General features: G+C 45.5%; 4 protein-coding genes across 4 annotated transcripts; all 4 read right to left on the reverse strand.

The window, feature by feature from the left end:
* Positions 1-13,020: 13,020 nt before the first annotated feature.
* On the reverse strand, positions 13,021-14,630 carry LOC137818644 (peroxidase P7-like). The gene is made up of 3 exons (XM_068622181.1): positions 14,315-14,630; positions 13,891-14,085; positions 13,021-13,748 (listed from the first exon to the last, which is right to left on the reverse strand). The coding sequence occupies exons 1-3, from the start codon at positions 14,528-14,530 to the stop codon at positions 13,200-13,202; spliced, it is 960 nt and encodes a 319-aa protein (XP_068478282.1). The 5' UTR covers positions 14,531-14,630; the 3' UTR covers positions 13,021-13,199.
* A 6,939-nt stretch (positions 14,631-21,569) lies between these two features.
* On the reverse strand, positions 21,570-21,986 carry LOC137815076 (uncharacterized). The gene has a single exon (XM_068618113.1). It carries the CDS (start codon positions 21,984-21,986, stop codon positions 21,570-21,572), a length of 417 nt encoding a protein of 138 aa, XP_068474214.1.
* A 566-nt stretch (positions 21,987-22,552) lies between these two features.
* LOC137815086 (uncharacterized) lies at positions 22,553-23,569 on the reverse strand. The gene has a single exon (XM_068618125.1). It carries the CDS (start codon positions 23,567-23,569, stop codon positions 22,553-22,555), a length of 1,017 nt encoding a protein of 338 aa, XP_068474226.1.
* A 1,592-nt stretch (positions 23,570-25,161) lies between these two features.
* Positions 25,162-26,562, reverse strand: LOC137815103 (uncharacterized). The gene has a single exon (XM_068618148.1). The coding sequence runs from the start codon at positions 26,560-26,562 to the stop codon at positions 25,162-25,164; it is 1,401 nt and encodes a 466-aa protein (XP_068474249.1).
* Positions 26,563-71,313: the final 44,751 nt, after the last annotated feature.

Below are 71,313 nucleotides of genomic sequence, written 5' to 3' on the forward strand. Positions count from 1 at the left end.
CATTCTTGGAGATGTCTTGTGCAAAGATGGGGATGAAAAGGCTTCTTTTGTGAAAACTTTGCATAAAGACATCAAGATGAGAATTGAGAAGAAGGTTGGCAAGTATGCTGAACTTGCCAATAAAAGGAGAAAAGCATTGTTGTTTGAGGAAGGTGATTGGGTTTAGCTCCATTTGAGGAAGGATCGCTTTCCTACTCAAAGAAATTCCAAACTAATGCCTCGTGGTGATGGACCTTTCCAAGTCCTCAAAAGGATTAATGACAATGCTTATGAGTTAGATATGCCTGATACATACCTTGGTAGTCATACATTTAATATCAGTGATCTAACTCCTTTTTTTGTAGGTCTCCAGAATTCGTGGTCGAATTCTCTCCAACTCGGGGAGTATGATGGAGATCAAGTTCAAGACCAAATGGAGGCCAATACTCAAGGACAAGAAGAGGAAGAGGCTCAAGTGCTAGACGCTCATGGAGTTGGTAGCCCATCTCAAAGGCTTACAAGAAGTCAATTCAAAGCATTAGGAAATAATGGGAGGTTGTTCTCTCTTTTTGTAATATCTTTGTTCGAAGGTGCTTAGAGGGAAACATAAGAAACCTCTTTTGTAAAAGCACCTTTAGGTCTTTAGTTTAGGAAAATAGTAGGAAGCTTGGGGGGTGTGAGCTTAGTAGAGAGGTGTAGACGTAATAGGGAGGTGCCAAATTAAGAGAGGAAGTCACACCTTCCTCATGCTCTAGGATTGGCGCCACTTTTATGTCATTTGGGGGGGAATTTTGAATTTAATTAGCTTTTCATTTCAGCACCTCTTAGGCTATAAATAAAGGTGCTTACCTTGTAAAATTCAGATTCGAAAATTGTAATAGAGAAACTCTACTCAATTTGAGAGAGAATTTGTGAGAGTTTGCTTCTCCTTCACCTTGTCTTATCTTAAGTGCATTTGGTTCTCTCAAGTGGCAGCACTAGCTCACTCATCTTGGAGTCTTCATCCTTTAAGTGGCGTGATCATCAAACCAAAGCATCCATCTCCATAAGTTCTTCTTTCTTTCATCTCCATTATCATACAAAGCATAAACATGTCTTAAGCTTCTTTGTTCGGTTCATCTTCCTTCTCTTGCACTTATGTTCGGCTGTTTGCATTTGTTTCTGTTTTGATTCGGTTCTGTAGCTCCAATTCACATTTTGTTCAGTTCTTATGCTTTCTTAAGAATTTTAATCGGTGCAATTGCATTTTTACACAATTTGTTCGGTTCAATTGACAATAGATGGCTCCTCCATATGAGTTTGGTGTTTGGTGCAAGTCTTGGTGAGTTCTTGAAACATAGAACCTTGATCCAATTCTATTATAAGTGCCTAAGCTATCTCCAACTCAAGTTGAGTCCATAGAATGTCAAAGAATCATCTTTGCTATTGGATTCATATCAAGTTTAGTATATTTTATCTCAACTAAAGTTTTCAATTGAGTTGACAAGTAGAGTTGATTTTGCTTTTTTTTTTAAACAAATGATAATTAATATTTTTAAAAATAAAAATATATAGTTAAAAAAATTTATTTTATAAATAATACCAAAATTTAATTTTCTTTTATTTAAGAAAATGATATATAAAGTGAAGAATTAAAATGAATTTTTTTTACAATAATTTTAAATAAATTTGGTTAAAAATTATTTGTTTGATAAATTAAAAATATTTAGTATTTTTTAAATATTGTTAAAATTAAAAATTCACTTATAAAACTTATGATATGATTTATGTATAAATTTTTCGATTATATAATATATGAAAGTATAAATTATATAATATGTAAAAAGTAATAATATACATGAATTTATGTAAAATAAATGTATTAAAAAATAAATTAAATTATTAAATATAAGTCATTAAAAGAATATGATATTAAAATATTTGATGAGTATCATTACAAAGGATGACTCTACTGTCTAAATGGACAATTTTCTCTACAGTCCCACCTCTGCCCCCTCCTACCCTTCCATCCGAACAACAACCACAAGGACAACCACGAAGACAACGAAGAAAATCACCATGTAACACAGTTTCTCATAGATGACAACTTTTCCTACATTTCTATTCTCTAATCATGTATAAATTGTACTTGTTTATCATTTTATAAATATTGTTTAAACAATACTCTTTTTATTTATAATTGTATCAACTTTAAACGCTACTTGACGAACATAATTTCAATTTTTTAAAAACAACAAAAATATTTTTAATTTTAACAATATTTAAAAAGTACTAAATTGTTTACATTTATTACACAACCTATTTCTAATCCAACTTAATTTTAGGTAACTTTGTTTTTTGTGAAAAAAAAATAGTTTTAATTTTTTTAATATTTATCTATAAAATACAAATTTTCACAATATTCTTATTCTTATTTAGTTCATGCAATTTTAAACAGTTTTTAAATTATTATTATGTACAATTTTTAATTTTAAAAATTATTAATTATTTTAAAAAAATCAACTGAAGTTGTGAACAAAATTTACAACTTTAATTGAGATAAATATTTGTCTTCATAAGACGAGCAGAGATGGAAAAGGAATGAGAAAATGCAAAGGAGGTGAGAAAGACACACGGATTCAACTTGGAAACGAAGAAAAGGATATGTAGCTACCAACAAAATTTTATAGATTTTGTAGGTAAATCAAAATTACCAAAGAATTACTCATAAAGAAAATGTTCTCTAGCTAACGCGAGCATAGATAACTTTTTTGTGGATCATATATACGGAGATAATTGAAACCATGAGTATTACATAAAAGATTATTTAGGGATGGCAAAGCGGGCCAGCCCGCCCCGCATTGGCCCACCCCGCGCTTGGTCCGCAAAAATGCGGGACGGGTTGGCCCGCCCCGCAAAGTTATTGCGGGCTAGAATTCCTAACCCGCTCCGCATAAGAGCTGGCCCGCGTTCTTTTTTTTAAAAAATTAAATATTTATTTTTTTACATTTTGTTATTAAAAAATTGTCAAATTAAACCTATATATTTGTTATTATCAAACCTAATTTTTTTTCCTTCCTTTTCAAATATAGTCAAACATCAAAACATTAAGATAAATATCAAATATCACTATTCTTCCACTTCCAAAACATTAAAAATACCTAATTCCAAAACATTAAACATAAACATTAATTCAAAAACATTAAACATAAACATTATTGACATTCTTCCATTTCAATAACATTGGATGCCACCTTAGTAGAACCTTCATCCATTTTTTCATAATTATAATCTTACCCGTCATCTGCATATATTAAAACAATGACAATTAATTAATTAATTTTTCATAAAAATAATACAATAAAAATAAGATAACTTTTGGCTCAATTAATGGTTTGGTCATGGGTAACTTCTAAAATACCCTCTGCTTACTTCTCCTGTGTCTTGCTCCTTTATCGTGTTTAAAATTGATTTAATTGGAGTTTAGGTTGCCCTGCTGCTACTAAGTGTCAATATTTTTTTCTTGCGGGTTTGCGGGCCAGCCCGCCCCGTCCCGCAACTGGCCCGCGCGGGTTGCGGGCTAATGCGGGACGGGCTAATGCGGGTTAGCGGGTTGAAAAGGTCATCCCACCCCGCGTTTTTTACCTGCGGGCTGCGGGCCGGCCCGCACGGCCCGCCCCGCTTTGCCATCCCTAAGATTATTTATGTGGGTATTACCTACATACACCTTCTAATTTGTGAAGCGCAAAATATTAAATAACCGATTCAATAAATTTGTTTTTATTTTGGATTCGACTTAGGTTCAACTTATGTTAAATTAGAGAAAAGTTTAATATTTTTAAAAACAAATTAAATGTGACTCAGCAATTAAATCTTATTGATTTACTTTTTTTTTTCTATTATGTTTCCATGATTTTCTCTCTTATTTATATATATATATATATTATTTTATTTTATTCTTAAGATTTAATTTGTTTACTAGACTGTTTTAATAGAAGGTCTTAATTAGAAGGTCTATTATAAATAGACTTATATGTAGACCATCTATTATCAAGTTTAGAATTTAAACCATTTGTAGTTAAAATTTAAGTAGCTAATTAGATATCAATTTAAAAACTATTTATCAATAATAGAAACTAATTTAGATAAAAAAAAAAATTAGTCTCTAAAATAATATCTAAGTTAATTGATATAGCGACTAATTATTTTTTGTCTTTAAAATTGGTTTATATATTTAATGTTTTTCTACTAGTGTTGGTTGAGTCTAAAAGAGTACAGTGTAAGGATCGAGAAAATTAATCTTGGAGTAGAAGTGGTACAATTAAATGACACATGAATATTTTATTATTAAAGTTAAAAGAGTATATAAATTGTATCGACTTGAGCGTTATTAACCACTGGTAATGTTGGTGCCACGTAAGCGAGTCCCACAAGCGGCGTGAGCCAGTACCTCGCAAAGCATGCGCGCCAAGGAGCCAAGAGTGGTCAGACATCGGTCATCAGGATGTATCAATCTGCCACTAGACAATGTGGAAAGATCGGACATTAGGAACCCAAACAATAGAGCTGGGCCACGAGAGATGGATCTCAGACCAAACACCAGTTATCAGTAAGGGAGAAGCATAGATCACGAGGGCCCATGCTTGCAGAGTGGATGACGCGTTTAGGCGTAACACAAAGTGTAGAGCCATTGGAAAGATATGACCGGCGAGGGTCACGTTCCAGCGGTGAGCTGCATGCATGGCACGTGAACAGCTAGGGCACTCCCAAAGGCGGGTGACCCCAGAGATCAAGTGGACGAGGAGGCACCCAGGTGGTCACCCCTTTAGAGATTGCACTCCAGTTAGGGACCCCACGCGCTAGGTTATCCTAAGAGTAAGGTAACAACAGTGTTGGGCCCGCCCATCAGAAAGGCCCATTTCGGGCAAAGAGGAAACCCTAGTTTCAGTCTATAAATAGTAAAGTAACAAACTTGACAAAGGCAAGCCCCTTGCGTCGCTAAACACACACAATAACAAGTTACACAATTTCGGTGTTTCATAGCCCTAGTACTGACTTGAGCGTCGGAGTGCAAACGGCTTTTAGGGCGCCCTTTGTCTTTGTGTTTTTAGGTGTTCATCACAGGAGAAGCACGTGCGAACGCGAGGATTCTGGACGTAGGAATGACGTAGGCGCACGCAGGCATTTCGGGTCAATCGGCAGGAACATTTGGCACCACCGTGGGACACGATACAAAACACTGTCCCACTGCCAAGAACCAGGAAGATCCAGGAGATGAGAAGTACGAGGCAAGGACCTGTTGTACCAAACGGGGGTGGGGGCCTCACCCTGCAACAGGTTATGGAGGCGATGCGAGCCCTTCAGGAAGAGATGGTCGTGTCGAGATCAAACCAAGAACGAATCCAAGCTAACTTGGTAGCATCGCAAGCTACGAGCGAAGAACTGCGTCGTTCAAACGAGGAACTGCGCAAAGACCTGCAAACCCACACGGCTGAGCGTGAAGGTGCAGATCAGGAGCTTGTGACACCAACCAGAGAGTTCCCAACACCGTTCTCACAAGAGATCGTGGATGTAGCGATACTAGCCACGCTCATAGGGCCCAAGGTGACCTTCACTGGGATGGAAGACCCGGAGGCCCACCTTACGGCTTTCCATTCACAGATGATGCTGGTTGGGGGCTCCGATGCGGTGCGATGCAAGCTGTTCATGAGCACTTTGGCAAGAACAGCGATGGACTGGTTCATCAGCCTCTCTGATGGCCATGTAACGTCGTTCTTGCAACTCATAAAGCTGTTCAGGGCACAATACATCGCGAATCGAGCTCCCCCGTCAGTCTCTTATGACCTCTTTGATGTAAGACAATATCAAGTAGAGTCTTTGAAGGAGTTCCTCCATCGCTTTGGAACGCAAGTGGTTAGGTTGAACCTTACAGAAGAAAAGATGATCGTGCACGCGTTCAGGAAGGGCATCGTGTCGGGATCCTTTAGCGAGTCACTCATCTGAAACCACCCTAAGACCTTCGCCGAGATAAGGTGTCCCATATTGTGGCGGAGGAAGAAGTTAGTGAAAAGCGCACATGTGTGGTTCCCACACGGTCGCGTGCGACAGGTCATCCTCAAACCCTAAGGGTACACGAGGCAACGACAGGGATGAAGACCCTCGTGAAGCAGTAACCCTCTCAACCAAGAAAGCCAAATGCAAGGGGGCGCGAGAGAGATAACGTGCCACCAAGGCACGACTTCGTGGTAGAATTGAAGGACCTAATCGCTATCCCAAATATAGCTGAGAGGCTGAAGGTACCTCCCAAGACCGACAAGAGGTTCGGGCCCAATAAGAACGCCTAGTGTGAGTTCCACCAAGCATTCGACCATCCCATACGCAATTGCTTGGTGCTGGGACACCAGCTAGACGAGTTGGTGAAGAACGGTCTCCTAAGAGATTATTTGCAAGAAAAACAGGGGACCGAGGACATGGCGGCAGCAGGGGGTGGCCTGGGGCACGAAGTCCCCGTGCATGGTGAGGTCCACACCATCGCAGGAGGGTTCTCGGGAGGAGGTTGTACCACTTCTCAGCGAAGGAGATACGTGCGAACAATGATGTCGGTAGAAGCACAGAGGACCAACGACGCCTTCGACGTCGACCTGGTCTTTACCAAGGCCAACCTTGAGGACGTTGTCCCCCATGACAACGATCCAGTGGTGATCTCAATGGTAACCACAGGGAGGAAGGTGCACCATGTGCTGGTAGATCAGGGAAGCTTGGCAGACGTGATGTTCTAGACGACTTTCAAAAAACTGCAACTATCCCCCGACATGCTAAGGCCCTACGGTGGCTCTCTCTACGGTTTTGCAGGAGACCAGGTAGAGGTGCGCGAATACTTGGAGTTGAGGACCACCTTCACGGATGGCACCACGTCACTTACGGAGAGCATCAGTTACCTTGTTGTCAATGCCTCCTCTGCTTATAATATGTTGTTGGGTAGACCAAAGCTGAATAGGTTAGGGGCTGTGCCGTCAACAAGGTACATGAAGATGAAGCTACCGAACTTGACAGGAAAGGTGATTACCATCAAATCAGATCAAAAGGAGGCCAATAGATGCTACGAGAACAACCTCAAAACAAAGAGATGAGTATCTATGGTCATTAGTAGGCCCTCGTACACAGGGGAAGCAGAGTATGCCAAGGACCTGAAGAAAGACAGCAGGTACCGGAGAAGGCAACCCTATTGTTTTCACGACAGGTCTCCCCCGTACGAGACGTTTTGTTTAGAAAAACAGAGGTCCTCGGGACGAAGTATGCAGACTTGAGGCGCTGAAGTAGGGCTCGGTTCCTTGCACATGAAGTGCAACCGATTTCAAGTTTTATTTCAGTTAAGCAAGAGTATTGTACATGGTATTAGGGGACACTCTTTTTCCCTTATAAGGGTTTTTTAACGAGGTCACCAGAAAAATTTCGATTGAAATATTTTCTCGAGTTATGTACAATTCAGTAAAAACTTGTTTCCTAGCGCTAGAAGTCTCGTGGGCAGAGAGGTAGGTTCGTGAGAGAACACCTCCCCTTTTCGAGTGAAAACGTTAAGGTTAAACGAAATAGTTTGTGAGATAAATCCTCCGCGCCTTTGAGCGAAGCCGTGGTCACTTAATTTTTTCACAGAGTCTAATATTCCTATAACCTCTAACCTTAAAGTGTCTACCCTTTTGAACTTTGGCTTTGATGTCTCCAAATCTATGTGGATTGCTTGAAGACTTTGATGATGGGTTTTTGGGTGTGTTTTGGGTAGTTTGAATTTGTCCTAAACCCTAAACCCTAAACCCTAAACCCTAAACCCTCCACTCATGGATTTGATCCAAGATTATTTGATTTTAATCCCTTTGAAAAAGATGTGTTATCAAAGAGAAGCAGAAAAACAACTTGTTGATTTTTCGTTTTAATCGGTTGTTTTTCTCTCAGCTTGTTTGAAGGGTTTTTAAACTGTTTGACTTTGGTTGACTTTGCTGTTAAACCAATTCAGTCGGTTATTTCAAAAAAATCAACTGATTGTTTTTTGAAAATCCTTAACAGAATTAGTTTAACTGATTCAATATGTTTTGTTTGTTTTAAAACTGATTTGGCTTTTGCATTAAATGATTTTAACAACTGATTGGAGTATAAATAAGTGGTTATACGCTCCTGGTTGTTATGGATTCAAATTAACACTTTCAAAATAAGTTTTTCCAAGATTGCTTAAGACTTTGGAGTTTTTGCTAAGAGTGGAATAGGACTGTTGTGTATTCTTTCAATCCAATTTGTGATTGTATCAGGTGTATTCTATTCCTTTCTCTCTTTGATTTGTATTTCTGTAAAGATATGGTGTTGCACAAAGTCAGAGGGTGTTCTAATCTGTGTTATGTTGTAGCCAAAGGAAGTGGGTGTTCTTGAGGGGTTCAAGATCACTTCTTTGGTGTGTGTGTGTAATTTGTAATATGTTGTTGGTTACATAATGGAATACCCAGTGGTTTCTGGGGATTGGATGTAGCTCTTGGTGAAGAGTGAACCAGTATAAACATTCTGTGTGAATCTCTCTATCCTTACACTATTTAAATTGCTTTAACTTTGTTTTTATAAAGTGTTGATAAAAACAACCGACTGTTTCATAAAAACAACCGATTGATTTTATGCATCAAGCTTAAAAACATATTTATGTTTGGTTGGACAGATTTTCCACTGATTAATTCTTCATAACCTTTCACTCTACCTTCAATACTTGTGAAAATCATTCAAAAACAATTCACCCCCCTCTTGTTTTAGTCCTATAATTTTAACATACCCATCCGATAGAGTTTGACCATTCACTACCTTCTACTATTTCAGAACAGTCTAACCCTCCATTATTTCATTAACGACAATCACTACAACCTAAATCTTTACCAGATTACTTGACTTGCACTTGTTTGGATAATTCTACTTTAATAGATGAATCCTCTATTGATATAAAGGATGAAATTGTTGTTTATTCTCTTGATTGTGTTCATGATGCTTTAATTGATGATGTTTCAGCTAACTTCCATGATTGTGTTCATAATTTTAATACTTTTGATTACACCTTCACTAATTTGTTCATGATTATGTTGAACCTATTCATACCTAGGACATTGCTCATGCTAGTCTTGTTAATGATTTTACTGATAAATCTGACCATGAAACTGTTGTTACCACTGAGCTTTCTACTGATCCTATGTATTTCTTTGCTTAAGCTAACAATGATATTTGTACTAATTTTACTGCAGTAGGAAGTGATTTTCCTATAGTTAATTCTCCTGTTGCAACAGTTTGTGTTCCTAAAGCAATTGTAACTCATGAAATTGATTCACAGTCACTCTATTTGGAGTCAGAACTGTTAATTAATTTGGATTCAGATTCTATTATGAAATACTCCACAAAGTGATTTTACTACAATAGATGATATACAAGAACCTTACACTCATTGTACTTATGATGATAATACCACTTATACAAATGTTGAACTTGAGTTTTCTGAAATGGAAAAACTCACAAATTGCACTGATGGCAATGTTCTATATGTATAGAAATAAATACTACTATATACTCCAATCCTAGTTATTTTGCAAAACCAACAACTGATTTGAAGGGAAAAAATAACTATTACACTCAACTGATGTCATACAAATTGATGATATTCACGGTGATACTGATGTCATACACATTTATTAAACACATGCTTATTTTGATCCTACTAGTGATAATCCATTGCTTTCTTTGAGTTTAGGGCTTAGGGTTTAGGGTTTAGAAGCGTTAAGCTAAAATTCCAACCTAGATGGTTGAAGACAAAAAGGGTCAAGGTTATGGGTTCTCAAAGAAATCAGAACTGATGGAACTATTGAACTTGAAAGCCCATACTTAAGAAGAGCTAAAGTTGTAACCTAAATGTTATTGCAACAAAGAGGTCGTAGAGAGACAGGTGTCAAGCTACATGAAGTTAAACAAGCACTTTGTGGGAAGTAACCCAATATAACTATTATTCATATAGTGTTGATTTGTTTATATTAATTTTAGTTTTGATGTTACTTGATAAAATCCATGATTTTGCATAAATTTAGAAAATTTTGGTGTAGAGAAATTCGCCTAGGTAAATTACAACTCACCTAGGTGAGTTAAGTGTTTAAAAAAGTGGTTCTCTTTGGAGCAATCTCGCTGAGCGAGATAAATCTTGCTTAGGCAAGATTTCACTTATACACATGCCATGTCAGCCTCGCTTGGGCGAGATACAACTCGCCTAAGTGAATGGAGCATTTCAAAATTATGTGCTTAAGGGTAACCCAACCCCTATATGCCTCCATATTAGTTTGGATCTTATGTAGCATGGTTTGGGGATAGGTATTATATTTTCAAGGAAGGCAAGTCCAACAAGTTAAGAAGGACCATCTACAGCTATAGATGAGGACTTTAACATAGAGTTGGATGAATTACTAAGAAGAGATGATTGAGCATAAAGCAAGATAAAAATATGATTTTATCTTTCTAGTTATTTCTTTTCAGTAGTTTAAATGGCTTATATTTTTCATTTGTTCAGTTTGCTTATTTAGTTATTTCCTTTAAGTCGTTTAATTTGCTTATATTTTTATTATTGAGTTATTTTAACTTTTAATTTAATTGTTCAATTTTTTTCTAGTTTTATGTTTTTCTTAAATAATATTATAAGAACTGGAATATTAATTTGAATTGTGGAAAAAGTATTAATCAGAATTTGTGTTTAAAGATTAGAATAGTGCAATGAGTTAGACACGAGTTGGAAAAGAAAATGTATTGAATCCATATTCAAATGTTGTTGAGATTGTGGTATATGAAAATTTAACAAGATGATTAATTGGAACAGAGAATGAAAAACAGTAAGGAATTACACTAATTAAGCCAAGTGAGTGTGTGAATCTTGAAACAGTTTGAGAGTTTCACTGATAAATTGACAGTTGTGGTTGCTTAATTTTTATTTTTTGTTACATCATAAAAGAGCATGAAAATGATAAAGACATTTGTGTTAATTAGGAAACTAAGACCAAATAGCCAACCTTTATGTAAATTGAGTATATTTTTTGTGATAAAAATTTTAAGCCAAGAATTTTTGTTATTATTATTGCACCTTGAACCTTAACTAATATATTTTCCTACCTATTAGCATGTTTAAGGAAGGAGAACATAGATGCAATTTATGTATAGAAAAGAGAATGGTTGGTTTTCATTGTTTTAAAGTTTAAATAATTCAGTTGGTTGGAAATAGGAATAATCTATTCCTTACACCATAGTTCACTACAAGAAAAGATGGTTTTAACGGGGGTTTATTTTTACATTATCCAAGGTTAAAACCTCTATTAAGTCATTTACCCAAGGTTGCAGTTTCCCTCACTAAACCATCCCCGAGGAATGTGTTCTCTGGGGATTTTTTAAACCTTAGGAAAATCCTTTTAGAACCCTTATAAAATATGATGGGTTTAAAAACTTACGTAAAATACCATGGATTTCAAAACCTCTGTAAAATATCATGGGTTTCAAAACCTCCGTAAAATACCATGGGTTTAACAACCTCTGTAAAATACCACGGGTTTAAGAACCTCAGTAAAATACCACAACTTTCAAAATTTCCTAAAATGACTTGTCGTTTGAAATAACCTTCAACCCCATTTTCCACCATCTCTAACGATCCTCTTGACTTCTTTCTTCCACCATAGACACACTGCTCTCTGGCACAGGCTCAATGGTCGCCGACGATAGTCCTAACAAGGAATCACACTTCAGCCACACTTATGTCTATTATATCTAAGGAGAAACACTAAATAAAACATTATCTTCTTCTTACTCCAACGTTGCTTCTTCCATCACCTTACTACCACAACTTGGGTCACAAGCCACCATTACCTAACTCGACAACAACTGGTGTTTATCACTATTTTATATATCCTAAATAATTACATTATCTATTAGATGTGGGCTTCAAAGCCATGTGTGTTCTTGGCTAAAGATTGCAAGAACATATTGCAAGGAGAAATTAACTTTATCAGTTCTCATTTTCACAGTAAAATAATTATTAGATGTATTTTAAAATAAAGGCCTTGATTTAAAATATTTCAAAATTATGAGAATTAAATATTAACAATTATAAGTAAAACTAAAATTTCACATAAAATATATGTATATCAAAAGCAAAAATAAAATAAGTCAAGTTTTTTTGAAATATGAACTGGTAACAAAAAAAACTAGGAATTATATAAACCAACTACTATCAATCATAAAATATATGCAAATAATGATGAAATACTTATTATTCAAGGTTATTTTGCTTTGTTTTGAAAATAATTTTTTGAAACATTAAAAAACTTATGTGCAATGTAAAGTTACACTTTCAAAATTTTAGAGAATTTATTATATAATATATTAAAACTGTGTAGTTTTTAATTATTTATAACTATATTAAATTATATTTATTTATTGAAGTTTAAAAAATCTGGAGTTTTTTTATTGAGGTTCTACTATAAATCGTTGAAATTTAATCAGGTTAAAACAATTTTCGTTATTTTGTTGTGGTTTTAGAAAAAACTTTTAGAATTTAGCGAAGGTTAAAAAAACCTTCGTTATTTTGTTGAAATTTTAAAATAAATCTTTGAAATTTAACAAAAGTTAAAAAAAAGTCCATTACTTTGTTAAGGTTTTTGAATAACCTTTGAAACTTAATAAAAATTAAAAAAAATTTCATTAATTAAATTAATTTGTAGGATTATATCAATCTCACTAAATAATATTTGTTAAAACTTTTTTTTTCTTGGTTATTCACTATGTACCACTATGTGCTCGTAGCTCTAGTTAAACATCGAAGGGAAGAACTTTGTATTTAAGTCTCTCAATTCGATCCACTTAGCTCTTGAATTCTCTCGGGTTAGAGATTATTGTGTGTAAGAATCTTAAAGAAAGTATGGTGATGTAAAGAAGTTGTACATCATAAGAATCAATTTGAAAACATACAATCATATATAAATACTAAATCATAATTGTGCAATACTGTGACACCCTCAAGAATTATTATATGTGTATTTTTTTATTAGCAACAAAAAAATTAATTAAAAATACAGAATCAAAGCAGAACTAAAAAAGAAAAGCAAAAACAGGATCCTAAGAGAATACAATATGAATCCCCGGAATAAGCCAACAGCCATATACCTGACCAAGCATTATTCTATAAGTATGATACACAGTTATCAGTTTATTTTCCTGCAGTTAACACGAATTTCACCTTGATTCCCTGTGAGGGGCTGAATATTTCCCATCTTAATCATCGAATTTGCGAAATCTTCGTAGAAATCTTCTGTGTCGTAGCTGTACTCTTTGACAAGCTCATCAGTAGAACCACCATTGAAGAGTTCTTGATCAGAGTGAAGAAGCCCTTTCTTTTGGACCAAATTAGAGTAATAATTTTTGTCAAATTGGGCAGCAGTTGGGTCCAAAGGAGAAAGGTTGGAGTCACCACCAGTTGTAGGGCAAATGTATTTAAGATCTTTTGCAAAGTCAGAGTCGATGTTGGAGTCCTCGTAGATACGATCCCTAAAGGTAGCACAACGTGCATATCCGAGGGTGTGGCCTCCAGCAAGAACAACGAGGTCCTTCTCATCAAGACCATGGTTTCTGAAGTTGGTGATGAGTTCAGAGAGGCTAAAAAATGGTGCTGGAATGTTTGCATCTGCTGCTGCCCGACTTGCTGTGGTAGAGTCTCTTCTCCCCAGTTTCACCTTCCATGTTGGCCCACCTAACTGCATGGTGCATGCACATTATTCTTACAATGAAATTTACAGTGCAGACTAATTCAAGTCAAAACGTTAAGCTCAGTTTTTCATATATTACGTGTAGTAGTTGTGGTTATGGAGTTATAATAAACTATATATTGTTACTCACCGCAACGACAGAGTCACGAGCTGCAACAGCCAATATGTCTGCGCAGGAAACAACAGGTTTACCGCATGCTTCGTCCACAGCCTGCTTGATCTCATCCACCACTTCAAACCCTCGAGCAGATTCAAAATTAGCATTTGAATTCTTTTCGCTGTCAATGGAGGATGTTGAATCTAGAAGAATTGAACCATCACAGCCCTGAAATCACCCTCACAAAACCAAGTTAAACTTATTACATTCATTCTCCCAACGTACATGGATTGAGTAATATTTTCATAAGGAAAAATATGCTAAAGTTTGTAATTATTTATATATTATAAAATGTCTTATATTTATAGTGATGCGATATCTCTGATACTAAATCAATCATTTGTTGGTATTATAAGATGCAGATGAATATGCTGTACACAAGAATAGATTGTCTTACGTTAACAAAGCAGTCATGGAAGTGCAAGCGTGTCAAGGATGCTCCCATACGGCGTTCTTTCTGCACCGCAGTCTCCACAACAGTTTTGATGGTGCTCAAAGCTTTGGGGCAAGAGTAGTCATAGTAATGAGATGACAATTCTGAGAAAGCTGAGGTTGCAAGAGCAGAAAACACAAAGACATGCAGAAGAACAAAGAAATATCCTCGCAATGCCATTCTATATATCACTATGTAATGATTGAACAAGGTGTATATATAGTACTCCTTCAGATCTGTGAGAAATGATAAAACCTATATGATATATATGAATTTGTTTGAATTGCTATTGCCTCCATTGCTGTTTTTATAGAGGCACTGAAGCAGGTGTGTGAGTACAATTTTTCTATTGATCCATAAAGAAATACCAATAAAATATATTGCACCATATCATACCCAGTAATATGTGGACCGAGCCATGAAAAAGACCATTTCACCTTAAAGAAACATTCACGGTAGGTATAAAGCAGAAATAAAAAAAATGGTATAAAACGAATACTTCAATTATTGATTTAGTCCAAAGAGGGTGGTTTATTGATATATGTAGGCCAACTAAAGCTAGTAATGACAAAGGAAATAGATGCATATAGTTTTCTACTAAAGCAATAGTCGAATATGATACGCCATTAACGTAGAAAATTCAATACTAAGAAATTACGAGTTTTAGTCAATGAGGTTAATTAGTTATTCTTATTTTATTATAAGCACGTAGAAGTTTCAAAATCATACATATGAACGATGTAATATATATGGTCATCTTCTACCCCTCCCACCACCTAGCTGTCCAAAAACGATCTATATGCAATGGTTTGCTTATTAACAAAAAATTCGCATATAGTCAACTGATTTAAATTAATTTTAATATAATTTTTTCTTTTATAATACTAAAATTTTTATAAACACTATAATAAAATCATTAAATAAAAATTAATTTTAGAGAAAAAAAATAAGTACTTGCTATATTGAGAAAATTAGATACTATTTTAGAGACTAAACAAATTATTGATATATAAATTAGTTTCTATTATTGATAAAACTTTCTAAATTGTTATATAATTTGATAGCAATGTTTTAGATACCAACTTTAAAATTTAAATAATTGGTAGCTAAAACCTAATTAACTAATTAGATACCAATTTAGAAACTATTTATCAATAAAAACTAATTTTGATACCAATAATTTTTTTACTCTCTAATATAATATCTAATTTTGTCATTATAGCAACTAATTATTTTTTGTCTCTAAAATTAGTTTTTATTTAATAATTTTTTTTAGTGAAAGTAAATTAAACAATAATTTATATATATATATATATATATATATATTTTTTTTTTTTTTCTTTTGTTGACCAAGAATTTTGATAATTAATTTAAAAAGGAAAATTTTGTATAAAAAAATAACTTTTACGAGTTTTATATTTAATTAGCAAATAAATTTGTAAGAAAAAAAGGAGACCAGGCACGTGCACTAAGCCAAAAGTACTGTAATATTCTTTAAATTAAGTAGTAATAATATTTTTTAACGAGTTATGAAGTTATAACTTATTTCATTATTTTAGGATTTTGTATGACAAATCCCATTGTCGTAGAGTTTTCCTTGTTTGAAAGTAAAGATATATACACACTACACCATTTATCATTTTCAGTAACATTTGTAACATTTATTTAAAATCTTACCATATATAAATTTTATGTGCTATAGTAACATTTTTACCTATAAATATCACTATAATATAAATATAACATTGTGACATTTTATAAATAAATGTTATTGAAAACAACATTAAACTAATATGTAAATATCACTATAAATAATACAAACAACACTAAGCTACTATATATTTTTTAAATTATGTTCCGGCCGGCTGACCGGGATCGTCTACGTACGTGGCTTGTCCTCGCGGGCTAGGGTTCCTTCGTTTGACTCTATCTGTGAGTACCTGAAAAGAAGTGAACAAATGGGCGCCCTCGCGGCCGTTTGCACTCCGACGATCAAGTCAGCTAGCGAGAAACATCAAAAACTGCACTGAATGACTGAAACTGCGTAACTAGAACTGTGTTGCCCTAATTGCCTTGTGCTCACTGTGAGTGTGCCGCGAAGACAACTAGGGTTTCTCTCTGTGTATCTGTGTGTATTAGGTTAAAACTCGGATCCCCCTCTTCAAACGTCCCAAGGTTCCTTTTTCTACACATCCAGCATTTAAAGCGCGCTGAAGCACATTGAAAGCGTATAAAAATGTCCCCTAAAACATTTGATAGGTAATCTTAAATTAGCGCGTACCTTAGCAAACTATCACTGAAACCTTTAATGGGCACGTGTGCATTGCCACGTGGCCTTCTGACTTGACCGTTTATTCTGTGTAGAGGGTCCCTCAGCGCCGCAACCCAACTTAGGGTTATTCTATTGTGTGAGCTTCCCTTCGAAGTACTCTCTGGCACGTGGGCCGACTTTCTGGGTGCCAACCCACGCTTCCCAATCACTAGTCACTCACCCTGGGGGGCGTATCTACCTTGCTCTCGTACCATGCACGTGGTTCTCCCCTGGTCATGGCCCTTTCATGGGTCGTATCTATCTCAGGGTCTCCCAGCAGTGGCATGGGTACTTCACGAGTCAGGTTACCCCCTACTGGTACTAGAACTTATGGCCTTGAAGCCACCTTTCTCTTCTCTTTACTACTGTTCTGTATGGTCGAGGCTCGAAGCCTCTCTGGCAATGTCTTTACTCGGTGATGCCTCTTCTGGGCGATGCCTCTCTTGGGCGATGCCTCTCTTGGGCGACGCCTCACTTAGGCGACGCCTCAGCAAGGCGATGACTCGAGCGGTCAACCTGTTGACTTCTCTTCCTTGGGTCCCTTGAGGGGTCCCACCATGCGTTGACTCTGACCTTTGGTCAACGACCGGGGACGGAACGGTACACAAGCCCCCCAGTCTTGAGCTGACACTTGTTTCAGCGAAAAGACTAAGGCCTCGTCCCATTATCCATGTGGCATTCTTGCTGACGTGACATTCCTTTGTTCAGTTTGACATGACATTCTCTGAACATTTGACGCGACGTTCTCTGCGCTTGCGAATGTGACGTTTTTTAGTTATGTTCTAATCTCTTGACACGTGGCTTGATCGCACGACTATCACTTAGCGCTTCTTGCGCTTCTCAAGTTAACGTTGCATCTTTCAAAACGCGCGCTCCAAGCCACTGTTTCATTCACTCTTCGCATTCTCTCCACTGTTCATCTTCTCAAACTCTCTCTGCAACCTTCATTCTCTCCTTCGCACTCTCAATCTTCAACCACCCTGATACTCAAAAGGTATGGTTTTTCCTCTTCGATGGCTCGCCCTTTAATTTTCTTACTGGTATATCTGCCTGGGACTGCTTATCTCTTTGCATTTCTTATATTTTGTTTCTCATTTCTCTGTCCCCCCCCCCTTTTTGGATTTCTCGTGTGGGTAGGGGTTTTCGTAGGGTTTCTCTCCCTTTTTATCCTTGTTTGCTGAACCCTTTTTCTTTCTCCGTTCTTCAGTTTTCGTCAATGGCACGTACCAAAATGACGGCCAATCCCCCTCCCCTCAACGTTAACTATAGGGACTTATACCCATGGGCTCCGGTCGAACTGCTCGACGAGTGCTCGAGCCTAGTGTCCACCAAAGCTTGGAGGGATCACATAGGGGAGCCAATTACTTACGACCATCGTGCCTTCGGGAAAAGGCACGATGATGACATTGCAGTGATCCCTTGCACTCTAGGGGAGCCCGTATGCGGGGACGCACGGGCCAACAATGGGTCCCCTTCTTCTACTTCTACCAAGTCATCTTCAAGTGTATTGGGATGCGCTTGCCTTTCTCCCGATTTGAGAGGGATTTGTTGACGGATATTAACATCGCCCCAGCCCAACTGCACCCCAATGGTTGGGCCTTTGTCAAGGCCTTTGGCATTTTGTGCGGCTTCTTCGGGTGCACACCTTCCGTTGACATCTTCCTGCACTTCTTTGAAGTGAAGAAGCAGGGGAAAATCCTCTGGGTGAGCCTCAGCAATATCCTTGGAAGGGTTCTCCTATCTCTCTTCCAACAATCCTTCAAGGGGTGGAAGGGCAAATTTTTCAAAGTCTGTTGTTCTGACTACGACCCCTCTGCCCTTGACGGTTTTCCCCTGTACTGGGTGAATGAGGTCAAGACCATGAAGTCCAAGTCGCTGGATGAACTGCCCTCGAACGATCGAGAGGCTTGCCAGATCCTGACCAGTGTGGGGGGCTTCGAAACCGCCACTCTGATATGTCTAGAGTTCAATGCCGACGCTCTAGCCAAATATATAAGTATGAATGTCCTTCTCTATAGCTTTCTGGCCTTTATTTTTGTTGGATTTCTGCATGATTGGTCTGCTCCTTTGTGTTTTAACTTTAACATGTGCCTAACCTCTGCTATATTTGTCTTCTTGATGTAGATTCTAAGATGGATAGGCAACGACGATTGCGACTGGTCCAAGTGCTGAAGTCCAAGGATGGGGCTTTGGCGTCTCCACTCTCAACCTCTTCCGCACCCCCATCTTCTCCTAACCCCCAACCTCAACCTGCAACAACACCAACGAATCCAACAACCCCAGCTTCTCCCCATCCACTTCCAAGTTCTCCACCTCCCATCGCAGCCGTGCCTCTCGCGCTGGTTGAGGCGGGTGCTTCCTCAGCCCCCTTGACAAGGGTAAGCGGGTGGTGGAGGTTGTTTCTGATGATGAGGACTCTGCTGAGGGGCAAGTATTCAAACGACAAAGAACCCAGCATGCCCCTCAGATGGTTACCTCCGCTACTTCCTCCTCTCATGGGGCGGAGTCCTTAAGGGAGGATCCACCGAGCGCCACTTCCCCTCCCCAATTAGTGCATCAGGAGAGGGGGTTTGAAGCTGAACCCGTGGGCGTTCTTCCCCCTGCCCCAGAACTTCCTCTTCCCATGCAGGAGTCATTAAGGGGATTTCTGAGCCTGGGATCTGCTAGTAGCCAAGCTGAAGAGCCCCAGAGGGAGAGCATGTACTATTACATGGGCCTCTTCATGTCTTGTGCCTACACTTGGCACAAACAGTCCAGGGCAAAAACCGCCCAAGCTTCTGCCTTCCAAGCTCTGGAGAAGGAAATTGCTTCTCTGAAAGAGGGGCAGGAGAAGCTAAAAGAGGAGAAAGAGAGGCTAGCCGCCCACTGGGGGCGTCAAGAGGGTTCTTACAAAGAGTCCCTGAGGGTGGCACAAAAGGCAAGGGAGGAGGCCAACAAACGACTGCACGAGGTGGCTCAATCCCAGGCAAGGCTTCTCAATGAGGTGGTCCCCCTTCGCACAAAGATCGCTGACCTTGAGGCGGCTGCAGAAACCTCTAAGGTATATCAGAAGAAACTCGAGGACCATTGCATGGACCGGGAGCAGAAGTTGGGGAAGATGGAGGTCGCTTTTGCAAACAAAACTTATGAGTGTACCCAGTTAACCACTGAGAAGGCCACCCTCCAAGTCAAAGTCCAAGAGTTGACCTCTGCCTTGGCCTCCAAGGACCGAGAGATGACCGCTCAAGCTGCCAACTTCAAGGTTGCTAAGGAGAAACTAGTTGAGGAATCCGCCTCTAGTTTCGTCGAAGGGTTTGCTGAGGCTCTTGTCCAAGCTGCCTGCGTGAACCCAGGCATCAACGCCACTGGGTGCAGCCCTTTGAACGAAGTGGTTGATGGCAAGCTCGTGCCTTTGGAGGCCCCTGAAGAATAGCCTCACTTTGTGTTTCGACTCAATATCTGGCATGCATATGATTGCTTTTTTGCTTAATTTGCAACTGTCGCGAACTTTGTCTGTAATTATTACTCTTGATCTTTGCTTAAATGCTTATTTAAAACTTTATCTTCACATGCTTCCAACTTCTCTTGCACTTTTATCTGCTTTCTTTCCTACATCAAAGGCCCAACTGGTGCTTGCCTTCAATGTATTTCTCGGTTGCTTCTCTTTCACTCTTTAGGTAGCGCGTGTTTCTCCCTCTTATTCTTTCTTCTTAAGGTGTGAGGCACACCTTTTAACGACTCATGCTTCTGTGCTTCTTCTTCTTAATCTTCGAGTTTCTTTTTCCCTCTAAACTTGTGAAATCTTCGGCCTGCTCCCTACTTACCTTTTCGGGGCCCAAGGCCCTCGTAGCCGAAGGCAGTACTGACTTTCTCATCGATTTGGGATGACAGGGGAGTCTCTTTTTCTTTGGCCTCGACATCGCTCGGAGGCGCGAAGGCCTTATCCTAGTTGTGCTGAATGTCTACGCCCAAGGAGAGACCTGCTCTGGGTGTCCTCAGCGTGTCTAAATACTTTGGGACTAAGTCGTACTTTGGTGCCCACGCCCTGCTATTCATACTTGAGGAGGGGGCGTCCCAAAGGAATCCCTTAGCCCCTGCTCAAGGAGTATGCGCCCGGATTTTAACTTATACTGATATCTGGTACCGGCGCTAGCTATTCATACTTGAGGAGGGGGCGTCCCAAAGGAGTCCCTTACCCCCTGCTCAAGGACTAAGCGCCCGGATTTTAACTTACACTGATATTTGGTACCAGGGCTAGCTGTTCATGCTTGAGGAGGGGGCGTCCCAGAGGAATCCCTTAGCCCCTGCTCAAGGACTAAGCGCCCGGATTTTAACTTACACTGATATCTGGTACCGGGGCTAGCTGTTCATACTTGAGGAGGGGGCGTCCCAAGGGAATCCCTTAACCCCTGCTCAAGGACTAAGCGCCCGGATTTTAACTTACACTGATATCTGGTACCGGGGCTAGCTGTTCATACTTGAAGAGGGGGTGTCCCAAGGGAATCCCTTAACCCCTGCTCAAGGACTAAGCGCCCGGATTTTAACTTACACTGATATACCTGTTATTTCGCTCCAGGCTTGACTTCCACTTGATTACCTGGTGGCGATGCCTACTTCTGGCGACGCCTTGTCCTGGCGATGCCTTATCTTGGCCTTGCTATCTTAGCGACGCCTTCTTTGGGCGACGTCCTTTCTTGCCGAAGCCTCGTCTTGGCGACGCCTTACCTTGGCGACGCCTTGTTCGGGCGACGCCTTACCTTGGCGACGCCTTGCCCGGGCGACGCCGATATTGTCTTTTTCTTTGATCTTAGGTTTTACAAGGCAAGGAAAAACTAAGGCAAATATATCTTTAAACTTTCCTTTTCTTTATTTGGGTGACCTCATTAAAAAACCCTCGAGAGGGAAAAAGAGTGCCCCCTTTACAAAATCTTAACTGAAATAAAACTTCAAATTTGTCGCGTTCCAACTACGTGGGATGGGGCCTCCTTCTAGAGTCTCTAGCTTGTACGACCCATTCCCTTTGGCCTTGGTTACTCTGAACAGTCCAGTCCACTTGGGAGACAGTTTATTTTCTATCTCGTAAGGGTGAGCCTTCCTCAGGACCAAATCCCCGACCTGAAATTGTCGTATCTTCACCTTGGAGTTGTATTGACGCTCCATTCTTCTCTTCACGGCCTCAGCCTTAATTTTCGCTTCTTCTCTAGCTTCATCTATCAGGTCCAGGTTCACCCTCCTTTCTTCGTTGGACTCTTCCGCCACGAAACCTAGGAAACGGGGCGAGATTTCGTGTATCTCCACTGGGATCATGGCGTCCGATCCGTACACCAGGCTGAAAGGTGTCTCCATGGTAGTGGATTGAGGCGTGGTGTGGTAAGCCCATACAATCCTTGGCACTTCTTCTGCCCATGCCCCTTTAGCCTTCTCTAATCTGCGCTTCAATCCTCTCAACAAAACTCTGTTTGCTGATTCGACCTGCCCATTTGTCTGGGGGTGTTCGACTGACGCGAATACCTGCTTGATTCCTACTTCTGTACATAACTTCCCCAACTGCTGGCTCGCGAACTGGGTGCCATTGTCTGAAATGAGACGCCTTGGCACCCTAAAACGACATACAATGTTTTTGCAAACAAAGTGTTGTACCTTGTGGGCGGTGATCTGTGCCACCGGCTATGCCTCTATCCACTTGGTGAAATATTCGATGGCAACGATCAGGTATTTCATCTGCCTTATTGCCAATGGAAACGGGCCTAGGATATCAATTCCCCAGGTGTGGAAAGGCCACGGGCTGTATATGGATCTTAACTCCTCTGGCGGCGCCTTGTGCCAATCGGCATGCCTCTGACACTGCTTGCAATGCTGGGCGTATCGTACACAATCCTCTCTTACTGTTGGCCAGAAGAAACCTGCACGTATCACCTTGGACGCCAAGGATCTTCCTCCACGTGGCTCCCACAAATACCTTCGTGAAGTTCGACCATTATCCTGGTGCACTCATCGCCGCTTACGCACGTCAAGATAGGGTGCGTAAACCCATGCCTGAACAATATCCCATCCACTAAGGTGTACCTGGCGGCGTTCCTCTTAGTCTTCTTGCCCTCCTCTGGCTCTGCTGGGAGGATCCCATCCGCCAAGTATCGCCTGTAAGGGGTCATCCAAGTGTCACCTTCCTCCAAAGCGCATACCTGTACACTCCTTTCTTCATCTGGCGAGGCTACATAAGTACTAATGCAAGGTGCCCTCACCGTCTCTTGACTCAACGAGCGATGACTCCTTGGTTTTCCTCTCGTTGTACTAACGTGAAGGACGTCTACCCTGAGGGTCTCCTGTATTACGGTCCTCTGCTTTCCCCCTTTGCCTGAGCTGGCCAGCTTGGCAAGCAGGTCAGCACTGGCATTTTGCTCCCTGGGGACATGCACCAGCTCAAACGCAGCGAAGGCTCTTTTCAATACCTCGACGTACCTCAGATACGCAGCCATCCGTGGGTCCTTCGCTTGGTACCCCCCTGTTACTTGTCCTGTGACTAATTGTGAGTCACTCTTTGCCAAGAGGCTCTGAGCACCCATTTCTTTATCCAAAAGCATCCCGGCAATCAACGCCTCGTACTCCGCCTGGTTGTTGCTTGCCTTGAAGGCGAAGCGCAAAGCCTGTTCGATTAACACACCATTAGGTCCTTCCAGGATTATTCCAGCGCCGCTCCCTTGCTGGTTGGAAGATCCATCCACTGAGAGCATCCACTGTGCCCCTGCTTCCACCTCTTGAGGATCTCCTCCTGGTGAAAGTTCTGCTACAAAGTCAGCATAGACCTGGCCTTTGATGGATCCCCGGGGCTCGTACTGGATGTCAAATTCTGACAATTCCACTGCCCAGCGTACCATCCTCCCGGCCACGTCTGGCTTCTGGAGTACCTTCTGGATGGGAAGGTCCGTCATTACCACCACCGTGAAACTGTGGAAATAGTGGCGAAGCCTTCATGCTGAGAATACTACTGCCAGTGCTGCCTTCTCTAGTGACTGGTATCTTGACTTTGGGCCTTGCAAAGCCTTGCTTACGAAGTATATTGGCCTCTGTACTTGGTCTTGTTCCTGGACCAGTACAGAGCTAATGGCCCATTCTGTTACTGCAAAGTATAGGCGGAGGGGGACGCCTACTTGTGGCTTGCAAAGCACGGGTGGCGTCGCCAAGTACTCCTTCAGCTTGAGGAACGCTGCTTCGCACTCGTCTGTCCACGTAAAACGACTATTCCTCTTGAGGCATTGGAAATAGTGGTGCCCCTTTTCCCACTAGCTGATACGAATCTCGACAATGCTACCATTCGCCCCGTCAGTTGTTGAACTTCCTTCACTGAAGTTGGGCTCCTCATGGCGATGATGGCTGCACACTTGTCAGGATTCGCTTCTATTCCTCTTTCCGTGAGCATGAAACCTAGGAAATTTCCTGCCTCTACGCCGAAGACGCACTTCTCTGGGTTCAACTTTAGGTGGTACTTCGATATGGTGGCGAACAACTCTTCCATATCAGCTGTGTGTCGGCCCCTCTCGCTCGAGGTCACCACCATGTCGTCTACGTAGGCCTGCACGTTTCTTCTTAGCATCGGTGCAAGGATTTTGTCCATCAATCTCTGGTAGGTGGCGCCTGCATTTTTCAAACCAAATGGCATTACCTTATAACAGTAGCTACATGTATTTGTCATAAACGCCGTTTTGCTTTCGTCCCTGGGATGCATCTTGATCTGATTGTAACCTGAGAATGCAACCAAGAAACTCAGCATCTTGCTGCCCGAGGCACTGTCTACTAATGTGTCAATGTTGGGGAGTGGGTACGAATCCTTCGGGCATGCCTTGTTCAGATCTGTGAAGTGTACACACATCCTCCACTTCCCATTTGCCTTCTTGACTAGGACTACGTTGGCTAGCCACTCGGGGTATTGTATTTCCCTGATGTGCCAAGCGTTTAGTAGCTTCTGAGTCTCTTCCTTCACGACGAGGCATCGCTCCTCGTTGAACTTCCTCCTTCTCTGCCGCACAGGGCGGGCCTTGGTGTCCATGGTAAGGCGATGGGACAAGAAATCTGGGTCGATACCTGGCATGTCTGCTGCGGTCCATGCAAATGTGTCTAGGTGCCGCGAGATCACTGCCGTTACCTCTCTTTGTTCTTCCCGGCTCAAGTGGCGTCCTAATTTGAACGCCTTATCCCCTATTTGTCTTTCCACCACGTTGTCCTCTGGTTGGGGTTGCTCACGCTGCACGCTCGCCGGGCGAGACTCGGTCATGGGATCCTCTTCCATGGGCGTCGCCTCCTCGGGTGTCGCCTCCTCTGACTCTTCTTCCATAGGCAAGGCGCCGCAACGTCTTCCCTTTGTGCATACGTCATCCACAGGCATCGCCTCTGTAGGTAAAGCGTCGTCGGGCGTGGACTCCGTGGGCATCGCCTCTTCTACGGATTCTAGCTCTGTTGACGAGCCTGAAACGAGAGGTCGTTCAATTACCATCACCACGCCTCTCTTTGTTTTTAAACTATTCTCCTAGCACTTTCGGGCTTCTTCCTGGTCTGACTTGATGACTATCACTTTGCCGCTAAGGTCTGGCAACTTCATCTTCATGTGGCGAGTGGAAGGTACTGCCCTCAATCTGTTTAGGGCGGGTCTGCCCAACAAAATGTTATAGGCTGAGTTGGCGTTAACCACCAGGTACCAGATACTTTCGGTACGTGACGCCGTTCCATCAGTGAACGTCGTCCTCAGCTCCAAGTACCCACGTACCTCCACTGTGTTATCTGCAAATCCGTACAAGCATCCGGTATAGGGTCTCAAGAGGTCTGGGGACAACTGTAGCTTGTTGAAGGTCGTCCAGAACATGACATCTGCGGAACTGCCCTGGTCGACGAGGACCCTATGTACCTTCCTTCCTGCTGTAACTACTGAGATGACCACAGGGTCATTGTCGTGAGGGACGACATCCCGTAGGTCAGCCCTTGTGAACACAAGGTCTGATTCCCAAGGGTCGTCCGGAAATTCCTCTGCAACTGAATTTACTGACCTCACATACTTTTTACGTTGAGAGGCAGTGGACCCTCCTCCAGAAAATCCACCAGAAATGGTGTGAACCTCCTCATGGACTGGCATCTCGTGTGCCTGGCCTTCCTCTTGTACTGCCGTGGCTGCCGTTGTAGTGGGCCCTGCGAGGTAATCCTTTAGGAAACCACTCTTCACAAGCTCATCCAACTGATAGCCCAGCGCCAAACAGTTGTTAATATGATGTCCAAATGCTTCGTGGAATTCGCACCACGATTCCTTGTGGGGCCCTAAAATTTTGTCAGTCTTCGCTGGAGGCCTCAATCTGTCTGCTATGTTGGGCACAACGATGAGGTCTTTGAGCTCCACCACAAAGTTGTGCCTCAGTGGTCTACTTCCCTCTCTTCTTCCTTCCACTCGGCCCCTAGGCGGGGCCCTCCTCACCTCGTAGGTGCGCTTCTTGTCTGGGTTCCTTCTCTCTGTGGCAGCTTCGTGGATCGTAGCAAGTTGTGTGCGTACCTGCGCCCTTGGTCGTGCAGGTGCAGCAGGCATGCACTTCTCGTAGGCCTCGCCCTCTGAGGCAATGTGCTCCAACGCTCGTCGCCTCACTTCAGCAAAGGTCTTGGGAAGCTTGCAGTTAAGCGACTTACCAAAAGACCCGGGTCGCACCCCCTTCCTGAATGCGTATGCAATCATGGGTTCATCGGTGGTACCCACCTTCACTACTTGTGCTCCAAAGCGGCTTATGTATTCCTTCAGGATCTCACCTTGGAATTGTTTCACGTCGAAAAGGTCGTACGAAACTGGGGCTGGGGCCCTGTTGGCTAAATACTGTTCTCTGAACAGCCGCGAGAGCTGGGCGAAAGACGTGAACTGACCCTCTGGAAGGCTGATGAACCAATCCATAGTCATTCCCGTCAACGTGCTCATGAAAAGCTTGCACCTCGCGGTGTCGGAACCGCCTACCAGCAACATCTGCGTGTGGAACGCCGTGAGGTGTGCCTCAGGATCCTCCACCCCTGTGAAGGTCACCTTGGGCCCCGTGAACGTACTGGGTATCGCCGTCTCCAGGATTGCCTGCGAGAATGGTGTTGTGAATTCCCTAGGTGGGGATGCGGCCTAAGGTTCATCTCCGCCGCGCCACCCACGGTGCAACTCCTCGTTGGTACGATGGAGTTCATCGTTTCTTGCTTGAGAGGCTGCAAGATCCGCTCGCATGCGCTCCTGCTCCACTTTCGAGGCCGCCATTGCGTCCTGCAGCCCTTGCATCATGCCCATGAGTTGTTGCATGGTCATTTCTTCACTCCTAGCGCGTGCTGGTCTCGTGGTCATGGCTTTCTGGAAAATTTCGTAACTTGTCTAGGTCTTAAGAACTGGAACTGAGAATCTTGTGTGGTGGGACTGACGTTTTAGATCCGCCCCACGGTGGGCGCCAAATGTTCCGGCCGGCTGACCAGGATCGTCTACGTACGTGGCTTGTCCTCGCAGGCTAGGGCACCTTCGTTTGGCTCTATCAGTGAGTACCTGAAAAGAAGTGAACAAATTCGTCTTTGCGTATCTGTGTGTATTAGGTTAACACTCGGATCCCCCTCTTCAAACGTCCCAAGGTTCCTTTTTATACACATCCAGCATTTAAAGCGCGCTGAAGCACATTGAAAGCGTATATAAATGTCCCCTAAAACATTTGATACGTAATCTTAAATTAGCGCGTACCTTAGCAAACTTTCACTGAAACCTTTAATGGGCACGTGTGCATTGCCATGTGGCCTTCTGACTTGACCGTTTATTCTGTGCAAAGGGTCCCTCAGCGCCGCAACCCAACTTAGGGTTATTCTATTGTGTGAGCTTCCCTTCGAAGTACTCTCTGGCACGTGGGCCGACTTTCTGGGTGCCAACCCACGCTTCCCAATCACTAGTCACTCACCATGGGGGTCGTATCTATCTCAGGGTCTCCCAGCAGTGGCATGGGTACTTCACGAGTCAGGTTACCCCCTACTGGTACTAGAACTTATGGCCTTGAAATCACCTTTCTTTTCTCTTTACTACTGTTCTGTATGGTCGAGGCTCGAAGCCTCTCTGGCGATGTCTTTACTCGGTGATGCCTCTTCTGGACGATGCCTCTCTTGGGCGATGCCTCTCTTGGGCGACGCCTCACTTAGGCGATGCCTCAGCGAGGCGATGACTCGAGCGGTCAACCTGTTGACTTCTCTTCCTTGGGTCCCTTGAAGGGTCCCACTATGCGTTGACTCTGACCTTTGGTCAACGCCCGGGGACGGGACGGTACAAATTATTAAAATATAACTTAGTAAATAAATAATACAATAAATAAATTTAAACTAATATATATTATTTTTTTAAATCTTACTAGAAAATAATGTTTTCCATTAAATAAAGTAAATTTTTTTTTTCAAAATTGTTAGTTCATTGTAAAAATCAACAAACATAAATTAATTTTAAAAAATAGTTAATTATTATATTTATTAAATAATTATTAGAAAGAATTTTTACTTATTCATTTAAATTTGTATATTAAAAATTTTGTATATTAAAAAAATTTGAAACCGTTACATTATTTTGTTCTTGTCGGTTGAATCATTCGTCGGTTGATTCGAACGGCAATCCCTGACCCTCCTATCTCCGCTCGAGAAACGAATTTCCTTGGTTGAAGAATCTTTCACCTACTAAGACAAAGGGCGCCTTCATGGCCGTTTGCACTTCGACGCTCAAGTTAGTATTAGGGCAAAGAAAGACTAAGTGTATAAAGTAGTTTCAGTCTTAGAAACTATGTCCCTTGTTAGGGTTCTTAGCATCCTTTATATAGGTTGAAACTAGGGTTTACCTTTGTTCAGTTACCCATGTCTAGGGTTCCTTGAGAACGACCTTGCGCCGCTATTACACAATCTTAGCATAATCTGGCACATAGGACTTCCCTTAACTGAAGTGCAACGACTAACAGTATGGCCGCCTAGGTACCAACTTGTGCACCAAATCTCTGGGGCCATTTGCTCTGCGGGTGCCCTAAGTATTCACGTGCCATGCATGCAGCTTCCCTTGGAAACCCTAACCCTAACGGGCCTTAGCGCCTCCAAGAACTATTTACTTGTGTCGCGCTTGAATGCGCTATACATACCACCTGCATGGATCCCTCGTGTCTTAGGGCTTCCTCCCATCACTAATGTTTAATTGGTAACTACAGTAATTATGGGGCCCACCTTACGTGGTCATTCATAACTGCTCAGACCACCGACGTCTGATCTCTCCCTCTGTTGGCGCGGTCCGATGTCGATCCTTGACGTCGATGTTCGAGGACTGATCGGTACACAAGCCTCCCAGTCTCGAGCTGTAACTTGTTCTAGCGAAGAGACTTAGTGATCGCCCTAGGCGACCTACGTGGCACTGGGTGACAGGATGTGAACAGTACATCGAAGTGACGTCTCACCATACTTTTTAAATCAGCGCTCACGTGCCAAGTGTTGAACCAAGTGGTGTTCAAGTTTTGAAGAATCCAAATCCTTTGAAGGATGTTGAAGCCTCTGTTGTGCTTGATGTTGCTGTGCTGGTTTAGCTTAGTTCTGGGGTAGTTTAGATGTTGTAATCCACCCTTTGATTAAATCTAAAGCATAGGCATTCTCAATCTTTGTGAAAGTAAAAGGTTTTCAAAACTAAGTTAAAACAATCGATTGTTTTGTCGAAACAACCGATTGTTTATACTTAGGTGTTTTGAGAAAAAGATTGAAAACTGTTTTTAAAATGGTTGAACTGTTAAGTACCAAAACAACCGATTGATTCGAGGAAACAACCGATTGTTTGTTTTGGGACCATAACAGAAAAATTGTTTTAGCTTTGACTGAGCTTTAAATGATTTAACTGCCTACGCTCCAGTCATTAAATGCTTTGACCAATCTTTTAATGCAATTTAAGAGTTTGTTAAGATTTGATAACAAACTACATCTTTGAATATATTCAGAAAAACAGATTTGACAATTAACAATCTTTGACAAGTTTTTTGCTAAGAGTTTTTGAGTTTTTCAAAGAGCAGAGATTGCTAAGAGTTTGTGATTGATCAAAGTGTATGGAATAGGATTCTGCTTGTATTGATTTCAGATTATCTTCTGTAACAAGTGTAATCCTTGTACTCTGTTGAACAAGTTTCGTTTATGTGTTTTGCTGATATTGGGTGTGTGTTCTTGAGGGGATCAAGATCAGCAATCTTAGTGATGGTATGTTGGCCAAGGAGAGTGTGTTTCTTGAGGTGTTCAAGGTCATTCTCTTGGTTTTTGTGTAAGTGATCAAGGTGTGATTGCTTAGTGGATTTCCTCAGGGTTTCTGAGAAGACTGGATGTAGCTCTGGATTTGGAGTGAACCAGTATAAACAACTGTGTACAATCTCTCTATCCCTATCTCTTTAAATTCAGTTGTGTCATTTGATAAATGTTATAAACAACCGATTGTTTTTCCAGTATTGTGGTTTTGCTTTATGTTTTGAAAAACTGAATTCTTAATCAAGGTTTTATTGAAGTATTTTCATTCTAGACTTAAAAGTTTACGAAAATCTTTCTTAAACAATTCACCCCCCTCTCGTTTAAGGTCATACATTCTAATAATTGGCATCAAGAGCTTGGTTCTTGAAAGTTATTCAAGTTGATCTAAAAATCCTTTTTCTATGGTTGGAAAACTATCCTTTGAGGAGGGTGCTTCAATCTACAAACCACCTTTATTCTGTGGATTGAATTATAAGTTTTGGGAAGCAAGAATGAAAATATTTATTGAATCTATTGATAAAAGAATTTGGGATTCAATTGAGAATGGTCCTTACATTCCAAAGTTCAAAAAGGGTAATTCTTTCATTACAAAACCTTTGTCTAAATGGACAAATGGTGAATGTAAGATGGCTTAGCTTGATCGGTTTGCTCAAAACATTATAGCTTCTGCACTAGATACTAATGAATATTTCAGGATATCAAAGTGCAAAACTGCCAAGGATATGTGGGAGACTCTCAAGGCTGCTCATGAACCAAGGGAAGCAATGACAAAGAGTCAAGCAAGAAGGAGAAGAAGGCAAAATAAGAAAAGCCTCAATCTTTGCTTCATGACCAGAAGGGAGGATGACTCAAGTAGTGTAAGTTCATCAAACTCTTCAAACTCTGAAAATTATGGTCAATTGCTTCAAGTCTTTCAAGAAACGCATGAAGAAGCCAACCGATTGGCTCTCTTGAACAATCGGTTAAAAGAAAAGAACAGTTGGCTTGAAAACAGAGTAAAGGCACTGGAAGAGGATTTAGAAAATTCAAAAACAGATTTTGAAAATCTGGAAATCATTTATAAAAACTCCTCTTGCAAGTGTGATACTCTAGTTTGTGAAAATTGCGAAAATCTTGAAAAGAAGGTCCACTATCTTGTTAAAACAGTGGATAAGCTTTCTAAAGGCCAATCCAACTTTGAGAGTGTTCTAGCATCTCAAAACTGTGTTTTTGGAAAAGCTGGATTGGGTTTTAATCCACAAAACAAACAAGATAGATTTTCAAAATCATTTTCGAAAATGCCAGAAAAACAATCGATTGGACCATCGAAACAACCGATTGTTACATGCTTCTATTGCATGAAAAGAGGTCATTCTGTGAGGTTCTGTAAAATCAGAAAACATGTTGTTCCTAAAGGTATTATGAAGTGGATTCCTAAGGGAAATAAAGCTTTAATTGATGAGTATAAACCAGATGGACCCACATTCATAAGGGGACCAAATCTATGTACTTGAAAATCTCTTTTGTAGGAAATCTTGGAGGAGAGCAAGCAACTATGGTACTTGGATAGTGGATGCTCCAAGCATATGATAGGGGACAAATCAAAGTTCCTGAGTATCTCCTTCAAACAAGAGGGACATGTCACCTATGGAGACAACAACAAAGGAAGAATTCTCGGGAGAGGATCCATAGGAGATGAGAAAATCTTGGTAATCCATGATGTGCTTTTTGTTGAAGGCCTTAAGCATAATCTGCTGAGCATTAGCCAACTATGTGACAAGGGGTATCAAGTGATGTTCAAGACAAACACAAGTGAAATCTGTCTACCCAACACCAAAGAGGTAATGTTGGTAGGTAAGAGAGTTAATAATGTGTATCTTCTAGATATCTCTTCACCATGTTCAATTGGATGTCTTCTATCCAAGCAAGATGAATCTTGGCTTTGGCATAGAAGAATTGCTCATATTCACATGAATCATTTGAACAAGCTTATTTCAAAAGATCTTGTGATTGGGCTGCCAAAACTCAAGTTTGAGAGGGATCACATTTGTGAAGCATGCCAAAAAGGGAAACAAGTGAAAAGTTCTTTCAAAATTAAAAATGGTGTTTCTTCTTTGAGACCTCTTGAACTTCTTCACATGGATCTCTTTGGACCCTCAAGAACTATGAGTCTTGGTGGAAATTATTATGCTCTTGTTATTGTTGATGATTTTTCTAGGTACACTTGGACTCTTTTCTTGGAATCAAAGAGTGATGCCTTTGCTGCATTCAAAAAGCTAGCAAGAAGACTACAAAACACAAAGAACAACAACATAGGTTCTATAAGGAGTGATCATGGAGGAGAATTTCAGAATGAAAAGTTTAGCAAATTCTGTGAGAAGTTGGGAATTCTGCACAATTTCTCTGCTCCAAGAACACCACAGCAAAATGGAGTGGTAGAGAGGAAGAACAGGTCTCTTGAATAGCTAGCAAGGACAATGCTTAGTGAATCATCGCTTCCTAAGTACTTTTGGGCAGATGCAGTGAGCACCTCATGTTATGTGATGAATATGGTACTTATAAGGCCTATTTTGAAGAAAACTCCATATGAACTCTTCAATGGAAGGAAGCCTAACATCAGTCATCTCAAAGTCTTTGGCTGCAGCTGTTTCGTTCTCAACAATGGAAAAGAAAACTTGGGAAAGTTTGATGAGAAAGCGGACCTTGGTATCTTCATTGGTTATTCACTCACAAGTCATGCATATAGAGTATACAACAAGAGGTTGATGACTGTAGAAGAATCAGTTCACGTTGTCTTTGATGAGGTAGATCGCAGTATCAATCAAATCCCAAAGACCAGTGTTGAAGAAGATGAACAAAACATCAGTTTGGAGAAGCTGGAAATCTGTGCAGAAAAACAACCGGTTGAAATTTTGCAACAGAGTGAGCTGCCCAAGGAATAGATGATTCCTAGAGATCTGTCAGTGGATAATGTTCCCACCGGTTGACCGGGATCGTCTTTGCGCGTGGCCTGTCCTCGTGAGCTAGGGCACCTTCGTTCCGCTCCGTCTGTGAGTACCTGAAAAGAAGTGAACAAAGGGGCGCCCTCACGGCCGTTTGCACTCCGACGATCAAGTTAGCTAGCGAGAAACATCAAAGGGGTGACGCACCCCCGTATCGGAACACTTGAACGAATGCTCTGAGGGTGGTCGAATAACTGTGTAATTGAATGACTAAATAACTAGTACTTTAGGGCTAAAACTGTGTTGCCCTAATTGCCTTGTGCTCACAGCTGGGTGCACCGTCAAGAACAATTAGGGTTTGTGCTCTGTGTGACTATGAGAATTAGGTTAAAACTCCCTCCCTTTTCAAACGACCCAAGGCCCTTTTTTATATACCTTCTGCATTTAAAGCGCATTGAAGCGCATTGAAGGCGTATAAAAATGTGCCTTGGAATGTACGAATCTTAACTTACTTAATGCGTACCTTGGCAAAGTTTCCCTGAAACCTTTAATGAGCACGTGGGCATTGCCACGTGCCCCTCTGACTTGATCGTTATTCTGTGCAGAGGGTCCCACAGCGCCGCCACCCAACTTAGGGTTTTTCCATCGTGTGAGCCCTCTTCTCTGCGAAGTGCTTCTGTCACGTGGGTTGACTTTTTGGGTGCCAACTCATGCGCCCCAATCACTAGTCACTTGCCCTGGGGGTGTATCTACCTTTCTCTCGTATCATGCACGTGGTTCTCCCCTGGTCATGGCCCTCTCATGGGTCGTATCTGTCCCAGGGTCTCCCAGCAGTGGCATGGATACTTCACGCGTCAGGTTTACCCCCTTCTGGCACTAGAACTCTTGAAGCCACCTTTCTCTTCTCCTTGCTACTGTTCTGAACTGTCGAGGCCCGATGTCTCTCTTGGGCGACGTCTTACTTTAGGCGATGTCCCCTCTCGGGCGACGTCTTACTTAGGCGACGTCTTTCTGGGCGATGTCTTACTTAGGCGACGTCTTACTTGGGCGATGTCTCCTCTTAGGCGACGTCTTACTTGGGCGACGTCTTTCTGGGCGATGTCTTACTTGGGCGACGTCTTACTTGGGCGATGTCTCCTCTCGGGCGATGCCTCGAGCGGTCGACCTGTTGACTTTTCCTTGGGTCCCTTGAGGGGTCCCATCATGCGTTGACTTTGACTTCTAGTCAACGCCCGGGTACGGGACGGTACACAAGCCCCCCAGTCTTGAGCTGATACTTGTTTCAGCAAAAAGACTAAGGCCTCACCCATTATCCACATGGCATTCTTGTCTTTACTGAACTCACACGCTTGAACTTCCTCGCCTGAACCCCCAACAGCTTCAACTGAGTTTACTGGGAAATCCGGCGATGTGCTTCTTGCGGCGATGCCAGACCACCTGATCTTCCGTTATCTAACACGGCAATGACATCAACTCGGCGAAAACCGATTATGTATACTGTAGAACGCCACTTCCACAAACGGCGACTATTTGACATCTTGACCACCCGCCTTTCTCTTGTCCACGTCATCACATCTGATGACCTGATCGGTACACAAGCCCCCCAGTCTTAAGCTGTGACTTGTTCAGCGAAAAGACTAAGAGGTTGCATTTTCGACGACCTATGTGGCTTTAACTTATCTATTGTGCGATCACCTGATAACTTGGTTGGTTTTCACTCAACCCAATTAACTTGACTTCTCGACCACCCGCCTTTCTCTTGTCACCTGATGACCTGATCGGTACAGATAACATCATAGGGCAGATAAAGGAAGGTGTCTCCACACGTAGCTCCATCTCAAACTTCTGCAGGCACACAACTTTTGTCTCTCAAATTGAACCAAAGTCAATTGAGGAAGCTCTCAAGGATGAGAAGTGGGTTGAAGCTATGCATGAAGAGCTGAATCAGTTTGCAAGGAATGAGGTATGGTTTCTTGTCCCTAAAACTAATGAAATGAATATTATTGGTTCGAAATGGGTTTTCAGGAACAAGTTAGACGAGGATGGTGTGATCACTAGTGTACCGCCCTGGTGGTCGGGTGCGATGACGTGGCATCCTGTTACAGTGTAGGCGTGTTGACAAGGCGCCAGGTTGGCAGTTGGGAAGGAAGTCGGGAGGCACGTGTAGTCGCCGATAGTTAAGTTGGCGTGTTCCGATCTCCAGCTTACCGGAATAGGCGATCGCCAGGTTGAGGACAAAGTCGCCAGATGCAGACTCAGGCGACCAGGCAGTCGGAGATCGCCAGAACAAGCACATCGCCGAAGTTAAAGGAGAAGCAGATTATGAAGGCGGCCGGCGAGACCACAGGGAAGGTGTATGAAGGCCCTACCTCGCCAGTTTCAGTAGAGATCGCACTCTTGAGTTAGCTATGCACTGGGCAGCACCATGCATAGGTAACTTAGCCAAAACGAGAGTAGAAGTAGCGCCAAGTCAGGGAGCCTCCAGATGATGGCACGTGTACAGTTGGATACGAGCCACGTGTCCAAGTCTGTAACTGCCAGGAGAGAGAAAACCACCAGGTATATAAGAGTTCCTAACAGATTTTCTAAGGTACGCGCGTTCAGTTCATACACTTTACGCTTGCGAGTGACAGAGCTGTTTGTGAGAGAGATTTGCACGGTTCCAGTTCTTAGTATTTGGTGATACCTTCACTGACTTGAGCGTCGGAGTGCGATCGGCCGCAGCGGCGCCGTATCGTTTTCTTTGCAGGTTCTTGAGATAGATACAGAGGAGGAACGGAGGTGGAAAGCGGCGCGCACGTCGATCCTTTGACGAGGCATTCTCCAGCGCTCCGGTCAACAGGCAGGATCATCAGGCGCCCACCGTGGGGCCGTGTAAAACGTGCTCCCATCCACAGCGTGAGTTCGTGGAGGTTTTCAAGGTTTTCTGCGCGGTTGTGTGCTGGTGCAACCGTCGTTCTTGGTTTCTTTGAGTTTCGTTCGGTGAAGTTTGTGTTTTAAACCGTTCGCTTGGCTTTTCGATCGGTGGATTCGAGTTCTTTCGTTTGGTTGTTTGGTTCGCGGGGAAACGGTGGTTTTTGGTGAAGCTGCGATTTTCTTCGAAGGTTTGCGGTGTTCTTGAAGTTCTTGCGCAGTTTCTTGAATCTTCTCCGATCGATCGCTGATTCGTTCGTGGTTGAAGTGTTATTTGCTGTATTTCCGTGGTTCGCTGAAGTTAATGAGAAAGATGAGAAGCAATCGTTCCAGCCCCGTGGCTCCCGTCGCAGCTGAAGGCGACGCCGCCATGACCATGGCACAGATGGCAGAAATGATGCGCTCATTGCAGGCCACTGTGGAAGCCTCGCGCGTCGAGCAGGCAAGGATACATGAAGACCTGGTCGCCTCTCGCGCCAGAAACGAGGAGCTCAGCAAGGTAGCTGAGGAGCTACGTCGAGCTCTTCAGGAGCAGCAGGTTCGTTCTTCCGCTGAAGAGGTGGCACCATCGACGCCGCCTCGTGTTTTCCCAATGCCTTTCATTCAGGCGATTACCGACACGCCAATTCCCACGAGCGTGGTCCCAGTTAAAGCTGTTTTTACTGGCGTGGAAGATCCAGAGGCTCATCTGACCACGTTCCACACACAGATGATGCTGTCAGGGGGGTCGGATGCTGTCTATTGTAAGATGTTCGTGAGCACGCTCCAGGGGACGACGATGGAGTGGTTTGTGAGCCTGCCTAATGGCCACATAACCAATTTTCAGCAATTCTCGAAAATCTTTGTCGAGCAGTATATTGTGAACAAGGCACCGCCCAGAGTGTCCTATGATCTGTTTGATATAAGGCAGTACCATGGGGAGTCCCTCAGAGACTACCTCAATCGCTTCGGAGCACAGATGGTCAGATCGCCGGCAAAGGATGAAGAAATGCAGGTTTATGCCTTCAAGAAGGGCGTGCAGCCAGGGCCATTCTGCGAAGCCTTGATCAGGGCTCATCCAGCGACGTTTGCTGAAGTCAGGCGACTTGCGGTGGCTCACATCGCCGACGAGAGTGAGGTCGCCGAGAAGAGAGGCAGTGTGGCTCCCGTCAGGCCACGCGCCCAAACCAGGATCCAGCCACAGAGGGTGCTGGAAACGGCGGCGGCGGCCAGAAAGGATCAAAGGACTCGCTATCCTTATGATAGGAGAAACAAGGGAAGAAGCCAAGCACGCCAACCGCCAGCACGCCAACAACCAGCACGCCGGGAATACAATCGCCCGCCTAAGCACAAATTCGTCATGGGACTAGCGGACCTGATTGCTATCCCTAACATATCTGCTAGGTTGAAGGCGCCCGAGAAGGTGGGCGACAAGGTGTTAGGGTCGAAGCCGGATGTCTGGTGCGAGTTCCACCAGTGCTTTGGCCACAACCTGGACTCGTGTTTGTCTTTAGGGTACCAGCTCGACGATCTGGTTAAGAGCGGGTTCCTAAACGACTATCTGCTGGACAGAAGGACCGGAGGAGCGTCGAGTTCCCAGCCGGCAGGGGGAGAAGCCCAGCAACACGAGATGCCTATCCATGGGGAGATCCACACCATTGCAGGGGGTTTCTCAGGTGGTGGATGCACCGCATCGCAGAGGAAAAAGTACGCGCGATCGGTGATGTCGGTGGACATGTTTGAAGATCACTCGCCCGAAGTGGACATTACGTTCACCAAGCAGGATCTTCGGGACGTTGTGCCTCACGACAACGATCCCATTGTTATTTCGTTGATCACGGCGGGGAGGAAGGTTCACCGAGTTCTGGTGGACCAAGGAAGTTCGGCAGACGTGATGTTCTGGTCGACTTTCACGCAGCTAGAATTGCCCCTTGACCAGCTGAGGCCCTATGGAGGGTGCTTATATGGGTTCGCTGGCGACCAGGTGGAAGTCAGGGGGTACATTGAGCTGAGAACCACGTTTACCGATGAGGCTGGGTCGAGGACGGAGAAAATCAAGTACCTCATCGTAAACGCCCCTTCAGCATATAACATCCTGCTGGGAAGGCCCACCCTTAACAGGATAGGCGCAATTCCATCGACTCGGCACATGAAGGTGAAGCTGCCGTCCATGGAAGGGGTGGTAATCACGATAAAGTCTGATCAGAAGGAAGCGAAAAAGTGCTATGAGAATAGCCTGAAAAATAAAAGATCAGTGAGCTATGTCACAACCACCCCACCGCCCGGTGTGAAGCCCAGACCGCCGATAATGGAGGAGGCCGCCGGAAGGGACGTAGAGATGGTAGATGCTGAGCTGGGGGAGAGGAATGCTGGCCTGGAGGAAGAAGAGGCGCGGAATCGCCCGGAGGAAGCAAGGGAACTCGGAATCGCCAAGGCGGTGATCGCCAGAGAATCAAGGCCCAAGCCCGTCGAGCAGTGGCTCGAGAAGGAGATCGGGGGGAAAGTTTTCAAGCTCGGAAGATCTCTGGAGGTCGATCTCCAGGACCAGATCGCCAAGGTGATTGAACGGCATCTGGACGCGTTTGCCTGGTCCGCTTCGGACATGCCCGGGATCGATCCCGACTTCTTGTGCCATCATCTGGCGATGGACAACATGGTGAGACCGGTGCGGCAAAGAAGGAGGAAATTTAATGAAGAGAGGAGGCAGGCGATCAAGGATGAGACCCAGAAACTCTTCGTTGCAGGCCACATTAGGGAAGTCCAGTACCCTGAGTGGTTGGCGAATGTCGTGCTGGTGAAGAAGAGCAACGGGAAATGGCGCATGTGCGTCGATTTCACCGACCTGAATAAGGCTTGCCCAAAGGATTCGTATCCTTTACCAAGCATTGATGCCCTGGTTGATGGTGCTGCAGGGTGCAAGCTGCTGAGTTTCCTGGACGCCTTCTCGGGCTATAATCAGATCAAGATGCATCCCATGGATGAAGAAAAAACAGCCTTCATGACGGAGAGGTCGTGCTACTGCTATAAGGTGATGCCGTTTGGGCTGAAGAATGCGGGGGCCACGTACCAGAGGCTGATGGACCGAGTACTTGCACCAATGCTAGGAAGGAACGTGCAAGCTTACGTCGATGACATGGTCGTGACCTCGCAGGAGAAAAGCAAGCACGTTGCAGACTTGGAAGAATTGTTCACGACGATCGCAAAGTTCAAGTTGAAGCTCAACCCGGAGAAATGCATTTTCGGCGTAGAGGCTGGAAAATTTTTGGGTTTTCTCTTGACTGAAAGAGGAATAGAAGCCAATCCGGACAAATGTGCCGCCATCTTGGCGATGAGAAGCCCGGCTACAGTAAAAGAGGTCCAGCAGCTGACAGGTCGGATGGCAGCCCTATCCCGCTTCGTGTCAGCAAGCGGAGAGAAGGGACATCCCTATTTCCAGTGCCTGCGGCGCAATAACAAGTTCGCTTGGACGAAAGAGTGCGAGGAAGCTTTCGTCAAGCTGAAGGAATATTTGGCGAGCCCGCCGGTTCTGGGCAAACCACTGGCGGGAATCCCTCTCAGATTGTATTTTGCTGTGACTGAGAGGGCGGTGAGTGCGGTGCTCGCCCAGGACCAAGATCAGGCTCAGAAGCCTATCTATTTTGTGAGCAAGGTGTTGCAGGGCCCAGAAACGAGGTATCAGGCCCTGGAGAAGGCTGCGCTGGCGGTGGTGTTTTCGGCGAGGAGGTTGCGCCACTACTTCCACAGCTTCACAATACTGGTGATGACTGACCTGCCCATCCAGAAGGTCTTGAAGAAGCCTGACGTTGCAGGAAGAATGGTGAAATGGGCAGTGGAGTTGTCAGAGTTTGACATTAAATATGAGCCTCGAGGCCCGATCAAAGGGCAAATCTTTGCAGATTTTGTAGTCGAGCTCTCTTCAGAGGCGACGCGGGTTGAAGGAGACGATTTCCGTTGGGTACTCTCGGTGGATGGATCGTCAAACCAGCAGGGTAGCGGTGCTGGAGTCATATTGGAAGGACCCAACGGCGTGCTGATCGAACAATCGTTGAGATTCGCCTTCAAAGCCAGCAACAATCAAGCAGAGTATGAGGCGCTGATCGCCGGGATTCTGCTGGCTAAGGAAATGGGAGCCAGAGTGCTGATGGCTAAGAGTGACTCGCTGCTAGTCACAGGGCAAGTAACAGGAGAGTTCCAGGCTAAGGATCCACAAATGGCGGCTTACTTGGCGTATGTGCAGGAATTGAAGAGTTCCTTTGCCTCTTTTGAAGTGGTGCATGTGCCCCGAGAACAGAATGCCCGAGCTGACTTGCTTGCTAAGCTCGCCAGCTCAGGCAAGGGGGGTAGGCAGAGGACAGTGATTCAAGAAACTTTGAAGACGCCGAGGGCATTTGTAGCAGATCACCTGGTCCTTCAGATAAGCAGGTCGACGGAGAGAGCAGCGAGAAGCCATAAGTCTTTGACGCAAGAAACTCTGAGATCGCCAAGAATCAGAGCATGTCGAGGAGAGAAGGTGGACGTGATGCAGGTCTGCGCCACCCATGAGCCAGACACGTGGATAACACAGTACAAGCGGTGCCTGGCGGATGGCCTCCTCCCGTTAGATCCAACAGAAGCTAGGAAGGTAAAGAAAAATTCCAGCAAGTATACATTGATTGATGGCGACCTGTACAGGTTTGGATTCACTCACCCACTCCTGGAATGTATACACGGCGAGAAGTGCACGAGGATTATGGCAGAGCTCCACGAAGGAATATGTGGAAGTCACGTCGGGGGTCGAGCTCTGGCCGCGAGGACTCTCCGTGCAGGCTACTATTGGCCATCCATGAGAGAAGATTGCAAGAAGTATGCCCAGTGCTGCAAACAATGCCAGCAGCACGCCGATTGGCACAAGGCACCTCCCGAGGAGTTGAAGTCGATCTATAGCCCTTGGCCGTTTCATACTTGGGGAATCGACATCCTGGGACCTTTTCCACTGGCGATCAGGCAGATGAAGTACTTGGTGGTGGCGATTGAGTATTTCACCAAGTGGATTGAAGCAGAACCAGTGGCCCAGATCACCGCGCACAAGATCGAAGGCTTTGTATGGAAGAATATTGTGTGCCGGTTTGGAGTGCCTAAGCGCCTGGTATCAGATAATGGGACTCAGTTTGCGAGCCACCTATTGAAGAAGCTTTGCGAAGGGGTTGGAATTCAGCAAGTGTTTGCATCCGTCGAGCACCCTCAGACTAATGGCCAGGTGGAATCAGCTAACCGGGTGTTGCTGAGAGGTTTGAAGAGAAGGCTCGAGAAAGCCAAGGGAAGTTGGGCTGAGGAGGTACCCCGAATAGTTTGGGCGTACCACACCACCGAGCAGTCAGGAACCCATGAGACCCCGTTTAGCTTGGTCTATGGGTGTGATGCCATGATTCCAGTCGAGATTCAGGAGAGCTCGCTGAGATTCCAGAACTTTGTGGAGGAAGACTCGAATGAAGAGAGAAGACTGAACCTGGATCTGCTGGACGAAGTCAGGGAGGAGGCAAGGCTGAAGGCTGAGGCGGTGAAGAGAAGGGTCGAGCGAAGGTACAACTCAAAGGTGATGCCAAGGCAGTTTAGAGAAGGCAATCTGGTGATGAGAAAGGCCCACCAGTACGAGATGGAGAATAAGCTATCACCCAAGTGGACTGGACCGTTCAGAATAACCGAGGCACTCGGGAACGGAGCCTATCGCTTGGAGACGTTGGAGGGGGGGGCGATCCCTCGTACCTGGAACGCCACACACCTGAAGTTGTACTATAGCTAAGAGCTTTGTAAGTAAAGACAAACACAAAAGTTATATTGCAAGGTTTCTGTTAAAACAGTTTCAAGGGGGCACTCTTTTTTCCCTAAGGAGGGTTTTTAATGAGGCCACCCAATAAAAGAAGAGTTTTCGAAAGTATAAGGTGTTTTCAGATTGCATGTGTTATTTCCAAAAGTTTCGAAGAAAGACCTTGTCATTCGTACATGATTTAAGGCACGAAAAGATATGTCGCGTGTTTTATAAAGTTTTAAAGTCCTCATCGTTTTTCGGCGATTAGAGGCACCAGTTAAGTTTTTAAAGTCCTCATCGTTTTTCGGCGATTAGAGGCACCAGTTAAGTTGTTAAGTCCTCATCGTTTATCGGCGATCGGAGGCACCAGATGAAAGACCTCCTCGCCGTCGAGCGAGTGCAGGCGAGAAAGAGGAAAAGTCCTCCGTGTTTCTGGGAGCGAGAAGATGTGACTCCCGGGGCAACGTAGAGGCAAGTTAAAGACCTCCTCGCCGTTGTGCGGGCGCAGGCGAGAAAGGTCCTCAGTGCATCCAGGGGGGAGGAGATGTACGCCCTGAGCAAGTTGAGGCACCGGATAAAGTCCTTATCGCCGTTGTGCGAACTAAGGCCCATCAAAGACCTCCTCGCCGTCGAGCGAGTGCAGGCGTGAGAAAGAAAAGGTCCTCAGTGCATCCAGGGGGGAGGAGATGTACACCCTGGGCAAGTTGAGGCACCAGACAAAGTCCTTCTCGCCGTCGAGCGAGTTAAGGCCGTTTAAAGTCCTTCTCGCCGATGAGCGAGTTCAGGCGAGTAAAAGTCCTTCTCGCCGATGAGCGAGTTCAGGCGAGTAAAAGTCCTTCTCGCCGATGAGCGAGTTCAGGCGAGTTAAAAGACCTTCTCGCTTGTGCGCGAGTATAGGCAAGATAAAATCCTTCTCGTCTTGAACGAGTTCAGGTATGGCGAAGAGGGTGGAAGAAGCTTGAAAGGTGGCTAAGGTAGGTTCGAAGAGAACGCCTAGCCAGCCAGTCTCTAGCTCTGGGGTTCAGGGAGGTAAAGGAAGATCCCAAAGGGCATTTCTGCCTCAGATAAAGAAATGACTGCCAAAGCCCGAGGCTAAGGAAAGCTGGTGTTACCAAGAGGTCTAGGTGATCGCGAAAAGTTCAAACACGGCGAGAAGGTTGAAAGACTTGTTTAATAAAGCAGGTCAAGTGGGACGTTGTTTGAACCAATGCTTGAATCACAGTTCGTTGCTTGGAACTTTTCTTACGATCAGGTTAGTGCCTCAGGGGTACAAGTTGTTTAAAGCGATTATTGCTTAAGTTGAATCGGCTCGAAGCAGTTACGCCAAAGGTCATGTTTGCAAAATCGCTAAGTTAAACGCAGCAGAGTTAAACATACAAAGAAAGTAAAGCGCTCAAAAGGAGTCAGAAGAAATGTTCAAGTTTCGCTATTGAAATAAGTAGCTGTTCAAAATACGTGTGCAAGAGTTTTTTACAAGGCAAATACAGGTGAATTTATAAAGAAGCAGATGGGGTAGAATTGGTTGAGCCTTCGGCGGGAACGACCTTCCCATCTACTACTTCGTTGTCTAACGACACCAGGCTAAGGTCAAGATCGGGGAATAGGCATGCGAACTGTTCTCGAGCGGCATCAAACCCGGCAACCAGAATCTGAGCGGAGCTTAGCTTAAGTTCTTCAATTTGCTTTTGAAATCCTTCAACCTGCTGCTTAAGCTCCTTGTTCTGCTGCTCCAGCTCTTCGACCTGTTTTCGGAGTTGTTTGTTGGTCTCTTGAGCTTGAAGAAGGTCGTCAGCCACCTTCTTGGATTCTGTCTGAGCTTGGGCCAACTCGGCAGCCATCTTCACCTTCTCTTTGTTTGCCTCGGAGAGATCAGCCATGGCGTCGTCTCTTGCTTTCTCTACTTGCCCAAGTAGCTTCTCGCGGTCGATCGACCTTTGCTCCAGCTTCTGTACCTTATCAGCATTGGCTTGAATTTGAGCCTCCAGGTCGCTCGCCTTGGTACGCAGAGGCACGATTCTGCTTTCGAGTTCGACTTTTTCTTGGGCAAGTTCATGGACTTTGCGGCGAAGGTCAACAGCTTCCTTGCGCGCAAGCCTAAGCTCGGTGTTTAGGGCATCCTCCACTCGAGAATGTTCCATTTCCGCGAGCGTTAGACTGAATGACACCTTCTCCACCTCGACCTTCATTGTGTTGTTCTCGGTCTTGAGGTTGTAGATATCATCCTGTAGCCGCCTGGTGGAGCTCTCCACAGCTCTCGTTATGATTGATGGGATATCCTCTGCAATGGTTTTGAGTTTTGCAGTCAGAGGTTCCCACATCCTCGTGACCTCGAGGGAAAGATTTGCAGCTTGGAGAGGCGCCAGGGGGGCTTGTTGAGGGTTCTCGTCGCCGCCTTCCTTAACAATATTTTCGGTGGTTGCTTCTTGGCGTGGCGACGCAATCGGGGACTCGGTGATTAGGATTGGAGAGGTGTGAGCGACCTCATCCCCGATTGGAACGATTCCTGCAGCTGAAGTGTTGGAAGGAGGGCCCCCTCCTGCTGATATATGTGGTGTGGAGGCGCTCGGGGGGTCCTCCAAGAAATTTGGCTCTGGGGCCTCAGTTGCAGGTGGCGCAGTGGCCAATGGAACTGCTTGGACTGGTGGTGAAGGGGCTTGTGGTGCTGGTGATGAGGGAGGAGGAGCGGGTGTTGATGGTGGTGTTGAAGCTGGAAGAGGGGGCGGGGCAGGTGGAGAAGATGGTGCCACCCTCTTCCTTTTCGTGACAAGGCCATCCTCTGTGACCTCATCGTCCTCTTCATCATCTTCTTGGACAACTTGGGGGGCCTTCCGCTTTGGCCTCTTAAGGACCAGTTTCTTTCGTTGGGTGGGCGCCTTAGGCGGTGATCGCCCCTGGATGATGGCCTTCTCGACCGCCAAGTTGGGAACCGTCTGGGAGCCGGTCGCCAACCCGTGGTTGCGGGCGAGCACCTTTAAATCGGCGAGCATGTTCTTACCCAACATGGTGTCTGCATGAAATGAAAGTGCATAAGTTAGCTCAAAGGAGAAAGGGGTAAGTGTATAAGACAATAAGACAGCAAAAGCAGGCATATGCAGAAAAGATAAAACCAAAGTCTTGTGTGTATCGCACAAGACGCCCAGAAACAATATCGGAAACAATGTCAAGACAAAGATGTAGCGTCCTAACCTATTTGAAATTCCAACTGGTCCTCAAAGAACTCGAAGGAAATCAGGGTGGGGGTCAAGAATGTTATGTGGGCATCTGCCACCCTCTTCCAGAAGAGACAAAGGTCTCTGTCCAAGGCTCCCATGCTATCAGGACTTCTGGGCCTCCTGAAGCAGCTCTTGGACTCCTTTTTCCCCTTGTCCACCCAGTACAAGGGGAAACCGTCGAGAAGGGAAGGGTCTTTGTCGTTTGCGCGAACCTGGATGAATTTCCCCTTCCAATCCTTGTACGACTGCTGGAAGATGGTGAAAATGGATCTCCCAGCAATGGCGTTCAGGCTGACCCACAGGCGATCTCCTGGGTGCTTGGCCTCAAACAGGAATAAAAACACGTCCACTGACGCGGGCAACCCCAGGTGGGCGCACGTTACCTCAAAAGCTCGGACAAACGCCCAGCTGTTAGGGTGAAGCTGGGCGGCAGCGATGTTGAGCTCGGTTAAGAGTTCCCTCTCAAATCGAGTGAGAGGGAACCTGAGTTTAACCTTCTTGAACAGAGTGGTGTAGACGAAGCAGAAGGGCCCGTCGGCGCTCACTTTATCATCGGCGCACATTGGCAGAGTGGCTGGGCAAGGCAGCACCATCATTCTCTCATCGTGCTCCTTGTGGAATGATTGGTGGGCCTCGTCCCCTTTGGTCAATCGCAGAACCGCTCCCGCGGTGTTCACCGACGACGTTTCCTTTAAGAGGGTTGAGTTAGCCCATGAGTATAGCGTTTTGAAGTCTGGCAGTGGGGTGGGGGCTCCTCCAGCGTTTGGTGGAGTCGCCTGGGCCAGAGTGGTTTGAGAAGACGCGGGCCTCACAGCCTGCGAAGAGGGGGCACCACGAACCTGCGTAGAGTCGTGCGCTTGTGAAGGAGGGTTTCGCGCTGACGGAGGGGGGTTCGGGGTGATCTTCGTGCGAGTCATGGTAGCAACTGCAAACGAAGGAGGAAGGAAAAATAATCAGGAGGGTTACAAAGGCTGACTCGATCATGAAAGGAAGGTGAAAGACGAACGAATGTGAGTTCGTTGCGACAATCGGCAAAGCCCTAAGTCACGCAGAAGGAGAAATGGGAAAACAGCCCACAGCGTATGCACCAGACAATTACAGGATGATGCAAATCGGTGAAAATGCAAGAAAACCCAGCAGATGAAGGAAAGTAGTTACCTTTCGATGATCGGGAGAATGTTGAAGGGAGGTGGTGATCTAGAGCGTCGAGGAGCGTCGAGAGCAGCAGAAAGTACTACCGCTTGGAATTCTGCGCCCATGCCACGTAGACCGGTGTTAACGAAGGCTTTTTCAGTCTTTTCGCTAGACAAGTCTTCGCTTAAGACTGGGGGGCTTGTGTACCGCCCTGGTGGTCGGGTGCGATGACGTGGCATCCTGTTACAGTGTAGGCGTGTTGACAAGGCGCTAGGTTGGCAGTTGGGAAGGAAGTCGGGAGGCACGTGTAGTCGCCGATAGTTAAGTTGGCGTGTTCCGATCTCCAGCTTACCGGAATAGGCGATCGCCAGGTTGAGGACAAAGTCGCCAGATGCAGACTCAGGCGACCAGGCAGTCGGAGATCGCCAGAACAAGCACATCGCCGAAGTTAAAGGAGAAGCAGATTATGAAGGCGGCCGGCGAGACCACAGGGAAGGTGTATGAAGGCCCTACCTCGCCAGTTTCAGTAGAGATCGCACTCCTGAGTTAGCTATGCACTGGGCAGCACCATGCATAGGTAACTTAGCCAAAACGAGAGTAGAAGTAGCGCCAAGTCAGGGAGCCTCCAGATGATGGCACGTGTACAGTTGGATACGAGCCACGTGTCCAAGTCTGTAACTGCCAGGAGAGAGAAAACCACCAGGTATATAAGAGTTCCTAACAGATTTTCTAAGGTACGCGCGTTCAGTTCATACACTTTACGCTTGCGAGTGACAGAGCTGTTTGTGAGAGAGATTTGCACGGTTCCAGTTCTTAGTATTTGGTGATACCTTCACTGACTTGAGCGTCGGAGTGCGATCGGCCGCAGCGGCGCCGTATCGTTTTCTTTGCAGGTTCTTGAGATAGATCCAGAGGAGGAACGGAGGTGGAAAGCGGCGCGCACGTCGATCGTTTGACGAGGCATTCTCCAGCGCTCCGGTCAACAGGCAGGATCAACTAGGAACAAAGCAAGGCTAGTTGCCAAAGGCTACAATCAAGAAGAGGGCATAGATTATGGTGAGACCTTTGCTCCTGTTGCTAGATTGGAGGCTGTGAGGCTGCTGCTGGCCTTTGCATGTATGAGTGGTTTTAAACTCTTCCAAATGGATGTCAAGAGTGCTTTCTTAAATGGCTACATCAATGAGGAAGTCTATGTAGATCAACCACCGGGCTTTGAAGATCACAAGTATCCCAATCATGTCTTCAAGTTGAAGAAAGCTTTGTATGGAATGAAACAAGCTCCAAGGCAGTGGTATGAGAGGCTTAACAACTTTCTGCTATCTCATGGTTATAAAAGAGGAATGGTAGACAAGACTCTCTTCATCAAGAAGTCAAATGCAGATGTAATTCTTGTGCAAATCTATGTTGATGATATCATCTTTGGTGCTACACAAGATAGATTGTGTGAAGAATTTGTGGCTGCAATGAAAGGTGAGTTTGAAATGTCTATGATGGGAAAACTATCTTTCTTTCTTGGATTGCAGGTTAAGAAAACGAATGATGGGATCTTCTTAAGTCAATCAAAGTATTGCAAGGAGATTCTCAAGAAATTTGAAATGGAGAGTTGCAAAGAATCTAGCACTCCAATGCCATCAAGCTGCTACATGGATGCTGATGCTGCTAGAAAATGTGTAGATCAAACAAAATACAGAGGATTGATTGGATCTTTGCTTTATCTAACAGCTAGTAGGCCGGACATCATGTTTGCGGTGTGTCTATGTGCAAGATATCAAGCAAATCCTAAAGAGCCAGACTTCAAAGCTGCAAAAAGAATTCTGAAATATCTCAAAGGAACATCATCTGTAGGATTATGGTATCCTTCTCACTCCCCAATTCATTTAATTGGTTATTCAGATTCTGGCTTTGCAGGTTGCAAGCTAGATAGAAAGAGCACAAGTGGTACTTGTCACCTTCTTGGCTCAAGCCTAATCTCATGGCATAGCAAGAAGCAAGCATGTGTTGCTCTCTCTACTGCTGAGGCTGAATATATAGCTGCTGGTAGTTGCTGTGCACAAATTCTATGGCTCAAGCAACAACTTGCAGATTTTGGTTTACAAATCAGAAAGGTTTCCTTAATGTGTGATAACACAAGTGCCATCAATCTTACCAAAAATCAGATTCAACACTCAAGGACCAAACATATTGAGATAAGGCATCATTTCATCAGGGATCATGTACAAAATGGGAACTGTGAAGTCAAGTTTGTGGGGACCAAACTGCAGTTAGCTGACATCTTCACAAAGCCTTTACCAAAAGAGAGGTTTTTCTTCTTAAGAAATGAGTTAGGTATCCTTGATCTTAATAATCTCTCCTAAATCTATTTTTGATACATGCTAAAGTCTATTTGTGAAGACAAATAGGGGGGAGAATTAATTGGTTCTTGTATATCTTTATCTGATACTGTATAAAATGTTAAAATCTCTGATATGAAAGTGTTTTCTGCTGCTGCTAATAGAAACAACCGATTGTTTCGTGTAAACAACCGATTGTTTATCATGAATTATGCTTTGAATGAGTAATAAACTAACTTGCTGCTGTAAGAAGCTTTGGACAGTATAAATTCTATTTTTGCAGGAACTACTTCAGATTTAATCAGATTGAACACAAGCACCAGGGATTTGTCTTCATCAAATAGGGGGAGATTGTTAAACCAAGTGGTGTTCAAGTTTTGAAGAATCCAAATCCTTTGAAGGATGTTGAAGCCTCTGTTGTGCTTGATGTTGCTGTGCTGGTTTAGCTTAGTTCTGGGGTAGTTTGGATGTTGTAATCCACCCTTTGATTAAATCTAAAGCATAGGCATTCTCAATCTTTGTGAAAGTAAAAGGTTTTCAAAACCAAGTTAAAACAACCAATTGTTTTGTCGAAACAACCAATTGTTTATACTTAGGTGTTTTGAGAAAAAGATTGAGAACTGTTTTTAAAATGGTTGAACTGTTAAGTACCAAAAGAACCGATTGTTTGTTTTGGGACCATAACAGAAAAACTGTTTTAGCTTTGACTGAGCTTTAAATGATTTAACTGCCTACACTCTAGTCATTAAATGCTTTGACCAATCTTTTAATGCAATTTAAGAGTTTGTTAAGATTTGATAACAAACTACATCTTTGAATATATTCAGAAAAACAGATTTGACAATTAACAATCTTTGACAAGTTTTTTGCTAAGAGTTTTTCAGTTTTTCAAAGAGCTAAGATTGCTAAGAGTTTATGATTGATCAAAGTGTATGGAATAGGATTCTGCTTGTATTGATTTCAGATTATCTTCTGTAACAAGTGTAATCCTTGTACTCTGTTGAACAAGTTTCGTTTCTGTGTTTTGCTGAGATTGGGTGTGTGTTCTTGAGGGGATCAAGATCAGCAATCTTAGTGATGGTGTGTTGGCCAAGGAGAGTGTTTTTCTTGAGGTGTTCAAGGTCATTCTCTTGGTTGTTGTGTAAGTGATCAAGGTGTGATTGCTTAGTGGATTTCCTCAGGGTTTCTGAGAAGACTGGATGTAGCTCTGGATTTGGAGTGAACCAGTATAAACAACTGTGTACAATCTCTCTATCCCTATCTCTTTAAATTCAGTTTTTTCATTTGATAAATGGTATAAACAACCGATTGTTTCGGTAAAACAACCGATTGTTTTTCCAGTGTTGTGCTTTTGCTTTATGTTTTGAAAAACTGAATTCTTATTCAAGGTTTTATTGAAGTATTTTCATTCTAGACTTAAAAGTTTACAAAAATCTTTCTTAAACAATTCACCCCCTCTCGTTTAAGGCCATACATTCTAACATCAACGACTATCACTTGTTGGCGCTTGTGTTTCTTCGTATATTGTTTAAACCTTTAAATCTTTACGCTCTCTTCACTGTTTCATTACTTTCACTTAAGCAAATAATTTCCCAAGCATTTCTCCTGCTCGAAACGCTCTCTCTTCCTCTTCAAACTCATACCTTCAAACCCTACTTGATCAAAGGTATGATCTTTACTCATTGTTTGCTCTTACTTTATGATTTCGCTGCTTATGTTTTTCGCTCTTTAGGTTTTTTGCACTTTATGTTTCCTTTATTCTTCGTTCCCGAGTCTTCTGTCTTTCTGGTTTTACTAAGTTACGCCATCGCCTTCTTCTGAACCTTTGCTTTCTTCCTTTTTAGCTTTCTTCGAGATGGCCAGAACCAAAACAACACTCAACCCTCCTCCCTCCATTGACTACAAAACCCTCTACTACTGGGCTCCTAATAACCTCTTAGCAGAAACCTCCAAATATAACTTTAACCCGGACATAATAACATACAATGAGGGTGAAGCTGATGAGAAGTGTTGTGTATTTAGGAGGGAGCACGATGCGTATGTGTCGGTTTGGCCTTGTGAGAATGGCGAACCTGTGTGCGTTGATGATCGCACGAACCCAGTTGGAGAACCCTTCTTCTTCATGTATTCCACCATCTTCAAGTGGGTTAAACTTCACTTGCCACTTACAGCGTTCGAGCGCGCTTTACTTACAGAGGTTAACGTGGCCCCTGCCCAGCTGCATCCCAACAACTGGCATTTGTAAGGGTCTTCGGTATTCTGTGCAATCACTTCAGCCACACGCCCTCCGTGGACATCTTCTTATACTTCTTCGAGGCGAAGAATCCCGACAAGAGGCTGTGGTTGAGCTTTAATGGAGTGGCGGGGAGAGTTCTCCTAACTCTCTTCCAACAATCCTACAAGGGTTTTAGGAAGAAATTTTTCAAGGTGTGCTGCAGCGTCCACGACCCCACCCTTCTAGACGGATTTCCCCTCTATTGGGTGGAGAAGCCTGGACTTAAAAAGCCAAGGAGTCTAGAGGACTTAACTTCGCAAGATCGGGGGACCTGCGAGTTCATTTCGAAGCTAGGGGCGGTGTTCGACACTGCTGAGCTAATCAAATTCGAGTTCCAACCCGCGTCCCTCAAAAAAGCGTATTGGTACCCCCTATTTTTCTTGCTTTTGCTTATCCTGTGTGTGTACTTATCTTTACTTGTGTGTTTACTGATACTATGCCTCTTGTGCAGAGATGGTTCTTAACGAGAAGAAGAAGAAGAAACTGGGCGAGTTGGTTGCCAAGCACAAGGCTGCTGCTGACGTGGGTACTTCAACTCCTACAAACCCTCCTCCCCATGCTACCTCTGCTCCCAACTCACCTGAACCAGTCCTCGTTGATAACAGACAAAAGGGGGTGGTGGTGGAGACTGGCTCAAAGGACGAGGACACCTGCGCGGGCCTCGTCTTCAAGAGACAAAGGGTGGATGATGTCGTGGCGCCTTCGCATTCTACTTCTGACAGCCATGCTACATCCTTTAGGGACAACCCCCCCAGCGCCTCATCTCCTCGTGACCTCATCATACACGAAGGCGGGGGGAGAACGCTCTTGAAGGTGGCCAAGTGCCTCCTACCACCGATCTTCCATCCATCCTCCAACAAGCTCTTAGGTGTTTCCAGAATAAGGAGGTAGTGGATAGCCTGAGTGAGGACCTCCTGATGTGATTCCAATAACATGATAGAGATATAATGGACATGTTATGGATTCAACAAGAGTTAGAATATGATTAGGCACTTTCTAAGAATTGGATCAATGTTCTTAACATTCAAGAACTCACCAAATCACAAGTAACCAAGCCAAACTCATATAGAAACCCATAATATGGCAAATGAACCGATTAAAACACAAGGAAACTCAATTAAAATCACAAGAACAGCAAACTAAGAAGAAGTACCGAATGGAAACACAAAACAAGCAAGTTTAACCGATTGAAATGGAAAGAAACATCAAAGACATGTTTTAGGATTTGTTTTGGAATGAAAATGGATGAAGAAGATGAAACGAAATAGGAAACTTATGTGGTTGGAGAACTTGGAGATGTGCACGCCACTTTAAGGATGAAAGGCTTCAAGATGAGTGTAAATGCCGCCACTTGAGGTTCCAAGAATGCACTCAAGATGAGACTAGAAGAGGAGAAGACACAAGTCTCTCAATCACTCACCAATTTGGGAGAGGTTCTTTACTCAAAATATCAATTCTATTATTCCAAGGACTCAAGCCCTCTTTATATAGGAGAAAGGACCGGTCATGATTAAGAAGAGAAGCTTTCTAAGGTTGCCTACAACTCTTCCACTTCTAGCGCCTAAAATGGAGAGTGAAGGGGCACCTTCTAGACTCTTCCTAAAACTAACGCCTATAGATGCTTTACACAAGAGGTATCTTTAGGTTTCCCTCTTTAGAACCTTTCCTAAACACTACTCTATGTATTTTTAAATTTTATACAAAAGAAACTACAAAAAGAGAAAACATTTGAAGTCTACTTCCTAATTCTTTAGTTTTGCTCCTTGTAATCCTTTGAGGTAAAAAGGATGATGAGCTAATATGTCTTTGAGCATCTTCAACTTCAACCTCATTCTCTCCTTCTTCTTGATCTCCATCACCTCCTCCAGGACTGCGTGGCTCAATGCTAAAAAGTTTATAAACACTATAAGAAAATCATTAAATAAAAACCAATTTTAGAGACAAAAAAATAAGTAGTTCCTATATATTGACAAAATTAGATACTATTTTAGAGACTAAACAAATTATTGATATCTAAATTAGTTTCTATTATTGATAAATAATTTCTAAATTTCTTTAAAATTTAGAGAGAGAGAGATGATTCCAAATTCAATAAGGATGCTTAAAGTTGGGTTGTTGCTTGTGGGGTTTTTGGTTTTGTGTATTTAGAAGTTGTTAAATCACTCTTAGTCCAATCCAAAGCTAAAACAATCAAGATCTTTTAAAGAAAAATATTTTTCCAAGTAAGTAAAAAAAACATTCCTTTTCTATGTTTCAATTGGTTGGTTGTTTTCACTTGGTGTTTTCAAAAGGATTTTGAAAAGCTAAAATTGGCTGACTTTACAAGTCAAAGCCAAATCAATCGATTGAATCGAGGTTTCAATCGATTGTTTTTTGAAAAATATAACAAATTCTGTTTGAACTGTCAAAACTGTTTTGACTTGATATGCATCTATTTTATGCTTTGTATAACTGAATCTGATCCTGCCTGATGACCGGAACGCTAGAGAATGCCTCGTCAAAGGATCGACGTGCGCACCGCTTATCACCTTCGTTCCTCCCCTGGATATACTTCAAGAACCTGCAAAGAAACGACACGGCGCCGCTGCGGCCGATCGCACTCAGACGCTCAAGTCAGTGACGGTATCACAAAAAACTGATAGAACTAGAACCGTGCAAATCCTCTCACAAACAGCTCTGTCACTCGCAAGCGTAAAGTGTATGAACTGAACGTGCGTACCTCAAAAAGTCTGTTAAGAACTCTTATATACCTGGTGGTTTTCTCTCTCCTGGCAGTTACAGACTTGGACACGTGGCTCGCATCCAACTGTACACGTGCCATCATCTGGAGGCTCCCTGACTTGGCGCCGCTTCTGCTCTCATTTTGGCTAAGTTACTTATGCATGGTACTGCCCAGTGCATAGCTAACTTAGGAGTGCGATCTATACTGGAACTGGCGAGTTAGGGCCTTCATACTCCTTCCCTGTGGTCTCGCCGGCCGCCTTCATAATCTGCTTCTCCTTCATTTTCGGCGATGTGCTTGTTCTGGCGATCTCCGACTGCTTGGTCGCCTGGGTCTGCATCTGGCGACTTCATCTTCAACCTGGCGATCGCCTATTCTGGTAAGCTGGAAATCGGAACACGCCAACTTAACAATCGGCGACTACACGTGCCTCCCGACTTCCTTCCTAACTGCCAACCTGGCGCCTTGTCAACACGCCTACACTGTAGCAGGATGCCACGTCATCACACCCGACCATCAGGACGGTACACAAGCCCCCCAGTCTTAAGCGAAGACTTGTCTAGCGAAAAGACTGAAAGATCCTTCGTTAACACCGGTCTACGTGGCACTGACGCAGAATTCCAAGCGATAGTACTTTCTGCTGCTCTGACGCTCCACCAAACCCTTCACGCATCGCTCGACACGTGGCTTCATCAACGGCTCTCTTCATCTGCCGTTAGCGCTTCCTAAAATCATTTCGAAAACCCTTAAACCCATTACGCTCCACTGTTCCATCACTTTCTTCGTGCTTGCAAAACGCTCTAACTTCCCTCTGCGAAAACTCTCAACGTTCTTCAACACTCCAGATCACCATCTTCCTCCATCGTCTTCCTGATCATCGAAAGGTAATTACTTTCCTTCATCTGCTGGGTTTCCTTGCATTTTCACCGATTTGCATCATCCTGTAACTGCCTGGTGCATACGCTGTGGGTCGTTTTTCCATTTCTCTTCTGCGTAACTTAGGGCTTTGTCGATCGTCGCAACGAACTCACATTCGTTCGTCGTTTCACCTTCCTTCCATGACCGAGTCAGCCTTCGTAACCCTCCTGATCATTTTTCCTTTCTTCTTCCTTTGCAGCTGCCATCATGACTTGCACCAAGATTACCCCGAACCCCCCTCCATCAGCACGAAACCCTCCTTCACAAGCACACGAATCAACGCAAGTTCGTGGCGCTTCCTCTTCGCAGACTGAGAGGCCTGCATCTTCCCAAACTGCTCTGGCCCAGGCGACTCCACCTAACGCTGGAGGAGCCCCCGTCCCTCTGCCAGACTTCAAAACATTATATCCTTGGGCCACCCCAACCCTTCTAAAGGAGACCTCGTCGGTGAACACTGCGGGAGCAATTTTGCGGTTGACAAAGGGGGACGAGGCCTATCAATCGTTTCACAAGGAGCACGACGAGAGGATGATGGTGCTGCCTTGCCCCGCCGCTCTCCCAGTGTGTGCTGACGACAAAGTGAGCGCCGACGGGCCCTTCTGCTTCGTTTACACAACTTTCTTCAAGAAGGTCAAGCTCAGGTTTCCCCTCACCCGATTCGAGAGGGAACTTTTGACCGAGCTCAATATTGCTGCCGCCCAGCTTCACCCCAACAGCTGGGCGTTTGTTCGAGCCTTTCAAATAACATGCGACCACCTAGGGTTGCCCGCGTCGGTGGACGTGTTTTTGTTTCTTTTTTAGGCCAAGCACCCAGGAGACCGCCTGTGGGTCAGCCTGAATGCCATTGCTGGGAGATCCATTTTTACCATCTTCCAGCAATCGTACAAAGACTGGAAGGGGAAGTTCATCCAAGTACGCGCAAACGATAAAGACACTTCCCTTCTCGATGGCTTCCCCTTGTACTGGGTGGACAAGGGGAAAAAGGAGTCCAAGAGCTGCTTCAGGAGGCCCAGAAGTCCTGATAGCATGGGAGCTTTGGACCGAGACCTCTGTCTATTCTGGAAGAGGGTGGCAGATGCCAACATAACATTCCTGACCCCCACCCTGATCTCCTTCGAATTCTTTGAGGACCAGTTAGAATTCCAAATAGGTTAGGACGCTACACTCTTGTCTTGATATTGCTTCTGATACTGCTTCTGGGCGTCTTGTGCGATACGCACAAGACTTTGGTTTTACCTTTTCTGCATATACTACCTGTTTTGCTGTTTCATTGCCTCATACACTTATATTTTTCTTCTCTGAGCTAACTCATGCACTTTCGTTTCATGCAGACACCATGTTGGGTAAAAACATGCTCGCCGACTTAAAGGCGCTCGCCCGAAACCACGGGTTGGCGACCGGTTCCCAGACGGTGCCCAACTCGGCGGTCGAGAAGGCCATCGTTCATGGGCGATCACCGCCTAAGGAACCCACCCAGCGCAAGAAACTGGTCCTTAAGAGGCCTAAACGAAAAGCCCCCCAAGTCGTCCAAGAGGAGGAAGAAGAGGACGACGAGGTCACAGAGGATGGCCTTGTCACGAAAAGGAAGAGGGTGGCACCATCTTCTCCACCTGCTCCACCCCCTCTTCCAACCTCATCACCACCATCAACGCCTGCTCCTCCTCCCTCATCGCCAACACCACAAGCCCCTTCATCACCAGTCCAAGCAACTCCACTGGCCACTGCGCCACCAGCAGCTGAGGCTCAAGAGCCAAATTTTCTGGAGGACCCCCCAAGTGCCTCTACGCCACACATCTCAGCTGGAGGGGGCCCCCCTTCAAACGCTTCAGCTGCAGAAAACGTTCCAATCGGGGATGAGGTTGCTCACACCTCTCCAATTCTAATTACCGAATCCCCGATTGCGTCGCCACGCCAGGAAGCAAACGCTGAAAATCCTGCTAAGGAAGGTGGCGGCGAGAACCCTCAACAAGCCCCCCTGGCGCCTCTCCAAGCATCAAACCTTTCCCTTGAAGTCACAAGGATGTGGGAACCTCTGACTGCCAAACTCAAAACCATAGCAGAGGATATCCCATCGATCATAACGAGGGCTGTGGAGAGCTCCACCAGGAGGCTTCAAGACGATCTCTACAACCTCAAGACCGAAAATAGCACTATGAAGGTTGAGGTGGAGAAGGTGTCATTCAGCCTGACGCTCGCGGAAATGGAACACTCCCGAGTGGAGGATGCCCTGAGTACCGAGCTCAGGCTGGCGCGCAAGGAAGCTGCTGACCTTCGCCGCAAAATTCATGATCTTGCCCAAGAGAAAGTCGAGCTAGAAAGCAAGATCGTGCCTCTCCGCACCAAGGCGAGCGACCCGGAGGCTCGCATTCAAGCTGATGCCGCCAAGTTGCAAAAACTGGAGCCATGGCTGATCTCACCGAGGCCAACAAGGAAAAAGGGAAGATGGCTGCCGAGTTGACCCAAGCTCAAACAGAATCCAAGAAGGTTGCTGACGACCTTCTCCATGCTCAAGAGACCAACGAAAAACTCTGAAAACAGGTCGAAGAGCTGGAGCAGCAGAACAAGGAGCTCAAGAAACAGGTTGAAGAACTTCAAGGGCAATTTGAAGAACTTAAACTAAACTCCGCTCAGATTCTGGCTGCTGGATTCGAAGCCGCTCGGGAACAATTCGCATGCCTATTCCCCGATCTCGACCTCAGCATGGTGTCGTTAAACAACGAAGTAGTAGATGGAAAGGTCGTTCCCGCCGAAGGCTCAACCAACTCCACCCCGTCTGCTACTTTATAAATTCGCTTGTATATACCTTGTAATAAGAATTCGTGCATATGTGTTTTGGACAGATACTTATTTCAATCGCTGAACTTGGATATTCTCTCCCTTGACTTCTTTTAAGCGCTTTAGCCCTCTTTGCATGTTTAACTTTGTCGGATTTAACTTAGCAATTTTGCAAACGCGACTTTTGACGTAACCGCCTCGAGCCAATTCAAACTTAAGCAAAAATCACTTTAAACAACTTGTACTCTTAAGGCAACTAACCTCATTACAAGAATACCCTTCAAGCAACGAACTGTAACTTAATCATTGGCTCGAACAACGTCCCACTCGACCTGCTTTATCAAACAAGTCTTTCAACCTTCTCGCCGTCGTTTGAACTTTTCCCGATCGCCAAGACCCCTTGGTGACATCAGCTTTTTCTAGCCTCATGCTTTGGCAATCGTTTCTTTATCTGGGGTAGAAACGCCCTTTGGGAACTTCCTTTGCCCTCCTGAACTTCAGAGCAAAAGACCGGGTGACTAGGCGTTCTCTTCGAACCTACCTTAGCCACCTTTCAAGCTTCTTCCACCCTCTTCGCCATACCTGAACTCGTTCGAGACGAGAAGGATTTTATCTTGCCTGTGCTCGCACGTAAGCGAGAAGGTCTTTTAACTCGCCTGAACTCGCTCATCGGCGAGAAGGACTTTTACTCGCCTGAACTCGCTCATCGGCGAGAAGGACTTTAAATGGCCTTAACCCGCTCGACGGCGAGAAGGACTTTGTCTGGTGCCTCAACTTGCCCAGGGTGTACATCTCCTCCCCCCTGGATGCACTGAGGACAATTTCTTTCTCTCGCCTGCACCCGCTCGACGGCGAGGAGGTCTTTAACTGGCCTTAGCTCGCACAACGGCGATAAGGACTTTATATGGTGCCTCAACTTGCCCAGGGCGTACATCTCCTCCCCCCTGGATGCACTGAGGACCTTTTCTTTCTCGCCTGCGCTCGCTCAACGGCGAGGAGGTCTTTTAACTTGCCTCGACATTGCTCCAGGAGTTACATCTTCTCGCTCCCAGAAACACGGAGGACTTTTTCTCTTTCTCGCCTGTGCTCGCTCAACGGCGAGGAGGTCTTTTACTTGCCTCAGGACGCGCGAGAGCGTCGAGGTCTTTCATCTGGTGCCTCCGATCGCCGAAGGACGATGAGGACTTTGAAAACTTAACTGGTGCCTCCAATCGCCGAAAAACGATGAGGACTTAAAACTTAACTGGTGCCTCCAATCGCCGAAAAACGATGAGGACTTAAAACTTTTTTAGAAAGCACGCGATATATCTTTTCTTGCCTTAAATCATGTACAAATGACAAGGTCTTTCTCCAAAGCTTTTGAAAATATCACACATGCAATCTGAAAACACCTTATACTTCGAAAACTCTTCTTTTATTGGGTGGCCTCATTAAAAACCCTCCTTAGGGAAAAAAGAGTGCCCCCTTGAAACTGTTTTAACAGAGACATTGTAATATAACATTTGTGTTTGTCTTTACTTACAAAGCTCTTAACTATAGTACAACTTCAGGTGTGTGGCGTTCCAGGCACGAGGGATCGCCCCTCCTTCCAGCGTTTCTAAGCGGTAGGCCCCGTTCCCGAGCGCCTCGGTTATTCTGAACGGTCTAGTCCACTTGGGTGATAGTTTATTCTCCATTTCGTACTGGTGGGCCTTCCTCATCACCAGATCGCCTTCTCTAAACTGCCTTGGCATCACCTTTGAGTTGTATCTTCGCTCGATCCTCCTTTTCACCGCCTCAGCCTTCAGCCTCGCCTCTTCCCTGACTTCATCCAGCAGATCCAGGTTCAGCCTTCTCTCTTCATTCGAGTCTTCCTCTACAAAGTTATGGAATCTCGGCGAGCTCTCCTGGATCTCCACCGGAATCATGGCGTCACACCCATAGACCAAGCTAAACGGGGTCTCATGGGTTCCTGACTGCTCGGTGGTGTGGTACGCCCAGACTATGCGGGGCACCTCCTCAGCCCAACTTCCCTTGGCTTTCTCAAGCCTTCTCTTCAAACCTCTCAACAACACCCGATTAGCTGATTCCACCTGGCCATTTGTTTGAGGGTGCTCGACGGATGCAAACACTTGTTGAATTCCCACCCCTTCGCAAAGCTTCTTCAACAGGTGGCTTGCAAACTGCGTCCCATTATCTGACACCAGGCGCTTAGGCACTCCAAACCGGCACACGATGTTCTTCCATACAAAACCTTCGATCTTGTGTGCGGTGATCTGGGCCACTGGTTCTGCTTCAATCCACTTGGTGAAGTACTCAATCGCCACCACCAAGTACTTCATTTGCCTGATCGCCAGCGGGAAAGGTCCCAGGATGTCGATTCCCCAAGTATGAAACGGCCAAGGGCTATAGATCGACTTCAACTCCTCGGGAGGTGCCTTATGCCAATCGGCGTGCTGCTGGCACTGTTTACAGCATTGGGCATACTTCTTGCAATCTTCTCTCATAGATGGCCAATAGTAGCCTGCACGGAGAGTCCTCGCGGCCAGAGCTCGACCCCCGACGTGGCTTCCACATATACCTTCGTGGAGCTCTGCCATAATTCTCGTGCACTTCTCGCCGTGTATACATTCCAGGAGTGGGTGAGTGAACCCAAACCTGTACAGATCGCCATCAATCAATGTATACTTGCTGGAATTTTTCTTTACCTTCATAGCTTCTGTTGGATCTAGCGGGAGGAGGCCATCAGCCAAGCACCGCTTGTACTGTGTTATCCAAGTGTCTGGCTCATGGGTGGCGCAGACCTGCATCACGTCCACCTTCTCTCCTCGACATGCTCTAATTCTCGGCGATCTCAGAGTTTCTTGCGTCAAAGACTTATGGCTACTCGCTGCTCTCTCCATCGACTTGCTTATCTGAAGGACCAGGTGATCTGCTACAAATGCCCTCGGCGTCTTCAGAGTTTCTTGAATCACCGTCCTCTGCCTTCCCCCCTTGCCTGAGCTGGCAAGCTTAGCAAGCAAGTCAGCTCGGGCATTCTGCTCTCGGGGCACATGCACTACTTCAAAAGAGGCAAAGGAACTCTTCAATTCCTGCACATACGCCAAGTAAGCCGCCATTTGTGGATCTTTAGCCTGGAACTCGCCTGTTACTTGCCCTGTGACTAGCAGCGAGTCACTCTTAGCCATTAACACCCTGGCTCCCATCTCTTTGGCCAGCAAAATCCCGGCGATCAGCGCCTCATACTCTGCTTGATTGTTGCTGGCTTTGAAGGCAAATCTCAACGATTGTTCGATCAGCACGCCGTTGGGTCCTTCCAATATGACTCCAGCACCGCTACCCTGCTGGTTCGACGATCCATCCACCGAGAGTACCCAACGGAAATCATCTCCTTCAACCCGCGTCGCCTCTGATGAGAGCTCGACCACAAAATCTGCAAAGATTTGCCCCTTGATCGGGCCTCGAGGCTCATATTTAATGTCAAACTCTGACAACTCCACTGCCCACTTCACCATTCTTCCCGCAACGTCAGGTTTCTTCAAGACCTTCTGGATGGGCAGGTCAGTCATCACCAGTATTGTGAAACTGTGGAAGTAGTGGCGCAACCTCCTCGCCGAAAACACCACAGCTAGCGCAACCTTCTCCAGGGCCTGATATCTCGTTTCTGGGCCCTGCAACACCTTGCTCACAAAATAAATAGGCTTCTGAGCCTGACCTTGATCCTGGGCGAGCACCGCACTCACCGCCCTCTCAGTCACAGCGAAATACAGCCTGAGAGGGATCCCCGCCAGCGGTTTGCACAGAACCGGCGGGCTCGCCAGATACTCCTTCAGCTTGACGAAAGCTTCCTCACACTCTTTCGTCCAAGCGAACTTGTTATTGCGCCGCAGACACTGAAAATAGGGATGCCCCTTTTCTCCGCTAGCTGACACGAAGCGAGATAGGGCTACCATCCGACCTGTTAGCTGCTGGACTTCTTTCACCGTAGCCGGGCTTCTCATCGCCAAGATGGCGGCACACTTGTCCGGGTTAGCTTCTATTCCTCTTTCAGTCAAGAGAAAACCCAAAAATTTCCCAGCCTCCACGCCGAAAATGCATTTCTCCGGGTTGAGCTTTAACTTGAACTTGGCGATCGTCGTGAACAATTCTTCCAAGTCTGCAACGTGCTTGCTCTTTTCCTGCGAGGTCACGACCATGTCATCGACGTAAGCTTGCACGTTCCTTCCCAGCATTGGTGCAAGTACTCGATCCATCAACCTCTGGTACGTGGCCCCCGCGTTCTTCAGCCCAAACGGCATCACCTTATAGCAGTAGCACGACCTCTCCGTCATGAAAGCTGTTTTCTCTTCATCCATGGGATGCATCTTGATCTGATTATAGCCCGAGAAGGCATCCAGGAAACTCAGCAGCCTGCACCCTGCGGCACTATCAACCAGGGCATCAATGCTTGGTAAAGGATATGAATCCTTTGGGCAAGCTTTATTCAGATCGGTGAAATCGATGCACATGCGCCATTTCCCGTTGCTCTTCTTCACCAGTACGACATTCGCCAACCATTCAGGGTACTGGACTTCCCTGATGTGGCCCGCAGCGAGGAGTTTCTGTGTTTCGTCCCTGATCGCCTGCCTCCTCTCCTCGTTGAATTTTCTTCTCCTTTGTCGCACCGGTCTCACCATGTTGTCCATCGCCAGATGATGGCACAGGAAGTCGGGATCAATCCCGGGCATGTCCGAGGCGGACCATGCAAACGCGTCCAGATGCCGCTCAATCACCTTGGCGATCTGGTCCTGGAGATCGACTTCCAGAGATCTTCCCAGCTTGAAGATTTTCCCTCCGATCTCCTTTTCGAGCCACTGCTCGACAGGTTTGGGCCTGGATTCTCTGGCGATCACCGCCCTGGAGATTCCTTGTTCCCTTGCTTCCTCGGGGCGGTTCCGTGCCTCTTCTTCCTCCAGGCCAGCATTCCTCTCCCCCAGCTCAGCATCTACCATCTCTACATCCCTTCCGGCGGTCTCCTCTGTTACCGGCGGTCTGGGCTTCACACCGGGAGGCGGGGTGGTTGTTACATAGTTCACTGATCTTTTGTTTTTCAGGCTATTCTCATAGCACCTTTTCGCTTCTTTCTGATCAGACTTTATCGTGATCACCACCCCCTCCATGGACGGCAATTTCACCTTCATGTGCCGAGTCGACGGAATGGCACCTATCCTGTTAAGAGTGGGCCTTCCCAACAGGATGTTATACGCTGAAGGGGCGTTTACGATGAGGTACTTGATTTTCTCCATCCTCGACCCAGCCTCATCCGTAAACGTGGTTCTCAGCTCAATGTACCCCCTGACCTCCACCTGGTCGCCAGCGAACCCATACAAGCACCCTCCATAGGGCCTCAGCTGGTCAAGGGGCAGTTCCAGCTGCGTGAAAGTCGGCCAGAACATCACGTCTGCCGAGCTTCCTTGGTCCACCAGAACTCTGTGGACCTTTCTTCCCGCCGTGATCAGCGAAATAACTATGGGATCGTTGTCATGAGGCACAACGTCCCGAAGATCCTGCTTTGTGAACGTAATGTCCACTTCCGGCGAGTGATCTTCAAACATGTCCACTGCCATCACCGATCGCGCGTACTTTTTCCTCTGCGATGCGGTGCATCCACCACCTGAGAAACCCCCTGCAATGGTGTGGATCTCCCCATGGATAGGCATCTCGTGTTGCTGGGCTTCTCCAACTGCTGGCTGGGAACTCGACGCTCCCCCCGTCCTTCTATCCAGCAGATAGTCATTTAGGAACCCGCTCTTAACCAGATCGTCGAGCTGGTATTCTAAAGACAGACACGAGTCCAGGTTGTGGCCAAAACACTGGTGGAACTCGCACCAGGCGTCCGGCTTTGACCCCAGCACCTTGTCGCCCACCTTCTCAGGCGCCTTCAACCTAGCAGATATGTTAGGGATAGCGATCAGGTCCGCTAGTCCCATGAAGAATTTGTGCTTAGGCGGGCGATTGTATTCCCGGCGTGCTGGTGGTTGGCGCGCTGGTTGTTGGCGCGCTTGGCTTCTTCCCTTATTTCTCCTGTCGTAAGGATAGCGAGTCCTTTGGTCTTTTCTGGCCGCCGCCGCTGTTTCCAGCACCCTCTGCGGCTGGATCCTGGTCTGGGCGCGTGGCCTGGCGGGAGCCACGCTGCCTCTCTTCTCGGCGACTTCACTCTCGTCGGCGATGTGGGCCACCGCAAGTCGCCTGACTTCAGCAAACGTCGCTGGATGAGCCCTGATTAAGGCCTCGCAGAATGGCCCTGGCTGCACGCCCTTCTTGAAGGCATAGACCAGCATTTCTTCATCCTTGGCTGGCGATCTGACCATCTGCGCTCCGAAGCGATTGAGGTAGTCTCTGAGGGACTCCCCATGGTACTGCCTTATATCAAACAGATCATAGGACACCCTCGGCGGTGCCTTATTCACAATGTACTGCTCGACAAAGATTTTCGAGAATTGTTGAAAATTGGTTATGTGGCCATTAGGCAGGCTCACAAACCACTCCATCGCCGTTCCCTGGAGCGTGCTCACGAACATCTTGCAGTAGACGGCGTCTGACCCTCCCGACAACATCATCTGCGTGTGGAACGTGGTCAGATGAGCCTCTGGATCCTCCACGCCGGTAAAAACGGCTTTAACCGGAACCACGCTCGTGGGAATTGGCGTGTCGGTAATCGCCTGAACAAAAGGCATTGGGAACACACGAGGTGGCGTCGACGGTGCCACCTCTTCAGCAGAAGAACGTCCCTGCTGCTCCTGAAGAGCTCGACGCAGCTCCTCAGCTACCTTGCTGAGCTCCTCGTTCCTGGCGCGAGAGGCGACCAGGTCCTCATGTATCCTTGCCTGCTCTACGCGCGAGGCTTCCACAGTTGCCTGCAACGAGCGCATCATCTCTGCCATCTGCGCCATGGTCATGGCGGCGTCGCCTTCAGCAGCGACAGGCGCCACGGGACTGGAGCGATTGCTTCTCATTTTTCTCATTAACTTCAGCGAACCACAGAAATACAGCAAACAACACTTCAACCACGATCGAATCAGCGATCAATCGGAGAAAACTCAAGAAACTGCGCAAGAACTCAAGAACACCGCAAACCTTCGCAGAAAACCACAAAAGAACTCGAACCTCCACCAAACAGATTGCGCGCAAGCAACAAAAGACCTCACTCCACCGATTGAAAGCCAAACAAACGGTACAAAACGCAAACTCACCGAACGAAACTCAAAGAAACTGCGAACGACGGTTGCACCAGCACACAACCGCGCAGAAAACCCCGAAAACTTCCACGAACTCACGCTGTGGATGGGAGCAAGTTTTACACGGGCCCCACGGTGGGCGCCTGATGATCCTGCCTGATGACCGGAACGCTAGAGAATGCCTCGTCAAAGGATCGACGTGCGCACCGCTTATCACCTTCGTTCCTCCCCTGGATCTACTTCAAGAACCTGCAAAGAAACGACACGGCGCCGCTGCGGCCGATCGCACTCCGACGCTCAAGTCAGTGACGGTATCACCAAAAACTGATAGAACTAGAACCGTGCAAATCCTCTCACAAACAGCTCTGTCACTCGCAAGCGTAAAGTGTATGAACTGAACGTGCGTACCTCAGAAAGTCTGTTAAGAACTCTTATATACCTGGTGGTTTTCTCTCTCCTGGCAGTTACAGACTTGGACACGTGGCTCGCATCCAACTGTACACGTGCCATCATCTGGAGGCTCCCTGACTTGGCGCCGCTTCTGCTCTAATTTTGGCTAAGTTACTTATGCATGGTACTGCCCAGTGCATAGCTAACTTAGGAGTGCGATCTATACTGGAACTGGCGAGTTAGGGCCTTCATACTCCTTCCCTGTGGTCTCGCCGGCCGCCTTCATAATCTGCTTCTCCTTCATTTTCGGCGATGTGCTTGTTCTGGCGATCTCCGACTGCTTGGTCGCCTGGGTCTGCATCTGGCGACTTCATCTTCAACCTGGCGATCGCCTATTCTGGTAAGCTGGAAATCGGAACACGCCAACTTAACAATCGGCGACTACACGTGCCTCCCGACTTCCTTCCTAACTGCCAACCTGGCGCCTTGTCAACACGCCTACACTGTAGCAGGATGCCACGTCATCACACCCGACCATCAGGACGGTACAGAATCAAATGGCTATTTTTGTGGGTTTATAATTGGGTGCATCAAAGAAGGTATCAAGATAGGCTCTTTGGTGTGCTTGTTTTTGTAATTTGTTGTTGATTATATAGTGGATTATTCAGAGGTTATTCTAGGATTGAATGTAGCTCAGGTTATGAGTGAACCATTATAAAAATATTGTGTGTAAATCTCTCTCTCCCTCTCTGCTTTTAAATATGTTTAAATATGTTTTTGTTGAAGTGTTGGTAAGAACAATCGATAGATTCGCAGAAACAATCGATTGTTTTTCTGAAATCAGTTTAATACATTATTTTCTTGGCTGATCTGATTGCTTTATCTGTAATTCTGCATTTACTTTCATTCTTATCCCGTATTTGGGAAACTCTTTCAAAAAGCAATTCACCCCTTTTGTTTAGCCCTACATTTCTAACACATTGTTGTTGTGATGTTAGGCAACATGTATATTATAAAAACAGAGGAGGGGCGTAGAAGATTTAAAGTTGTAGAAGCTGCAGGGGAAACATGGCCTGACGTCGAACCTGATGTTTAATGGAGTGCGGGATCTGTTTTCAGCACGAATTGATAAGAAGGTGAGGTGTGGGAGCTGGTTTGGTGTGGGAGTTGGCGAAGGAAGCTAGATGCTGATCAAATCTCTATGCTGGTTAAAGCTCCAGGCCCTTTGTTATGACCTGCCTGAATTACATAGTGCTTAATTACTTTGTGAAAAAGCATCCCCTTGAAGTGCCCTTTTTTGATTGGAAAATAACAAATTTAAGTTTGGTTGGAAGCATGAACATGATACATTCAAAGGAATTTCATACAGAACACCACTTTGAAATAAACAAGCTACTAACACTAATCGATCCCAATAAAACTTAATATATACTCGTAGAGCTACAGGATTTAATCTCTTCATTCAATAGAGAATACTCATTTCAGGCTGCAGATGTTATGTTGTATATCCAGCAATATAGCCAATTAGCAATGCTCGAGGTTATAGCATTCAACTTTATTTTCAAACCTGTTACATGGCTTGGTACTACTTCCCAGTTCCTTCATATTCTCCCACACTCCGTTAAATATTTGAAAAACAGCACTCAACCTCTTAGAAAGGACCTTACTAATAATCATCCCTTACCTTGAAAGTTCTATATTAGACACTCAAGTAAGGAAAGAGGAATTCATATATACCACACTTTATGATTTAGTGTTTATGATTTAAGATTTAAAATAGTAAAACCATTAGATCCTGGAGCTGTTTGGTTATCCATAATCCAGATAGTTCTATGAACCTCCTGCTCTTTTAAAGGCCCTTTGTAATCATTAGTCCATTTTCAATAGTCTGTCGGAATAGCATTGCTGTACAGAAATAGGTAATTTCAATTGCAAGTAGCGACACCAATGTCTCCTACAACAATAAGACTCCTATCCACAGGATACTTCATCTACTTTTTTGTTCATCATGCAAACCATCTAGAGTTGGCATTGCCTTGTGTGATGCCAATATACTTCCCCGGACTAAATACCTGAATGATCCCCTTTCTGTATTTGTATCAATGACTAATCACATGTCTCAAAGAGGAAAAGAGGAACTTGAAACTAAAGCAATGAGATGGTGATATTAAAATAAAATAAAAAGAGAGGAAAGGTCTCGACTCAAGCACAAACAAGTCCTTGAAGTTCTAGCAACTGAATATTTGTCCAATCAAGACACATCAGTATGTTCTTCAGTAGTTGACCAAGTATATTGATATGGGCATTAGGGTACCAGTAGGATCCTAATAGGACACTCTTGAAATATAGTCATCAAAACTACTTGCATTAGAAGTATCCTGACCATCTTCCTGTTTTTCAACAAATGTGAAAGCATTTACTAAAAAATAATAAACCCTTGCATTTCTTATGAGTCTTTTTAGGCTTGGTTTGGGCTACGACTAGGCAAAAGGATTCTGTTATGATCTGAGATTGTCCCTCTATGCAGACCCTCGTATTCAGACTCTGAGCCTTATCTACATGTTCTGATTTGTCTTTGATCCTGCCGGCAACTCGAACGTGGAGGAATCGCTTCGTAGCACTCTCTGCCCTGTCTACGCGACTGCGTCTTCTGCAGAATCACCCTCAGAACCTTCTCTTGCTTCTCCAAACGTGACCTGCAAGACACACAGACGGCGCCTCTAGCGGCCGTTTGCACTCCGACGATCAAGTTAGTCCACAGAAGCACCAAAGACTAGAAAACTAGTAGCGTGTGTGTGAGAACTCTTGCACTCTGTTTTTTGTCTCCCCTCACTCTCACCCTGATTCTCTCTTTTATCTCTCTTTCCCTGCTTCTGGGCATAGCAGGATTCTGTTATGCTTTTCTGGCATGTGTCAGAACCCTGTTATGCTTTTCAGAGAAAGCGTACCCTCAGAATCAGCAGTGGGGAGCGTGAGAGTCTGTGCATGTCTGCGCGTCTCTGCGCTTGGCTGCGCCTGTCTGTACCTTTAGTGGTACGGAGTGCTCTTTTGTCTAGACCGCACCCCTCTCAGATGATGACACGTGGAGGCCTGCAACTCACATCTAACCACACACGTGTCACTTACTGGAAGGGCTCTAGCGCTTCTCTTTGTGTGCCTAAGTTACGCCCTTGCGGAGTAACTTAGGATGTTTCTCTTATTTGGGCAGATCGCATACTCTTGGGAGAACGTCGGGTGTGGCTGGTCTAGGCACACTCACCAAACGTTGCTCCCTGCGTAGACAGCTTACCCTTCACGATGCCATGCACGTAATGGGTTGAGGGAACCATCAACCACTGACTGGTTTACTAGTTCCCTCAGGCCACTCTCGTGCATGATTCCCTGAGGTGTGCTCATGCGAGATCCATGCGTAACGCTCTCGCTGGGAACCTCATTCCCAGTTTAACTGCGTGTAACACGAGACCCCGATGACACTACCCCGATGACTGATCAGTGTTTATCTGTTTCTCGCGTTCTGCCTTCAGGCGTTAGTCTGAGAACTGGTCTGTTGGTGGCCACTTGGCTACTGACCACCGATCACCATTCTGGATGATCTGTCCCCCGACCTCTCTGTCGCCTGATCTGTTGGTGGTCACTTGGTTACTGACCACCGATCACCTTTCTTGGCGATCGTCCCCCTGACCTCTTTGCCACCTGGTCCACGTGTCACCCTGCGAGTGGTCCACATGGTTCTCTGATGCTGACGTCATCGACTACCGATGACCGATCGGATCACAAGCCCCCCAGTCTCGAGTCGAGAACTCGTTCTCAGCGAAGAGACTAAGTGGTCGTGCCCTCAGTCCACGTGGCAAGTGGGGCCGCCTCACGTGCCACCTCACGTGTTGCTTCTTTAACGTTTGGACTCCCTCTCTTAATCTCGCGACACGTGGCCCCATCAACGGCCAGCGTTGTGCGTCGCTAGCGCTTCTCTTATTCAAATTGGCGCGCCCTTTCACTGTTCCTTCATCTTCTTCATTCGACTCCCAGACTCTCTGCGAACTTCTCCTCTGCGCACCCATCTTTCTTCAAATTCTCTGCTTCCCAATCTCTTGCGATCATCCAAAGGTATGGTTTTTCTTCTTCCTGGCCCCCTTTCGGTCATCTTTACCGATTGCATTTATCATTCTAGTTATCATGCATTCATCTCCTCTATTTCCCTCTCTCGAACCCGCGCTAGGGTTTTTTCATGCTCTTACTCTGGCTTCTGCTTCTTCTTCTTCTTCTTTTCATCTGGGCATCTCCTTCTCCTTTCCCTTTTCTGTTTTCACCGAAACATTCATCATTCCTTCTTCTCCCATTGATTCTGACCTTTTCGTTTTTCCTCCATTTGCAGCTATCTCACGATGGCTCGCTTGAAACAAACTGCGCGCATCATTGCCTCTTCTTCTGGTGCACAGCCTTCCGCGAGTGCGCCAGCTCCACCACCGCCTGTGGCTACCTCCTACCACGACAATGCCAGGGTCTATGAATGGGCTCCCCTGGCATTGCTCGCTGAAACCTCCACTCTACTGCCCGAGGGCCATCTCAAGTCCCTGCTAAGTCGCAATCCTGATGAGCCTTCCTGCTCCGTCGACAGGGAGAATGACTTCAACGTTCAAATCCGCATTCCTCCTCGAGGAATGCCTATCTGCGCGGATGACAGGGCCACCAATGGGGTGCCCTTCGTCTTCATCTACTCCGCCATTTTCAAGAGACTAAAGCTGCGCCTCCCTTTCACTTTCTTCGAAAAAGAGCTGATGATGGAGTTAAACGTCGCGCCCTGCCAACTCCATCCAAATGCCTGGGCCTTCATCCGGGCATTTCAAATCCTCTGCAGCTATTTCGGGCTCAACGCCTCTGTGGACGTGTTCCTCTACTTCTTCGAAGCGAAGAACCCTGGGGACAGGTCCTGGGTCAGCCTGAACGGGGTTGCTGGACGGGTGCTCCTGGGCCTGTACCAGCAATCCTTCAAAGATTGGAAGGGCAAAATCTACATGATATCTGCTACCCCTCAAAGTCCAAGTCTGCTCGAGGGGTACCCCTTCTACTGGGTTCCTGGAGTTGAGTTCAAGAAATCCAGGGACCTCGAAGCTATGGCCCCCTATGAGCGCGAGCTGTGCGGGCTGCTCCTGGGGGCCAAATACAATTCTGCTCGTCTCATCAAAGACGAGTTCGATGTGGTGGCCTTAAAAAAGTATATAGGTAGCTCTTTTTTCCTCTCTTAGGATGCCTGCGCCTTTTCATGCATGTTTTATGTGTTTTTTACCTTACTTGCATACCTTGGTCAACTAACCCCTCCCTTTCTCGTCTATGCAGACTCAATGACGAGGAAAGACAGGAAGCTGGCCCTGCTGGAGCTTGCCAAACGTAGGGGAGCCAAGGGCACTGGTTCCTCTTCTTCTACAACTGAGCCCATTGCGGTCCCTCCACTCTCGGTCGCGCCAGCTGAAGGCCCCGAGCAAGGGAAGAAAAGGAAAAGGCTGGTGAAGGCTTCCGCTTCTTCTGCTGCTGCTGCTGCTTCAACTGAAGAGGAGAGCTCAGGCTCTCCTCTTGTTCACCGCCAAAGGAAGAGAGCAGCGGTTGAGGGGGCCTCATCTCTCCAGCCTGGAGAGATTGAGGTGGTGAAAGTAGAGGAAGGGTCTTCCCCTCCCCCCTGCGCTCAAACTGCCCCAGAGCCCACCAACCTTCCTTCTCCAGGCCACCAGTTGCCTCCAACTACCAAACTGCCATCTTCCCCCCCAGCAGGCCAATCACCTGGTCCATCTGCTCATCCTGCTGGGGGCGCTTCTGCCCAAGCTGGGGGTGCACCACCACCACTGCTGCCAATCCCTAACACCGCTGCTGAATGTGGTGGGTCTAGCTCGCGCCCAAGCACTTCTGGGGCCACCCACGAGAATTTCAGCAGGGTCATCACCCTGGTTCGACAGCTCATAAGTAACCGGGAGCTCGTCGAGTGGAATGGTGATGAGGTTGACATGCACCTGGCAAGGCAGGTGGTGCTCTCTCTAGAATTCTCCACCCAGCATCGTAAACAAATAGCCCTGGAGAAGAGGGTGAAGGAGCTTGAGCACGACAAGGAGTCACTGCGAAGTGACTTCGAAGCTGCTCAAGGGTCCGTCGAACTTATGCGAGGCATGGTGGAGAAGGCTAGGAGGGAATACCTAGCGCAGGTCCAAGAGACCATCAAGACGGAGATCTTGATGGGGCAGATGGTGAGCTCTTTGGACTGCGAGGTGGTGGAGCTTAAGGCCGAGACTTCCTCCCTGCGCCAACAGAACACTCAGCTATTGGGGGAGCTCGAGTCCGCCAAAGAGGCAGCTGCTGCTGGGGAGAAAAGATTTGAGGAGGTGGTGGGCAAACTGTCTGAAGCTGCCTCCTCCCTTGCTGCCGTCACCACTGAGAGAGATGCTGCGGAGGCTTCAAAGCAAGAACTGGAGGTGGAGAAGGCTGATTTGATGAATGTGGGTGCTGATGCCCTTACAGACGGATTCGAGCTAGCTCTCGAGCAAATCAAATGCGTTCTCCCAGACCTGGACCTCTCGCAGTTCAGCATCTACCATGAAGTGGTGGATGGAAAGCTCATTCCCCCTGCCCCTTAAACCCTTCTTTTCTCTGTAAATTTAGCTTCTGCACAGTTTTTCTTTGCACTTTGGAATTGTATAAGACTTGGCTATGAATGTAATATCTCAATGCTTCTTTCTTGCGTAAGTTTCTTCTTTTGCATTTTCTTTGAACTTCACTTATCTTTATGTGCGCGACTAGCTAGCTTAGGTTCAGCGCGATCTTGGGCTTTACCTTTCCTTTCGCACACGACTAAGTGTTAACCAGCTTAG

This window comes from Phaseolus vulgaris, chromosome 10 (assembly GCF_000499845.2).
Source record: "Phaseolus vulgaris cultivar G19833 chromosome 10, P. vulgaris v2.0, whole genome shotgun sequence".
NCBI lineage: Eukaryota > Viridiplantae > Streptophyta > Magnoliopsida > Fabales > Fabaceae > Phaseolus > Phaseolus vulgaris.

Excerpts from the sequence above, each read along its gene's own strand:
- LOC137815103 (XM_068618148.1), bottom strand. The coding sequence starts at position 26,562 with ATGACTATGGATTGGTTCATCAGCCTTCCAGAGGGTCAGTTCACGTCT.
- LOC137815076 (XM_068618113.1), bottom strand. The coding sequence starts at position 21,986 with ATGGAGACACCTTTCAGCCTGGTGTACGGATCGGACGCCATGATCCCA.
- LOC137815086 (XM_068618125.1), bottom strand. The coding sequence starts at position 23,569 with ATGACGGACCTTCCCATCCAGAAGGTACTCCAGAAGCCAGACGTGGCC.
- LOC137818644 (XM_068622181.1), bottom strand. The coding sequence starts at position 14,530 with ATGGCATTGCGAGGATATTTCTTTGTTCTTCTGCATGTCTTTGTGTTT. Across the intron at positions 14,086-14,314 it reads TCCATGACTGCTTTGTTAAC|GGCTGTGATGGTTCAATTCT; the intron begins GTAAGACAATCT and ends GGGTGATTTCAG. Across the intron at positions 13,749-13,890 it reads CTCGTGACTCTGTCGTTGCG|TTAGGTGGGCCAACATGGAA; the intron begins GTGAGTAACAAT and ends TGCACCATGCAG.